A 72089-nucleotide genomic window follows, 5' to 3' on the forward strand; every position below is an offset into this window, starting at 1 on the left:
ATTGTATTTGATAAGGAAGTTTTCTAGAAAAAAAAATACTTCGGCCAGCTCCTACTCGCTTTGCTACTAATTTCATTCCTTTACAAAGCATTTTAGTACACAAAGATAATTTGAGAACTATGGTGACATTTAGAGAATGGGTCTCTCTGTTTATGCTAAAAATGGTGAAGGAAAAAAGATTTGTTGATAGTGTGTTGAACTCTATGTTTTGGGAAGAATGTGTATTAATTGTACGAATGACCGAACCATTAGTTCGAGTTCTACATATTATTGATAGTGATGATAGACCTGCTATGGGATGTTTATATGAGGCTATCCATTCTGCAAAGGAAAATTCAAAAGAGAAGGATTAAGGTGCAAGCTTTCGTAGACATCATTAACAATAAACGGGATGGATAATTGTATAGGAAGCTTTATGCAGCGGGATTTTGGTTGAATCCTCGGTTTCAATAGGATGTTAATCTAATGGATAGATATACAAACACCATTTCCGGACTTCTAGATGTTGTTGAGAAGTATGCAAATAGAAATGCAATTATGTTAAGCAAGCTTACAAGTGAAATGAAGTTGTTTAGGAATACAGAACATGACTTTAGTAGATATCTGCGAGAAATGATCGCACCCTTTTACCTTCAAGTATATTATTATTTTCATATTCAAAATAATTTTAAAATATTGTTTTTACATAATCTTACTTATTAATTTTATATGTAGATGAATGATGAGTGATGTATGGAACTTGTGCTCCAAATCTTCAAAAGCTGGCTATATGAGTTTTATGTCAAACTTATAGTTCTTCATAATATGAGAGGAATTAGAGTATTTTTTAGCACATCCACTCTAAGAAGAGAAATTGATTGGAGCATCACAAACTTAATGACCTCGTTTACGTCCACTATAATTTGAGATTAAAACAAAAGTAATTTTTTTTCTAATTCTTCAAAAGTTATTTATATTATTAATTAGCATCATTAATACTTATATTGTATACCTTAAGTTTGATTTTGTAGAAATTATTGGAAATGACGGAATTATGATCCAATTAATTTTGAGGTATTTTTTTACACTAAAAATTAGATAGCAGAAGATAATCCATCATCTTTGACAACCAAAAAAATAGAAATATTTCAACATGATTTATCAACCATGACTATTCAAGATACTTTAAATGAAGGTAATGAAAGATTTGATCCTTTAATTATAACTTTGTTTGAAAATAAATTATTGTTTAACATGCAATGTTTATTGTTTAATTATGTTTCAATTGTAAATTTGATAAATATAAATGAGATTGAAGATGACTTGATAATGAAGATATACAGAAGCATAATGATGTTTCGATAAGCATTAATGATGTTGGCTCAATCTCATTGGCATTTGATTCAAATTTCGCTTATTTGGACATCGAAGAACTTAATGCCTATATTCAACCAAAGTAAAGATGTTGTTGTATTAGAAAAAGTGAGGTCATTCCAATGAGATCTTTTACTTTACCATTTTTTTTTTAATTCTACTAGTGTTAAGTGTTCAACATGTTCTAAAATTTTTTGCTTTATTTATGTAGCTGGGGATATTGATTCATGGATTCTAATGCAAAGTGAAGTTAGGATGTTGATTTATGAATTCTAATGCAAACTAGAGTTTGGATGTTGTTGCCTTATATCTATTATGTTAAATTCTTTATCTCTAGAACAACTTGTTATTTTATTATCCTTATCTTTAATATCTTTAAATAATGTTAAATGTTTGTTTATTTGAAGACAAATGCACAGTAATTAATTATGTTAATATAAATGTTAATGTGATATTTTCTTGTTAATTATGCTAACATATATGTTAATGTGATATTTTCTTTTATGCTAGTTAAATTTTATGTCAAAACAACCATATTAACGTGTGTCTTGGTTCTTGACCTGAGTTGACCCACCAAACCCATGACTCGGTCATTTTATTGGGTTGACTACCAGATTGGGTTTTATAACTATGCCTAACATAATTATGAAAATATTATCGTTATCCATTCCCCCAGGAGGCCACGACAACCGTTAGCAACACCATCAATAGACCACTTGACCATATTATTGCTATTTTGAGCCACTTCACGACCCAAGTGAGCATAATTTAAACCTCAAAATATCAGTAAATCTAAACTAAAAAAAATTAAGATGGAATTGAGATGGATATTAGATTCATTCTCAATATTTCTCTAGAAAAAATTCATTATAAGGTTGTCATCGCTAAAAATATCTAAATTTAGTATGGCTATCGTTTTAGGCCTTCTATGTCAAATTATTTGATGGATAACCATTATAACCATTATTAATCGACTCTGTTTGGTATTGCAAACGCAGTTACTTCTCAAAATATTTATTTTTAGTATAGAAATATATCAAAATAATATTTTTTATTTTAAAAAATTAATGTTTAATATTAGCACATCATTCCATAATGGAATAACTTTGTGTGTCTTATATACTTTATTTACATTAATTAAATTTTTCTAAATTAACATTACTATTTTTTAGTATATTTTTCCTTTCTCAAAGAATTTCTGAAATTGCCTCCAAAAATCCAAAGCACTTATTAACATTTTATGTCTTGTTTTTTTAGTTTTACATTTCAACCGTCTGATCGATACGGGAGGGATCTTAATTTTGAAGAAGTAACATTGTCTAGTCAAATTTAAGAAAACATATAATAAATCTAGAAATTTAATTTTTGTAAAGAAAAGGGACTGCTCTTTATTTTTATCCAATATTCTTCATGTCCATATAATTATTCACAAGAGACCTTTTCCATCTCCAAGCCACGTACCAGCTCTGCCATGGACCGCCGCACATAAATTTACCTTGCGTTGAATTAGAAGTGTTTGAAAATGCAAGTAAAATCATGTTTTTTAAAATTAAAATTAATTTTTTTATATTTTAAATGATTTTAATGTTTAATATTAAAAATATTTTTTAAAAAATAAAAAAATATATATTATTTTTATACATTTCAAAATAAAAAATATTTTAAACTATAATAGTTATCACATTCTCAAATATCAAGCAGGCACTATGTGTTGGTGGACTGCTTTCCAAATATCACTAAGTGTCCGTTTGTTTACGTGGCTGCGGTTGCGTTTAAAACAAATAGTAGATTTAGACTGTTTGGTAATGATAAAACACAATTCATTATTCACGTGGGACCCATGTAAATTTTACTAAAACTGCAGGTTTGTGAAAAGCAGCTGAGAGTTGCTTTCCACAAACCTATGGGAAGTTTACCCGTGCTGGAGATGAAGCAAATGGATATGGTGCACTTTGGACAATGCTTTTTTTCGTCCTTTAGTTTTCTTTTTCTCTGATTCTTTCTATTCTGTTGCTTTTTTTTGTTCTGGTTTGTCCTCTCTCTCTCTCTCTACTGGTTTCGATCCTCTGTTTTTTTCTTCTTCGTCTGTGTTTGTTCGCTTATGTTTCTTTTCTGATCTATTGTTCAAAGGGGAAGGGTCGAGGGGGCTGGTATACTTGGAGGCAAAGTTGGTGCTCATGCGTTGGCTGGCCAGTGCTTTCCTCTCTCTGTTTCTGTTTTTCCTTCGCTTACTCTCCGATCTTCCTTCCATGTGTCTTTTTTTTGTTCTTTGTTCTCTTGTGTTTGCTCATCCTCCGTTTCGCCTTTTGTGTGTATTGTTCACTCCCTGTGTTCTGTGTGTCCACTTTGTGTCTGTCCCCTGTTCTTGTTTTAGTTCGTCCTCTATTTATCCTTGAGGTCCTTTCTGTTTTCTTTCCCTTTATTTTTGTTCTTCACGTGGCCTCCCCCCGCTTGTCGTGGCCTTTCTCTGGCTTTTATGAGGCCAAAGAATGCCATGCGTTCGTGCCTTGGTAATGGCATGCATCGTGGGGGCGAGAAGGATGTTACCACGATCTACTGCAGTTTCCGCTGAATCGGGATGAAGGAGATGAACAATTTGCTTTGACATGACGTCGTTTTGAGCTGAGGCGGTCATTCTTCAATTTGGCCACTGGAATTATGATATCTTGCAATCAGGCCCTTATTCATGGAAAAAAAAATTAATCTGGCTTGTGGATCAATTTCAATTTTTATTTTTATTTTTAATTGTGCTTTATTCAAAAAAATTAGAAGGAGATCACTTGATGATGTAGCATTTACAGAATTTGATCGCAATTCCAATTTTGTTCCTGATGTTGTTGCGCGCTTAAGAAACCAAGGAAACTATAGTCCTTGTCGGATGGATTTCGTACGTAATGAAATTGTAGATAGTTTAATGAAACAATAAAAAACATTTGATATAAGTATTATTTATTTCATGATGTAATAGCAATAGTTAAATCTACAATATTTGAATTAAAAATCATCAATATATATATACATATAGCATTCTTTTAACCAAACACATTAAATTATTTTTTGTTCAATCTCAATTCCAACCACAGTTTTAACCAAACATATATAAATACCAAACCAACCTCAACTAAAAGTACTTTTTATAAAATAATTTTTTTCAAGCCACAATCACAAAAGCTGCCACAATCACAAAAGCTACCACAATACCAAATAGACTCGGGTCTCTTGTACCTTTCAGTTTTTTTTCTCCTTACCAAAACACAAAACTTTTTGCCAGAAACTCAACTTTTTGCCTACTTAAGTTGCTAGAAACTAATTTTACGATATCGTCAAACTTGTTTATTTTTTTTTTAAAAAAAAACAATGTTTAAATTTAATAAAATAAGTTTAAAAAATATATAAATGGATAGATTATAAAAAAAAAATGTTGTAAATGTTAATTGATTAAAAAATGGGAGGAGATTTTACGGATTCACAAAATACTATTAACTATAATAATGTTTTTTTTATTTGTGTTTTTTTTTTCTAGTTTATGTTTTTTTTTAATTTCTTTTTTATATTTTAATATTAATTATATTGAGGATTGAGTTTCATAATCTTTTTTTAATTTGCTTTTTATGGGGTTATTTCAATCTCATGACCCGGATTGCAAGTTTAACGAGTTAACTTGATTGACTCGATTTTTTTTAATTGACTTTTTTTTCCTCAATTTCATTATTCAACATTAATTTGATTGACAATTAGACTTTGTAATTTATTTTTGTTTGCTTTATATGAGTATATCTCAGTCTCATAACTCGTATCAGAAGTTTGGCGGGTTAACCTAAGTTCACTTGAGTCGTATTCTGCATCCTTTTGTTAATTAATTCTTTTTTTAATTTCATCTTTCAACACTTGGTTAACAAAGAACTAAAAGAGAATGAGATTTTACAATACCCCTCCTCATAAAATATTATTCATTATAATAGTGTTTTTTTTCAATTTCAATTTTATTTTTATTATTCAATATTAGATTTATTGGAGATTAGACTTTATAATATTTTTTTAATTTTCTTCTTATGAGGTTATTCTAGTCTCATGATTTAGACTATGGGTTTAACGGGTTAACTCAGTTGTCTTAAATTTTTTTTATTTTTTGTAATTGATTTTTTTTTCAATTTCATCATTCAATATCAAATTGATTAAGAATTAGGCTTTATATTTCATGTTGGTTTGCTTTCTATCAAGTTATATTTGCCTCATGACTCAGGTTATATGGTTGATGGGTTAACCTGAGTTAACTCAGGTCGTTTTATATCCTTTTTTAATTGATTTTTTTCTTAGTTCATCTTCCAACACTTGGTTGATTGAGGGTTTTTTATCAAACGCTGAAAAAAAAATTTGAAAAAAAAAATTACACAAAAGGATTTGAAATAAAAAATAGTAATTAAAAAAATAAGGTTGAAAATCAAAATAAAAAATAAATTAGAGGGTAACAAAAAAAATTTCTTGGAGAGTTAAATTGAAAAGAAAAATAAATTTAACAAAAGAAAAAAAATTAAAAAAATGAGGATCAAATCTGAAAAAATAATGCACAAAAAACTTGGATTAAATGATAAAATTAAGAACCAATAAAACTTTTACAAGAAAACAAGGGAAAAAATTAGAAATGCAAAAAATAAGGATCAAATTGAAAAAAAAATAATATAAAAAAATTGAAATTAAATGAATAAATTAAAAACAAACAAAACTTTTATAAAAAGACATGGAACAAAAATTAGAAATTAAAGAAATACTAAAATTAAAATACAAAAAACAAAAAGGTCCAACGTGTGATTTTTAGAGGATGAGAGAGAAAAGAATGAGAAAAAAAAAAGAAATATTCGATGGTGACAAGCCACCATCACATGCACTAAGAGAAAGAAAATTTGGTGGCATTTTCAACGATACTATAGAAGGACAGGTTTAACCATTAGGAGGCGTAGCACACACTACTAAAAAGGCGTAGATCTCTTCTACATGTTGGTGCTTGAATTACATACATCAACAACTTTTTAGAATTAAATATTAATTTATCTTGTGAAGAAGATCAAATTGCTCTCCATGTTTATAGAATTAACAAAAACATATTTGAAATGATAAAAATATTTTTATACACGTGACTTATTTTTTCTTGATTTCAAAGGTAAAGATGTTTTTTTATTGTAATTTAAAAAACCAAAAGATATAAACACCCTCTATCAACCACCTTTTTTAACCTAGAAAATAATTTAATTATTATACTGTCTTAAAAAGTTTTTTTTTTAAAAATATATATATCTTGAACAATCTTTTAACGACTAATTGGCCACGAAAAAATATTGAATTACCACCTAAATACCAAGCATCTCATTTTTTCTTTTAGGGACAAAAATTAATTTCACTTATATATGTGTGTGCAATGTTCTTACAACACCTAGAGCTTTTGTTAATTAAACAGAAACAAAAATATGAACCTTTGACATAGCATATGTCCCAGTTTTACATGTTCAGGACTTGGTGTGGTTCAGATATCCAATTCCAATCGACTCAATTGCAGATTCAACTGAAAGTACGTAAAGATAATATATATTTTATTTTATTTATTTAAATATAGAGTTCTATCGTTTGAGAAATTTAATGGTGTTAAAAAATTATCTTGTAATATCTTATTATTCTTTAAAAAAATACAGACACACAAAAAAAAAACTCATCTCATGACCCAAAAAGCTAAAATTGCACTCCATCGTTTAAGAACGTGTTTGGTATTGCGGTTGCTGTTGTGATTGTGGTTTGAAAAAAGTTGTTTTATAAAAAATACTTTTAGTTGAGGTTGGTTTGAAAAAAATAAGTGTTTGGTTAAAACTGTGGTTGAAATTGAGGTTGAACAAAAAGTAGTTTAATGTGTTTGGTTAAATTAATGCTTTTTAAATTGAGGTTATAAAATAATTAAAAAATATATATATTAATATTGATGATTTTTAATTTAAATATTGTAGATTTAACTACTGCTATTACATCATGAAATAAATAATACTTATATCAAATATTTTTTATTGTTTCATTAAACTATCTACAATTTCATGACGTATGAAATCCATCCAGACTATAGTTTCTTTGGTTTCTTAAGCGCGCAACAACATCAAATAAAATATCATCAGGAACAAAATTAGGATTGCGATCAAATTCTGTAAATGCTACGTCATCAAGCGATCTCCTTCTAATTTTTTTAAATAAAACACAATTAAAAATAAAATTAAAAATTGAAATTGATCCAGGGGCCAAATTAAAAAAAAAGAAGAATTTTCCGCGAATAAGGGCCTGATTGCAAGATATCATAATTCCAGTGGCCAAATTGAAGAATGACTGCCTTAGCTCAAAACAACGTCGTTTCAAAGCAAACTGTTCATCTCCTTCATCCCGATTCGGCGGAAACGACAGCAGATCATGGTAACATCCTTCTCGCCCCCACGATGCATGCCATTACTGAGGCACGAACAAAGAACAAAAACAAAGGGAAAGAAAACAGAAAGGACCCCGAGGATAAACAGAGGACGAACAAAAACAAGAACAGGGGACAGACACAAAGTGGACACACAGAACACAAGAAGTGAATGATACACACATAAGGCGAAAGGGAGGACGAGCAAACGCAAGAGAACAAAAGGACAGAAAAAAAAGACCCAGGGAAGGAAGGTCGGAGAGTAAGCGAAGGAAAAACAGAAACAGAGAGAGGAAAGCACTGGCCAGCCAACGCAAGAGCACCAGCTTTGCCTCCAAGTATACCAGCCCCCCGGCTCTCCCCGTTTGAACAACAGATCAGAAAAGAAACACAAGCAAACAAACACAGATGAAGAAGAAAAAAAAACAAAGGACCGAAACCAGTAGAGAGAGAGAGAGAGAGAGAGAGAGGGAGGACAAACCAGAACAAAAAAAAAAAGAAAGCAATAGAATAGAAAGAATCAGAGAAAAAGAAAACTAAAGGAAGAACAAGAGGCATTGTCCAAAGTACACCATATTCATTTGCTTCATCTCCAGCACGTTCTCTTTCCCAATCATAACAATTGGCACTCTACACATAAGTGAACAGTAATTGAGTAGCTTATTGTGTATAGAGGCAAAGAGAAGCAGCATGAAACTGCTATTTGCTGACCAACGTTCAAAACGCAAAACATGGTGAGTCTCTCATGAAATAAATCACGTTTCCTTCGTTACCAAACACTTATTTTTTGTGGTTTGCTTCAAAAGCAAAAGCTAAATAGTCGAACGTTGTGCTCAAGAGCCGAGTTTTAGTTTTGGGACTTAATTGAATAAAATCAAAATGTAACTACAAAATCAGACAATAGAAAAAGTACAAGGATAAAATAAATATTCTGGACCAACTTAATTTCCGACTCCTAAAACCCTAGCCCCTTCTCTGTGGCTGATCACCAAAGAAGAGGCAGAGGTAGCGGCCTGAAAACACGCAATAACTGAAAAGGGAAGTACGCTTAAGTCAATGAGTGCGAAGGGAGACTCTACAGAAAAGCTCAAGGGAGTACAGATTTCCTCGCTTGATGAAGACGATGAGGTTGAAGAAGTCGTTGAAGAAGAAGAAGAAGAAGGTGACGATAGTGAAGAAGAAGAAGAACCAGTAACACTAGGTTTCTTGGAAAAGACAAAGAATTGTTGGTCTCTTTTGCGGCAAGTATTTCCTAGCAAGGCTGGTGGCGTGCCGGTACTTATATTTCAACTCTTCAAAACTCCTTTTTTTTCTTTGTTTTTATTTTAATTATCTGCCATTTAGTTTGTTTAAAGCAAGAGCTGTATTTGCTATATTGTTGTTAATGTCTATGTTGCAGGCATGGCTGGATCCTGTTAATTTACCATCCGGAAGGTCTTGTGTTTGTGATATATGTGAAGAACCTTTACAGTTTTTGCTTCAGGTAATCTTTTTTCTTTTGGTTTTGGTGCACGATAATTTACCAATTTCTTGAATTTACATGCCGCAGACAATTCTTTGTCGATTTTCATTATTTGCGCATGAGACTGTTCCAATTCTCTGCTTCCTTTTCTTTTTGTCAGTGGTGGATGTTTATCTTTGAATACTTTGGTTGAACTTAGAGTCAGTGTATATACGATGTGCATATCTGCCTATGGCATTTAATTCGCTGTAATTTTCAGTGATTTGAAGAAGTTGAAGAGAAAATGCATTTTCTGTTGAATAATTATTTAGGTATATGCACCAATAACAGAGAAGGAATCAACATTTCATCGAACATTGTTTGTGTTCATGTGCCCTTCAATGTCCTGTCTTCATAGAGATCAACATGAGCAATGGAAGCGCAGTCCAGAAAAACCATCTCGAAGGTATCAGTGTCTGTTGACTGGTTTCGTTGTTCTTCTCTTTTCAAATGTCATGACTAGGAACAGCTAAGAATCAATCTGATTTCTTATTCTTCTACTTTCTTTCTGAAGTGTGAAGGTTTTTCGTTGTCAATTACCTTGCTCTAATCCTTTTTACTCAAGTGAGCCTCCAAGAAACGATGGAACTGATAAACCGTCTGGATCTGGGGGTAACATTTATCTTCAATTTCTTTTCATTTATCTAATATTGCATTCATGGTTTAGGTTTTTTGTTGCCACCGAGAATAACCATCCATGTCACTTTTATAGAATATTAAAACGGCAAACAATGAAAAACACTTTAAATTTAGTATGTGGCAATATTTTTCATTGTCTTTTGATAAATTAATCCTCGCGAAATGTGCGTAGCATCTCCTAAAACAATTTGAATGAGTAGGCACCACAATTGACTGTGCAACTGCTCTGAGAAAGTATAAGGATTCCCTCAATTGAAGGTTGAAGCACACTCATTCTAATCTCTCCTCTCTCAGAACACATGTCATTAATTTATGGAATGATCCTCCCTCACCTCGTTTCTCCTTTTTTGTAACCGTAAAGTTGTGCTTCTGTCAGTGAACTAAGACAAAACTAGAATTTGAGTTAGTTATTTTTTTTTACTGATTTGTGCTTGGATTTGGCAGTTGCTTGCTTCACTCCATGATTTTGTTTTTACTTCCTCATCCACCTAAACAGAACTGAACCTAAAATTTTCTGTTAATGGATTTGGTACTCAGTGGGGGTGTGATTTGAGCTATTTGCTAGCTTGATGGAACATTTGCAACACTAAGAGGTTGAAGGATGGACCTTTTGAAAGTGAATTTTTGTTTTTCTACATGATATTCATTTTGCTTTCTTCCTCTCTCTTTCTTTTGAAATGGTTGGAAATTGTCATGGGGTTCTAGTATTTTATGAGAACTGAGGGTATTGTTGATTGTTTCATAGTTTGTATTTCATGAGCCAGAGAATCCATGATACTGAAACCTCACCTGTACCCCACATTATTGCTTTCTGTTTTTCAACTACGATGAAATTCTATCCCTCCCATGGCAGATTGCTATTTATATGAATTTAGCCTGCACTTGAAGATGCATCTAGATTTTCCTCTTACTGGAAAATTGAGGCCAATGCCCTCAAAAAGTTTTGATTAAGGTGGTAGCAAGCATTGTTGTCAAGAGAAGTTTTACTGCGAGCTGTCATATTTGAGCTCTGTGGTTTTGATACACCATCATCCTTTGCTAAAGACCTTGATTTGAACTTTTAGCATGATGATAAACACTGAGCTGATCTGTCTTTTTTCAGCACTCCTTGTTTTGGTTTTCAATTTACAACTTGAATGGTCGCCTTTACAAAACAACTGCTCCATCATACTTTACAAGAGCATTGCTGAGCCATAAATGGCCTTTCTTGTAAGATCTTAGTCCTTTGACTTGTTGATATGATAACAATCATCAAATGGAGGATACAAATTGTTTTTTATAGTTTTTCTATATAATTTTTCCTTTATTTACTTTATTGACTAGACCTGCATTATTCTATTCTGAATGTAATAGGTTTGACACATCACCTATTATATTGCTAACAAAGCCTTGCTTCCAAACAAGCAATTAATATCCTCCTACATGAGACTGATAAACCCTTACTCAATATGAAGACATCATTGTTTGGTGCAACATGGCTGCAAGGATCCTAAAGCTCTAAGATAGATAGATTAATTGATTAAAATCAAATTAATATTTTCGTCTGATATGTGTGAACATCACTACCCATGTTTTACATATTTCCATTTGAATCACATTTATCTCCTTCTGTCAGACCAAGCATTTATGATGCCCATCATTTTTGCTTGTTTTAGTTTCGCTTTGTAACTGGTGTGGTACCTGGAAAGGAGATAAAGTTTGTAGTGGTTGCAAAAGAACAAAATACTGCTCCCATAAACACCAGGTATGAATTGTCAACATGTCATGAGTTCATTTTAGGCCATTCTTGCTGAATGAACATCCTCTCCATTGTTTTCATATCTCACAGGTTTTGCACTGGCACTCAGGTCACAAAATTGATTGTCAACAGTTGAGCCTTTCGGTTGACTCAAGTTCCAGTAAGAATGGAACCACTTCGGCAGAGATCATTAAAGGCTAGTATATACATCATGAACCTGGGTCTGGGGTATTGCACTAATTTATATATGCATATGATTATGGTCATTGTACTTGATTCTTATTAATTGAAGATAAAAATGTCTATCGCTTCTTAGAAAACAATTACATTTAATAATCATGTGATCATTTTATCACACCTTGTACCAAAATATCATCTTATTTAGAGTATTTTCTGAACCCTCAATGGTTAAGGAATAGAATGGTTCAAGTTCAAATTGGTGACATGACATTTTGACCTAGAATCTAGCATTATGAATGTAACCAGTTGTGAGTACCGAACACGTCATAATGTAGTTGATACATTGTCTTGTGTCAGGCTTACTCAAAGAAATTTATGCTTCAAAAGGTCTTTCAGAGGTGTCTGATTTTATTTTCTTGTTTTCGAACAGTTGTTAGCAATGCCTTGTGGCCAGAGTATGAGATGATAAATGATGATGAAAGTGAATATGATGCTGATATGTCTGATGATAACATACCCACTCATTCATTGGTGTCTAGGAACAAAATGGACAACACAATGAATTCGTTGTTGGACATTTTTGAGGTATCAGTTCTCGCTCTTGTTAATGGAAATTTATGCACTTATGTAAATCTCCTGCTTGCTTATTTTAGTGTATTGGGCAGGGCAATAGTGACAAAAAGTGCTGGGCGTCTTTCCAACAGCGCATAGCCAAAGCGCCCGAACAAGTGTTAAGGTGATATGAGCTAATATATTTTGAAATCATTTTTTGTGTTTAATATTGTAGAAAACTTGAACAAGATTTGAATTCTTTATGTGATTGCTTCAGCCATCCTAAGCATTGCATGCAGTGAGCTTGGATCCCACAAAACAACTGGACAGGTTTTTCTAGAAAACATGTAAAATCTTAGACATTTAAGGGGCTAACCCAAATTGGCTGCTGATTGAGACTCACATTTGTAGAGAATTGACTTTCTGTAACTGTCACTTATCCTTCGTTACTTGTCAATGCTTGCTATATGCCCGAGTGATCATCTGGCTGGGAAATGATCAAATGAACAAGTAATGTTTAAAATCAACATCACTTCATAACTGTTGTCAGTTACATATTGAGAAGTTGGCAGGGCTGTGTAAGATTTTAAGAGTTTATATCTAAGCTAGTGTGCATGTCAAGTTTTCATAGCCTAGTTGCATTTCAGCCATTTGATTATTTTTTTTTACCTAGTATTTGAAGCATTCTATTGTGTAAATCGTACTTCCTGTTTAATTTGCAATGGAATACTCATTCCTTTGTTTAAATTAGCAGGTATTGTAGGAATGCTAGTGCAAAACCCCTATGGCCTCTGTCAAGTGGTCAGCCATCTAAGACTGACATCCCTAACTGCAGTTACTGTGGTGGTCCTTCAGATTTTGAGTTTCAGGTATAGTTTGATCTGCCTTAGATATATTTATTTATATTGTTTTATGTATGTCTTTTTTTTTTTTTCCTAAATTTTGATTGAAGCCCTTGTATGTCCAAGTGAAGAGGGCCCTATTCACCTGCTTGGTTTTTCTCTGTTTTTTTCTCTACATGTGTTGTTCTGTTCTACTATTTGATTTTCCTCATGGATCTCAAATCTGAGCTCCCATTAAAGTGGTAAGGTAATAATAGCTCCTGTATCTGGTGCATCAGATCTTACCTCAGCTACTTTACTACTTCGGTGTGAAGAATGATGCGGATTCTCTTGATTGGGCAACCATTGTCGTGTACACCTGCAAATCCTCTTGTGAGGCTAGCATGGCTTACAAAGAAGAATTTCCTTGGGTTCAGCTCTACCCAACATCTGCAACTTGACGGTGGTAGTTCTACTCTCACATGTTGACGAGCGTCCTTCATTTCTTTTCTCCATTAATCCTTTTCCGGCAGTTAGCTCTGTTAAATTGAGTGGTAGAAAAGTCTTGTCTAGTTCTTAGCTCTTGATATTGTGTGTTTGACAAAAATGAAATATTTTTTTATTTAAAATTAATTATTTTTATATTTTTAGATCATGTGTTATATTGAAAATATTTTTTTAAAAAAATATTATTTTAATGTATTTCTGAATAGAAAGCAATTTTACTATGTTTATAAATATTTTTTTAATTGTTTTTTAAAATATTATTTTGATATACTTTTAAATAAAAATTACTTGAAAAAATAATTGTTATTATATTCAAAAACATCCAATTAGATTGGAAACACATTACATGGTTTCCAAAAAGAAAAAAATAAAATCTTTTTTTGTTCTTTTCTACTTCGAAGCTATTATTTATTTCGATAACAAAAATGGAAGTTTATTGCTGGAATAAGCTTATAAGAACCAGCTTTTTGGTTCGGTCAGCCCACCATTTTATTCCTGACATTATATCCAACTGGAAATAAAACGATGCCGTGTTGTAATTGACAAGGATACTTCTAAGATGATGTGATTAAAAAAAAAATGTATTTTTAGTACAGTAACACTTTGTAAGCTTAAATTATAATTCATATATTCTGTCAACTTCAATTAAAAATATGTAATAATAAAAGTTGAAAATAAATTAGGTGTAAATAAAATATGAAAATCATTACATGAGACGCTGCTAGCTATAAACACAAATTTTATACAGATTTATAATTTTTATTTTTAGTAAAGAAATGTTTTTTAATCGATTTTAAAAGTTATTTTATGTTTGTTATTCAATTTTAATCTTATCCACACACAAGTCATCATCTACCACCTTCTATCTTAGTGAACCAAGAGTAATTTATCAACATTTAAAATTCTCTTTCATCTATTGCGAATGGATTCAAAATTAAGCAAAAACAAGAGAATGTAGAGGGCACTAGATCCGTGACCCTTGGTGTGCCTCGGGTTGGGTATTTTTTAAAAAAATAATAATAATAAACATGTTGCTATTGTGTTTTTTAAGAAAAAAATCAATTATAAATTCAAAATATGATGAACAATACTTTTTAAAATTATTGAAATAATAGTCTGTTAAATAATATTTTTTTCTTTTTAGTTATTAAGACAATGATAGATTGAATTTACTAGGGTTAACCTTGATTAACTTGTAAAATTCATGGTCTAGGTCATCAGGCCGCAGTAAACTCATAGAAAAAAATTAAAAAATATATTATAAAATTAAATTCTCAAACAAACTAATACTAATGAACAAAATTAATAAAAATTAATAAAAAAAATAGCTTGAGGCAACTTGTCAGCTACATGAATCATAAAAATGAAATAACCAAATCAAAAGAAATTATAAAGGTTGATTCCTAATCAATTTAATGTTAAAGGATAAAAATAAAAAAAATTTAAAAAGTAAAAAAAAAAAAACAGCTTGAATTAACCTTGACAAACCTTCTGAACCTAGGAATGAATTAATAGAATAAGAGAACCTCATATAAATCAAATTCAAAGAAATTATAAAGTTTAATTATCAATCAATCCAATATTGGAGAACAAAATTACAAAAAAAATCTATTTTAAAGAAAACAAAAAAAAAGATTTGAGACAATTCGGGTTAATCGTTAAACCCGTGATCCAGGTCATAAGACTGTGATGACCCTATAAAAAAAATTAAAGAGAATAATGAACTTCAATTTCAAATCAATCCAATGTTGAGTATAAAAAAAAAAAAAAGACTTCAAGTTAACTCGGATGAACCTTCCAAACCCTTGATATTAGATTATGAGATCAAAGTTATCTCATAAAAGATAAATAAAAAAAAAAGAACAAAGCTCATGTCTCAACAAAATAAATATTAAATAATAAAATTGAAAAATAAAAATAATTAATAAAAACGATATTTAAAATAATAAAAATAAAATTTAATACGAAATAAAGTGTGAGAATCCTCTTTGAATTTTTTAAAATGCTAGGCGCGAGGATGAAGGTGTGAGGAGAGAAAAAAAAAATAAAGAGAAGAAGAATGGCTTGCCGAAGCCAGAATTGAACGTCCATTGTCAACATGCACCACATGCTGTGGTAGACCATGGTGACTGTAGTCAATAACACCAAGGAAAGGCGAAAGCATACGTCGAAGGCGGACACACGTGTTATCCAACTGTGGCGACTCTTCTCAGTTCTCACACGTCAAAAATTCATAGATTAAATTCTAATTGTTTTAAATCAATAAAATTAATTTTGTTTTCACCTAAACCATGCATCAATTGAATGCTGATTTATTCACCTCACACCTTGAGAAACTCATGCGAGCCGTATCAAAATAATCTAAAAAAATTGAAAAGAAGTATTGTAGATTCGCTACTGTAATCAGCGATGTTTCAGACCTCGCTCCACAACGATTATAATTGCAGTTACAAAAGAAACTAAAGGGGTGGTTGGTGGCTGCAGCGGAGAGAGCTGACAATCGGTCTTGTATAGCCATCACGACACATCTTTACCAAATTGCCGCCAGAGCCCATCACGCCATCCATCCCTCATTTCCATCCCAACAACAAAAAAAATCCCGGCGTCACGTGCCTTAAAATTAACTATAAATTAAAAAATAAAGTTTTACTCTCATTCTCTTGTTATTTATTTTATTTATTATTTATTTTTTTAATTTTATTTATTAATATTAAATATTTTTCTATTTAATTATCATACTCTTGTGGCATGAATTCTAGATCTGACCGGTTAATTTGATTCACTCAGATTTTTTTAATTATTTTTTTTATTTTATCATTTAATATTGATTCAATTAAAAATTAAACTTCATAATTTACTTTTGCTTTGTATATTTTTCATGAGGTTATTCTAATCTCATGATCTGAAAATAATGCTTAACGGGTTAACCCGGGTTGACTCGAGTTGTTTTATATTTTTTTTATTTAATTGATTTTTTTAATTTTATCATTCAACATTAAATCACTTAGGAATTGATTTTTATAATCCGTTTTGAGATGTTTTTTTATTAGGTTGTCCTAGTTTCTTGACTTAAGTCGTGGGTTTAACGAGATAACCCAATTAACTCTCTCTCTCTCTCTCTCTAACTGACTTTTTTTAAAAATTTCATCGATTAATATTGTGTTTGATTAGAAATCAGGTTTCATGATTTGTTTTGATTTGTTTTTTATTAGGTTATCTTAGTCTCACGACTCAGAAATAATGTTTAATAGTTAACTCGGGTTGAATTGACTTATTTTTATGTTATTTTTTTAATTAATATTTTTATAAATTTCATCATTCAACGTCAGATCTAACAATAACAATTGAAAATCAAGTTTTTTATAATTTATTTTGACTCTCTTTGTGGGGTTACCTCATTCTTAAGATCCAAGTTGTGGATTTGACAGGTTAATTCGAGTTAAATCATGTTTTTTTTTAATTTTTCTATAAAGTTATCCCGGTCTGATGACCCGAGTCATGAGTTTCGTGGATAGAATCAGGTTATTTTTTAATTAATTTTTCTAATCTCGTCTTTCAATATTAAGTTGGTTAAGGATTGTAATTTATAATTTGTTTTGATTTACTTTTCATGAGATTATCTCGATTTTATAACCCGAATTGTAAGTTTGACATGTTAAATTTGATCATGTTTTTAAGTATTTTTTTTAATTTTATCATTCAATATTGAGCTGATTGTGAATTAGACTTCATAATTTATTTTTTATTTGCTTTCTATAATGTTATTAATATTATAGTCTCGTAATTTGGGTTATAAATTTGACACGTTAACCCGGATTGTTCCAAGTTAATTTAACATGTTGTTATTTTAATATAAAAAATAACATTTTAAAATTTTATTTAATTAAATTTTATTTTTAGAGGTTGTATAAATTATTTTTGAATAATAAAAGTAACCAAGGTATACTAAATAAACTTTTGCACAAAATTGTTTTTACAAATTAGTAATATTTAAATATTTTATTTAAATTTTTTTTTGACTTTACTGACAATCGTAGCCAAAGTCAATGATATAGGTAAAACTAAAAGCCCCCAACAACGCCTTTTTCATTCCTAGCATAGCACAGCATCCGCAGCCTTTTTATTCCATTCTCCTCTCCTCTCGTCTCCTCTCTTGATATATATACACATAAAAAGAGCTTGATATCTCCTCGATCTTCGCATTCTGCAAATCAATTGAGGGATTGAGTAAATTGGAATGGCGATGTATATCGTGTCACGGCGCCTCTCTACAGGATCCACGACTTGGCGATATGGAAACTGGTTGAGGTCTTATTCAACTGCCTTCAGAGAGGAGAGAGACACTTTTGGTCCCATTAGTGTCCCTGCTGATAAGTTCGTCATTCTATCTATCCATCACTCACTCGTTTTTTCCCCTCTTACTTCACTTTATTCATTTATTAATTTTCTTGCTTTGTTGTTTTCAATAAATAATAATTCAGGCTATGGGGTGCTCAGACGCAAAGATCTTTGCAGAATTTTGATATAGGCGGCGATCGCGAGCGAATGCCCGAACCTATCATTCGAGCCTTTGGTATACTCAAGAAATGTGCTGCCAAGGTCCCTCTCTCTCTCTCTTTTTAATTTTATTTGATTTCTTAAGCGATTTTTTCATGTCTTTCTATTGTTTCAGCTGCTAATATAAACTAATTAGTTATCCCACACTTTTAAGAGACCTAAATCTTTATCCTTTTTTTAAAACTTTAATTTTGAATTCGATATTTTTAGTTGATGACAGTACTTAAGTTAAATCTCAATGTAATCTCAGATTAACATCTGCATATATTGTTAATTTTGTGGCTATTTATTTTTAGGATTATGATATGTCAATCTCAGTGTAATAGAGTGTATAGATGATTGGTTTTCGTGGAGATTACATTAGCTTAAATTAAAAATAACATAATTGATTTATTTTGTGGCAGGTGAATATGCAGTATGGGCTTGATCCTTCCATAGGGAAAGCGATAATGCAAGCTGCCCACGAGGTAGCTGAAGGGAAGCTAAGCGATCATTTTCCACTGGTTGTGTGGCAGACTGGCAGTGGTACTCAAAGTAACATGAATGCTAATGAGGTCAGCGCCTTTGCATCTTACTTTCTGTTTCTTCAATAAAAAAAGGGGAAGGAAAAGGAAGCTATGGCATTTCTATATTTGATGTGAACAATAGTTAAATTATTATCCTCTGGGAAAAAAGGTGCGATGGGGCTTTGACTCTACTCTCATCTTGTGAATTGTGATTTAGGATTTCCACATCTGGTTCAACAGAGGGTTAAATTGTAGGATTTGAAGAGGCTTGATTGTTTGAGATATTCAATAAATTTGGTAACCAAAACCAGTGTTTAACCGATGTAATGTTGTGTTTTGCATGCTAATGGTGAATAAAATTGAAATTTCTGATGGAGGTTGTTCCTTGGAAATTTTTTGTGTTATGCTCACCCTGTATCTGTTATTTTGTAAATTGTAACCTTGAGATTTCTCCCTCAGTTGGTGCTTATTCTTGATCTGACCTAAGTAAATAAACTGAGTTTTTCATGTTTTTGTTCACACAATTAAAATTTAACCAAAGGCTTCCTCTGCTCTGAAATCTAACTGACATATCATTTGAGATATCTAAACGGAAGGGACTTAGACATTTATTCTCTTCACCATTCAAGTATGTCTGATATGTGGCTGCAATCTGGTTTTTAGTCATGTTTAAAATTGAATAGATAGCATACCAAATGATCCTGCACTTCAGGGTACGGTTCATTGTATGTGTGAACTACACATATAGGTACACACCACTCGTGAGAATTCAAAACACATCCTTTCTATATTGTTTTGATGCTCCCAAAGAATGTTCTTAACATTCATCCTGTAACCAAGTGAAGGAACAGAAACAAGATGGAAGTTGGGTGATAATTGAAAGCACTGCAAATTAGACTTGCTTTGATTAATCGAATACTGAATGCCCTAAAAATTCTGGCTTGTGTGATGCACTTTCCAGGTTATTGCCAATAGAGCAGCTGAGATCCTTGGGCATAAGCGTGGGGAAAAGTTTGTGCACCCTAATGACCATGTGAACAGATCACAATCTTCTAACGACACATTTCCAACTGTAAGCATGGTTTACTCTTTGAGTGTCAAACTGATAGGTCTTACTGTTTTTTAAAATTTTCTATTTGAATAGATAACTTAATGTATCATGAACTGATTTCTTGCAGTCTTATCAGCTGTATCTTTTTCTTATTTAGGTAATGCATATTGCAGCTGCAACGGAGATAAATTCAAGATTAATCCCAAAATTGAAAACTTTGCACTTGACACTCCATTCAAAGGTTTGACTTTGTTTTTTTTTTTTGTTTTTTTTTGGGGGGGGGGGTTGATAAAGAAAACATTTTGTTTATTGTTTTGCGCAAGCAAATGGAAAAATTGCTGAATTGAAATGCTTCTTTGTGTTCAGTGCATTTAATAGACCGTTTTTTGATTTGGGAATTTCTTTTATTTTCCTGCATGTTGATCAAGCCTTTTCGATACATGGTGGGACATGACATCTATGCATAGTCTACTTCATTATTTAGGGCCTATGTGTGGTCTGCTCCTTTATCAATGGCTTACATGTTAGTAGGAAACTTAATAGGCCATGGACCGTAGCAATTATGATGTTTGTTTTGCTTGCCCTCAAATGCTTTACTTCTTAATGCCAGAAGATGGCTTACACATTTTTATACACACATGCTTTTGTTAAATCTGCCATTTCCTAGACGTATTTTTATACATGCATTATGAAATTTTACAGTTCAAATTTTCAAAAAATTTATGTTCTTTAGTAAATGTTCTTGATCATATTTTTCAAATTGCATGTAGTCGTGTGGAAGGTAAAACTTTCATGCCACCATTCTGAGATCAGCTTTTGCATTTACATTTCCAATAATCTGCACATTTTTTCTTGCATGTATATTGCTGTAACTACTGTACCTGGACTAATATTGCTTGTTGGTTCCAACCAGTCAGTTGAATTCAAAGATATTGTTAAAATTGGGCGCACGCACACTCAAGATGCAACACCATTGACACTTGGGCAAGAGTTTAGTGGCTACACGACACAAGTAATATATCATTTCTGTATTATTTTTTTCTGATCTACTATTGGTTCATATTTCTCTCTTGTTCGTGCTTGCTTCTGATGATTGTTGCCTCGTTGGCAGGTGAAGTATGGAATTGATCGTGTCATGTGCACGCTACCCCACATGTATCAGGTTGGAAACACATATATTAAATAAAATTTTCCATTCTACTGCTCTTTTCTCCCTTTTCTTCTCTTCAGATTTTATGACATACTGGGAATGTTATTTGAGCAGCTTGCACAAGGTGGAACTGCTGTGGGGACTGGATTAAACACAAAGAAAGGGTATGTAAAGCATCATGGGTGAAAATTTTATTTTCTAGGCGTTCTTTTCTTGAAAACAAAAATTGCTTCCTTCAGCTTGTTTTATTTGTGATTCTTATCACCCCATAAGGCAGGCATTCAGTTTGATTCGTTTCTTCCTGCTTTATTTTTCTTTGATGGACTGAAGGTTTCTCTCCCATTTTAGCCCCAAAGAGAAAAGAATCTCAAGTCTTTTGCAGCACCTTTTTCCTATTCTCCAATAATGTTATCAATTTTATGTTTTATTATCTGTAAGAAAATAGTCAAATCAGTGGGAGAACCAGTGTTTTGAAAACTCTTGGAATTTATACATGGATATCTATGGACCATTTCTAAGAATTATTTAGTGTTGAGGCATGTCTGTTCTTTGACAGTTATCATTTGTTTCTTTCCATCTAGGTTTGATGTAAAGATAGCTTCAGCAGTGGCTGAGGAAACAAACCTGCCATTTGTCACAGCGGAAAACAAGTTTGAAGCTTTGGTTGGTTTTTGAACTCCTCATAACTTGAGTTTTCTTCTTTTCCTTCCAATTTCATTTAAGGTTGTAAGAATGGACTTTGCTCTTTTGATTTAATTCTTTTGAGCAATAGTGCGATTTTACATGTCACTACCCTAAGTGCGAGCAAAATACTTTTGCATGCTAAAGCGGTATGTTTTTTTTACAGGCTGCACATGATGCTTTTGTTGAAACTAGTGGAGCACTCAACACAGTTGCTACTTCTCTGATGAAGATTGCAAATGACATACGGTTATTAGGAAGGTCTGTGAAAAGTTGTATTATTCACTTCTCCCTGCTCTCACATATTTGCTTTACTTTTGTGGTTTTAACAATGTTTTTTTGCAGTGGTCCACGATGTGGTCTTGGTGAACTCATTCTTCCTGAAAATGAGCCAGGAAGTAGTATAATGCCGGTAAATCATCACACCTTATTTGTTTGGTACCCGAAGAATTGTGATTCATATCAGCACATTTGAAGATTTAATTGCGATACAATGTTGTCATTTTTTAGTTTTTCTTGTTTCAGGGAAAGGTTAATCCCACCCAATGTGAGGCTCTCACAATGGTCTGTGCTCAGGTAAATTTCTAGTGCTGTCAGTTCCATCTTGTCAATATCATATGATTCACTTTAGAACTTGTCTGAAAGCAGCTATTCAGATTATAAATTCACATTTTTGATGTATAAGCTGGAAGTTTGCTCTGAACCAATCAAGTCATTGTTAAATAATGCCCTTTCTTCATTTTGTAGGTTATGGGAAATCATGTTGCCATAACAGTTGGTGGATCAAATGGTCACTTTGAACTAAATGTATTCAAGCCAATGATCGCAAGTGGCCTCCTACATGTATGTTAATGGCGCTGTAATGTACTTGTTATTTTTATTGAAGTTCCAAATAATAAGTTACTTAAGAGTGCTTTAACATTGGATGTTCCACCCTGAGCTTGCTTTGATTCAGGGCAAAATCAGTTTTGATATGTTGGCTCTTTCGTCTGTGTAAAGTATTTCAGTTTGTTTGGATAGTGGGTTCAGTTTGAAGTTACTGGTGATTACTGAACGTAGGAAAAAAATGCCTATTCTTGCTAAATGTTTTAACACGAAAGTGATTGAAACTAAATCAAGGAATTTGAATTCAATCAGGTTTGTGAGAAATTTTGTTTTAGAATTTTAGTTTCCAATACTCCAGGTTCATAATGATGCATGAGTTTCCTCTCATCTGGCATCTTTTGATGCATGCAATGAGATCTTAGAAGTCTTATGGTGGACCCTAATAGTATTCGTAATCAAATAGCATTTTCTTGGCTGATATTAGGATGCTTACTGTTTGGCTATGCTGTATTACTGATTGGTCACACTTTACTCTGCTGTTGTTTTTGACTCTTGGTTGGGAAGACTGAGTGTGGCTGTTCTACTAAACAAGTGTGTTTGACCTTTTTCTGGCAGTCAATAAGGTTGCTTGGTGATGCATCTGCTTCCTTTGAAAAGAACTGTGTGAGGGGTATTCAAGCCAATAGGGAAAGAATTTCGAAATTACTGCATGAGGTCAGTTCTTGATAACTATAGAAACTTTATTTGCATTTGATGTATCTAAAAGCCTTTTGATCATGTTTTATTGTTATTGACAATTTGTGTGACCCTGCAGTCGCTGATGCTTGTCACATCATTGAACCCTGTAAGTCTCTATACCATGTCCATATTTCCATTCTCCTGATTTGTGTTTGGAGTATTAACTCACGTTTCCATTTTTATTCTAGAAAATTGGTTATGACAATGCTGCAGCAGTTGCCAAGCTGGCCCACAAGGAGGGAAGTACTCTGAAGGTGATGATTTCTTCTCATCTTAGTGACTCTGCAATATAGTGTTTATAAGCCCTATGATGTGCGTATATTGTGGGAGTAACGATGTCTGCTCTTGTTAGACTCATGTAAACTGTTTATTATGGATTCTTATCTCTCCCCCTCCCTTGGCTGGGAAGAACATAAAATTCCAAAACATTCATCTCCTTGGAATGGGCATACGTGCATTCTTGTGAAGAAATTATTCTTGAATATTGGGTTTTTTCTATTTTTGTGTACTGTCAATAGTGTTTGAGACTAATGGTGCTTAATCCATTTGTCTTTTTGGAGTGATTGAATATCGTACCTTACAATAATTATCTCTGCAGGAAGCTGCACTAAAACTCGGAATGCTCACCAGTGAAGAATTTGATACACTCGTAGTCCCTGAAAAAATGATCGGGCCAACTGACTGACAAAGTTGCAAAGAGTTTCCAGCTTCTGAGAATTGATTTCCCAAAATTTCAAGCATCGAACAAGGTTATCCGTTTTAGCTTTGCAACATGTTAAATCATTTGATGTGGAATAATGCGATCAATAGTGAACATTATTTTGTTAAACAATATTCTTGGAGGTTTCCCGCCAACTGGCTTCTCATTTTTCAAAAAAGTAGCAATAACCCTTGATGAGGTTAATAATGGGAATCTTCCCTCATTTTGTAGCGGACATGTGAGAAATTCACATGCTAGAATGAAAGAAATGATATTCTTTTGGCAAGAGAGTGATACAAGGGTCTTGTTGATGGTTTACTACTATATGTATATGGTGCACAACAATTATGTCTCAGTAGTACGTGACAAAATGCTTAACCTCTCTGTAATCTCACTTGCATAATTAGTTCCTCTCCTGTTTGTTTCTTTCTAAGCAAAAGACACGGCATGATGGCTGCTAGGTTTTGACATTCTGCATATCATTACACCAAAGCAAGTTCTCTAGTTATGGAAATCAAAACAAGTCCATGCCAGCAAATTTGTGGATATGAGAAGACTGAAAGAGAAGCCGATTCAGCTTTTAGTAGATATGGCATCTCCTATTCTACTCGAATGTGCTATATATCATTGCAATTTTTATTTCCTTGTGAAACTAGTGGCATTTTATTGGCAAAATTTCCCCACATGGGTCACCAGAGCTCTATCATGGAAACCACAGGAATTTACAGATTTCAAAATTTCCCCACGTTCACATCTTTAGCAGCTAACAAAGTGAATGCAAGAGTTTGGTGCTAACTTGTTACCAGTTATGTTGCTCTTGACTAGGCTGCTTATTTGGGCACGCTTGAGGAGGTTCTTTCCTAAAGAATATGGATCACCAGCTTGTTTAACGAATCTAGCAATCCTGGAAACTGGGGCACAAGCCTTGTCCTCGTAAGAAGAGACTGTTCTCCACCATGTCGAGACACTGGGTTCTTATTGGGGAACAAAGAAATCTGTAATTACTGTTATGTCCTTCAAATAGAGATCCGTACCGTATGAGGTAGATATTCTGGGGCAGGGTACTGACAATAATGAAAGGGCAGAAGAGAGCCCTGCAGTTCGGCCAACCAGTTCGGCCATTCTGGGTTTTAATTTGGAGAGTGTCGTAGAGTGTTTTTTAAAAGTATTTTTGAAATTTTTGTTTTTTAAATAATATATTTTTAATATTTTTAAATTATTTTGATGTGTTGATCTTAAAAATAATTTTAAAAAAATAAAAAAAATATTATTAATACATTTTTTTTAGTAAAAAAAATATTATTAGCACTTTAAAAAGTAATTAGTGTCTGTGAACTAAGAAATTTTGTGTCCTGGAGATTCAGGTTATTTTTTGAAATAATTTTTTTATTTAAAAATTATTCATTTTTTTTTTGTTTAGTTTTTCTTCATCCAAGTATGATATTGATTTTTTTAAAAAAAATAATTCAGAAATATCTTTATCGTTGGATTTAATAGAAATTATATTTGAACCGTATATTTATTCTAGTCTAAAGAAGGTTATTATACTTGGATTAAAACCCAAACACATCCTAGCCGTTAAAAAGTTAGACCTTTGATCCTAGCCTGCCATGTCACCCTACACACCAATCATCCAGTGTATCTCACCACGCTCAAGCAAAAATAGTCAATTAGAGAGGAGATCCATTAGTCCATAAGCTCCACTTGCACCGGATTACCATGCTTGGCCTCTCACCTCAGCAAACCTCAAAGACTCTTTCTTTGCTCACTGCGATTCTCTCTCTCCTTAGATCTTTCAACTCTGGCCACCTTACACTGCCAGATCACCATATAAAGACTTCTCTCCACCTAGCGAGAAAACTCTTGATTATCCTCATCGTTGTTGGCGCCTTATATTGTCGAAAAAAGCCAGTAAAACCTTCAGCCAAACGAAACTTCAAGCCCCCAACTCTCTCTTCTTAGCCATTAACAACTAAAACCACCACCAACACCAACACCGCCACCACCACCTCCTCCTCAAATCCTATCACCTAAATCTACTAGATTCTTCCCTTGTTTTCCTGAATTCTTGTTGAGATGTATTAAAGCAATTTGTTGAACATAGACATGGCACATGCTAAAAAAGAAATATTAGCTCATTGCTTAAATGAATTTCTTAAAATCTCTATTCTTGCATTTTGAAAACTAAAATTTATCCAATGTTTTGAATTTCTTACAATTCCTAGGATAGTGATGATTTAGTTTGTTTAGCAGATGAAATTTGTAATTATTAAAGGTACATCATCAGATAACATTTTGTGTTGGAGTTTCAAAGCAAGAGATTTAAAAAAATGCTCGAGATTTATCAAAGAAAATATATCTATTCTCAAGCACTTATTTTATTAACACTAATAATAACGAGTAACTTATTTGTGATGTCAAATGCACGAGTAATGATATTAAGGAAACATCATAAATAAAGATTCTAGTCAATATATGCACATGAATAGGTTTGCTATCTAAACTAATCTAAAAAGAGTTTTTCATTGCCTGATTAACAACCAAGAGGGTATTTGTTTTAGAGGGGGAGGTTGAGGTTTGGGTGTGGGATCCACTAAAAAGCTAAAAAAACAGGAAATATTAGCTTTTGTGGTTAAGTTTTGTGGATAATTGGGTTGTACCCAACCATAATCTCAACCACAAAAACTAAACCAAACACAATAACATGCTAAACCGAAGCCTACAAAGTAAGAAAGCATAGGCCAAGACAAAATCACATCTAAGTAGATTTTCAATAGAAACTGGTGATTTCATATATGTTACCTAAACCAAAGACCATTGAGGCAGTGTTACTTTCCCTCTCAATTCTAAAGATTTGGTCATGTCATAATGCAAACGTTGTGTTATTTGTGCATTTTTAAAATTTTATATCTGATAAAAACAATGCATGTAGATGTGTGCGATAATCAAATAAACACAATAAATTCATTATCATTGAAAAATAAATAACAAAGCTTAGCCCTTGTAATTCCCAATGGATTCACAATTTTGTTGCACTTCGATAAACATTGCGGCGAGCTGACTTTGTGTGAAAAGGGAAAATATATGGAAAAAAAAAAATCACCACCTAGTTTTATAGTAATTAAAAATCATAACTGGTCTTCAGAAATTTTAGGTAAGGGGCTAATTATATAATATGAAAGATAACAATCATTTTATTCATTCTACTTAAAGTAAGCTGTATTGTCATTTATTTTTAAAGATATATGTGTTTTAATATGGTCTGTGTCTAAATTGGTATGCAGTCTAAATATTGTTCTTATCCACAAAACAACATTTAAAGGATAGGATCTAATGTTGAACCTTATTATCTTAGGTTATTTGATGAACTATATTAACTAACCTTATAATCTATTAATTAATATTCAAAGGACAGGGTCTATTGTGAGACCATTCCATGTCGAGTCATTTAACGAATGTAGAGACCATTTAATATAAGGCTAGAAGGTGCATGATTAACTGAATAAATAACGTTTAAAGGACATGGTCTAATTTTAGACCATTACATCCTGGGTCTATAATAATTAATAAAGACAAAAAATGGGTGTTGGGCCGTATTGGCAATGAAAAATTAGCTATTGAACCTATACGCGATGACAGGTGAATTCGAGCGTTGAACTTGCATCATCATTTTTTATTTATTTGTTTAGGGTATACAAAATACAAAAATAAAATATAAATACATGTAAGAAAGTAAAATTAAAAATACTCCTAGAAGCCCTTGAGTTTACCTTGATGCCACTAGCCAGGAAAAGTACCAAAATACCTTTGAACTTTGATGGAAATTTCAAAAATACTCATTTCAAGCTAAAAATAAATTTTAATTATTGAAAAACCAAAAAATATTTTGACCAACCTGATTGGACTTTTTTTGACTGAATAATTATTTTAAAAAAATTATTTTTTTACTTCGGTCGATACAGTTTGACCTTTATTAATCCGTTGAACTTATTTTTTAACGAAAATGATAGTTATGACTCGAGATAGTTTGAAACTTATTTTTTATCCCGGTTAACACAATTTGATCTATATTGACCCGGTGAACTTGAAAAAGTGAAGGTTGACTTGAGAAAAATATATTTTTGAATTTTAAACCTTTTTTATTTTTCTAAATAAAAATAGAAATAAAATGATATATAAGAAAATTTTGGAGAATTCAAAATTAAATTATTACAATCTCAGGCCATTCAAACAGACAAGGTCAATTACAAATGTGTATTGGCTTATGCGTCCACGTGAAAAATTGCTAAAATTCCATGTTGTTATTTAATCTTTTTTTATTTTATCTTGATCGACTCTGCAGAATATTATTTTATTGGTTATTTTTTGGAGTTAATTAAAAAAATATAAATATAAAAAGAGAAAATAAAATCAATGACCAATAAAAAATATTAAAAATATCTTTAATTAAAATTTGTCTTCTACTTATATCAGTTCATTTATTTAAAGTGAATCCTAAAAAATAATTAATAAGAGATCACTATTTAATTATATATGTTCTAATAATGGCAAAGTTTTCTTCTCAAAATAATATATAACAGAGTAATAATATTAATAATAATAACAATAGCAATGTTTAATTAATTAAAATTTTGGCATTTTGGTAATTTCAAGGCAAAATCCAATGTCTTGCAGCTGTTAAATAAAGCTCTTCCACTGCCATCTTAAACCAAACATTGACTATTGTATATCTAAAATTACAGAGAATAAAAAATAAAGCTTTGTTTGGAATTTTATTTTAAATGATGATTTATAAAAAAATAATTTTTTATATTTTTAAATTATTTTAATGTATTAATATTAAAAATAATTAAAAAAATAAAAAATATATTATTTTAATATATTTTTAAATGAAAAACATTTTAAAAAAAACTACTATTCTTTAAATTTTTATTTTATAATTAAATAATTTATTTTACTAGATTTTTTTATTTAAAAAAACCAACACGTAAGAAGCTTGGATCTTTACGGAAGAAATATATTAGAGAATGACATATTATTTTAAAATATTAAAAAGATGATATATTAAATTATTTTGAGTTAATTATTGAAAAAAGAAAACTTGAATATCAAAATAAAATAAATTCACCAGTGAAAGTACAAAATAAAATGTAAGCGTGTGAAAAGAGGCGCGGGGAGTGTTTCTTATAATATAATTATAATAGTAATTATATTAAAAACCTTCAAACTCTGACTCCGCTAGGGTTTGCTACTGTGGTGAAAGGCATATTGGAGTGGCAACTAGTGCAACCACCTTACGAATCCCACTCTGTCTCGTCGGGAAAAATCAGCCTCCGCCTTATAGGCGTCATCAAGGTTCATGGATCTCATCAGCTAACGATAACCTACCCATTTCACATCCCGAGGATTAATTTGAGCTGCTATATTTTTTTTAAATGCGAGTGCAGATAAAAATCATCCCAACTTCAATCTCTTTTACAGAAAAAACGACTTCAAGTCTTAAACCAATCCTCCCTGGCTGGTATCTCCTTCTCTCCCTGCTCGTTTCTTTTTCTTTCTTTTTTTGCTTTGATGATGGAGTTTGATTCCCATTAGAGTAAAGCAAGTGGTGAAAAAAAGGGGATGGGGGGTTGTTTTTTCTAGGTTTTGTTTATGCCTAAACCTTTAGTTAGATTTTTAGACTGTCCAAACCTGAATTAAATCAAGCAACTGAACTTTTGATTATTTACTTTGTCTTTGGTAGAGGTTTTAAGGTTGCCAGATAAGTAAACAGGCATTGTTTGAGGTTTTTTGTTATGTGAAAGATCAAGAAACGGAACTAACCAGAAGCTTTGCTTCATCTGGTGGAGAGCTTTGTTTCATCGATAACTCTGAAGTCATTTCCTGAAGGCCCGCATCTTCAGTTTCGTTTCACTACAGAGAGGCAATATGGAAGTACATTTGGAAAATTCATGGTAATGAACATCTTATCTGCCTTTATGTATGTTCTTTTGTTGTCGTTGTGTTTTGTTTAGGAGAAGATCTAGGACAAGTTTTTTCGTAGTGTGTTTTTTTTTTCAATTGAATTTTAGTAGCAATCTAGGAAAATAGAAATAAGAAAAAATTCAGGGATTCTCTTTGCTACGTATACTTGTTACTTGTACAAAACATGTTCACTTACAGGTTCTTAGCTAATTGTAATTTTTACATGCCATTTAAAGGAGTGGTCTTGATTCGACAATTTTTGAGAAAGTATCAAGTCTAGCAAGTTTACAATATGTCCTTAAGTAGCCATGGGCTTGCAAATGTTTACCTTTGCTTTTTTTTTTTCCGCATAAAACTTGTTGCTTGCATATGTAGTGTGGAAGGTGATAGCAACGCATTGATCATGCCTGCAAAGAAAAGTAATAAAAGGAAAGGCATGAATCAGGTATGTAGCGCAGGTGAAATAGCTCTTTTGTTCTGCTATGCCCTTTCTTTTAAGAGGTTGAAGGCCTGAAATTTTTGTTGCACAGGCGCAAGAAGTGGCCAAGAAAAATAAAAACCCACAGTTAAGTAAATCTCAGAAAAGAAAATTGAAGAAGCTGGAGGTGTGTGCTTGCATTTAGCTTCTAGTGTACTCCAGTTCTTTCTTGTGTTTTATGTGGAGTTGATTTGCCTTTTTGTTTTTTGCAGGAGGAGAATGAGAGAACACTGCTGTTATCAAAAAGCATAGAAACCCTGGAGTATGTTACCACTTTTACCTCTTGGATGATTGATTTCTATTTTCTGTTGCCTCTCCAGAAAGCATTAACAATGTTTGCAAACTACTCAATTATCTAACTTTCAGGAAATATAAGATCCCGGAGGATGCGTTTTCTCTCCTGCAATCATCAAGAAATATAAGTCGGGTTTGTATCTTAGGATCTACTTAACTTTCTACATAAATGCAAAAGCCTGCTGGATGTTAGTTCGCTCATTGGCTTACCTTCATGTAGGTTGAAACTGTTAAAGAAAAACGTAGGATGGCAGTACAATTTTCCAAGGCTGGTTTAAGTCCCCAGGGTGACCAGCCTTTCAAGAGGAATCATGAAACTGCTTCTTTTGAGATTGATGCTGGGTTGGATGAGATCCAATCAAAGAAGGATATGAATGAGAAAGGCCATTTACAACCAATGGTAATAGGAAGAGAAGTTCAAAACCATGCATCTTTTTCACTGGTGTATCACGATCCAGTTAGCGGTAATGAGCTTGGCTTAAATGGCAGATCTGTTTCTGCCTTCTCAGCTGAAGAAGTGCCCAATGAGGATAATTGTACACCTACACTGGAAGTTCCTAAAAAATCTTCACAGGCTTCAAGTGATCATGATGCTAGAAAAACTTCCAGTTTAATGGTATGTTACCGGCTCAGATTACAAGTCATGATACATAATCTACTTTTGCGCTATATATGTTATATACTGTTTATAACTCAGATTATATGAGACTAGAATTCTGTTTGGATGTTTGTTCTTACTTTTTGACAAGGCTGCCAAAAGAAGTTGAATTGACCAACTGCTGACTTACAACTTGCAATTTATGCATTATGTATTGTACATGGTTAGCATGGAAGATTGAAGAGGCAATTGTTGTAACTTAGTATATTATTAACTATTTTTGACTCAATACCATATCTTGTATTATATGTGAGTGAGAATGGTGAAATTACATGTGCATGTCAGTATATTGTGGTAACTGCACTATTGTTGATTAACTGGAGAGTGGGGCATTTGCATGGAGCAGGGTAAATTAAATGAGAGCTCAACTGTAGATTTAGGGAAGGCTAGCAATTTCCCAGATTTTCCATTGCCCAGACCTCCTACTACCCCAACAGTGGTGCATGTATCAAGGCCAGATGAGGTGGAGAAGAAACGGAAGGATCTTCCAATTATTATGATGGAACAGGAGATAATGGAAGCTATAAATGAACATTCCACTGTTATTATCTGTGGAGAAACTGGGTGTGGTAAAACCACTCAAGTTCCTCAGGTGGGTTTCTTCTATGCATTAGATTTGTTAGCTACTGCCAACTCAAACAATTCGGCTCAAGAACCATCTAATTTTGGTTCTTCGGTGTAATCTTTCAGTTTCTTTATGAAGCAGGTTATGGTTCAAACCATTCTGTTGTTAGAAATGGTGTTATTGGTGTTACTCAACCACGGCGCATTGCTGTCCTTGCCACTGCTAGACGGGTTGCATTTGAACTTGGTCTTCATCTTGGTAAAGAGGTTGGATTCCAAGTTAGGCATGACAAGAGAATTGGAGACAATTGTTCAATCAAGTTTATGACTGATGGAATTTTACTGCGAGAAGTTCAGGTTTGGATTCAGCTGACTTTACATGCATCTTATTTGTGGGTGTTTTGAAGAATGGTACATCAATGATTATATGTGAGAAGTTTTAGTATGTGGTTTTTCAACTGTCAGATGATGTTTGCAATTCTTATATTTGATCTTCCTATAGAGTTTTTTCTTTTTTGTTGGTGCTTCTTAGGTGTTTCTTCATGTCAGATTCTTGCTTGGTTGCCTGAATCTACATTTTTGAATTGTGAATTTGAATCTATTGGTACTGAACCAAAAAAGGCAATTAAAAAGAATAAGCCAAAGGCACACTTGTTATTGAACAACCACTAATTTCACTTGTGTCTTCTTTATAGCTGACCCGTTCGTCAAACTTTTTAGTGCCGTCTGTAGAATTATATATTCTGAATGTTGTTTGTGGAAATTTAAAATTCCTATTATGTTTTCTTGGAATGTACTACCATTGAGGATCCAAAATTCATTTTTTGTTCATGTGTTATTTTCTGAAACTTGTTCCTCGAAATTTAAATTCTTATTAGTTATATCTCCTGCGGGATCCTTTCTGGTATTGTTTGCTATGTCATGTATACGGAGCTAGCTCTGCTGGTGGGACCCATGTAAAAAAGATATTTTGTCTGGAATTAATGGATTGGTATGCTCATGTTAACTCTTCTGCTGTTCAATAAAATCTTTTATGGTGCAGACGGATTTGGACCCATGTAAAAAAGATGTTGTCTGGAGAAAATGGATTAGTATGCTCATGTTAACTCTTCTTCTGCTGTTTAATAATTTTTTTATGTTGCAGACTGATATTTTATTGAAGCGTTACTCTGTGATAATTCTGGATGAGGCTCATGAGAGAAGTGTGAATACAGACATTCTTATTGGAATGCTCTCTCGTGTAATTCAACTCCGCCAGGTAATTTTGATACACTTTCCCACTTTCAGCTGTAAAACATTGTTTATGGATCTTCTTCCTTCTCACCTATCTTTACCATAAACAATCTTTTGCATATGGCAGAAGAAATATGAGCAGCAGCAAAAAATGGTGCTTTCTGGTCAAAGTCTAAGTCCTGAAAATATGATATTTCCACTAAAACTTGTTCTAATGAGTGCCACCTTGCGAGTGGAGGACTTCATTTCTGAAAGAAGGTTATTTCATGATCCTCCTCCAGTTATAAACGTTCCTACCAGGCAATTTGAAGTGACAGTGCATTTCTCGAAGAGAACAGAAACTGTGGATTATATTGGCCAGGCCTATAAGAAAGTCATGTCAATCCACAAGAGGCTGCCACAAGGAGGCATACTTGTCTTTGTCACAGGACAGAGAGAAGTAGAGTACTTGTGTCAGAAGTTACGTAAAGCTTCAACAGAGTTGATTGCTAATACTGCTAAAGGGCGTGTAGGGGATGAGGTCCCAGCAATGTCTGAAATGGTTTCCATTGAAGGTGTTGACATGAAGGATATTGATGAGGCATTTGAGATTCAGGGGAATTCGATTGACCAGCAAACTGAGAGGTTTGGCTCTCATGATGAAGATGTGCCTGATTCTGTTGAGGATGAATCAGATGTCTCTTATGATTCAGGATCAGAGAGCGAAGTAGAAATTGTTGGTGATGAGGTGGATATAGAGGATTCAAAAACATCTGAAAATGATGTTGTGGGTGTTCTACGAGAGAAAAGTAGCCTTGCTGCATTGAAGTGTGCTTTTGAAGCTTTGGCTGGAGAGAATGCATCAGAATGTAAATCAGAGGGAAAACAAGTTCCTTCTTTGCCAGAAGAGTACCCAGAACAATACAAAAATAGCATGGAGAAGAAAACAGTAGGAGATAAGGGTCTTTTTACTAGTGCTCTGCGTGTTATGCCTCTTTATGCCATGCTTCCTGCAGTGGCACAGCTCCATGTATTTGATGAGGTCAAGGAAGGGGAGCGGCTTGTTGTTGTTGCCACTAATGTTGCTGAAACTTCTTTAACCATCCCAGGGATAAAATATGTGGTTGATACTGGAAGAGAAAAGGTGAAGAACTACAACTCATCAAATGGCATGGAAGCATATGAAGTACAATGGATAAGTAAGGCTTCAGCTGATCAGCGCAAAGGAAGAGCAGGAAGAACAGGGCCTGGCCACTGTTACCGTCTTTATTCTTCTGCTGTCTATAATAACATACTTCCTGACTTCTCTTGTGCTGAAATATCTAAAGTACCTGTTGATAGCATTGTTCTTGTCCTGAAATCCATGCATATTGACAAGGTGTGTTTTCTTCTATGTTATGGTTCTCTAATTACCTGCAAAATCTTTTCCTTTCTTTTTTCCTGTTTAATGCAACAGACTTTACAATGGCATTTTTGATGCACGAAGGATTTAAACTTAGATAATAGATCATATAGGATTTTTTATATCAATACTATAACCAATTAGCTTTTCATGTTTTATGTTTGTGGTGGAGGTGAGGTTTGTTCTTATCATATGCTGTTTTCCAAGAACCCAAAAATCTAAAGAGGCACATTAAATTATCTGAATGGGGTTGGATATGCCTATATGGAGTAAGTATCTCGTAGTTGACTTGTCCCTGGAATGCATTTGCTGTCTGGCCATCCAGTTGCTAGTTGTTTTGCTGAGTTTGCTTGCATGCTGCCTGCTACATGGTTTTTGAAGTTATAATATTAGATACCATTGGTTTAACTGGTCTAGAGGAATTTCTTCTAACCGATTCTTTAACTTAGTCTCTCTGTTTTGTTATGTATTCCAGGTAGAAAAGTTCCCATTTCCAACTCCTCCAGAGGCTGCTGCCTTAGTAGAAGCAGAACGTTGCTTGAAGACCTTGGAAGCTCTTGATAATACAGGAAGACTGACATCCCTAGGGAAGGCCATGGCTTGCTATCCCATGAGTCCTCGTCACTCTCGAATGCTCCTTACAGCTATCCAAATTACGAGGAAAATGAAAGATCATGATACAGCAAATCTGGTTCTAGGATATGCAGTTGCAACAGCTGCAGCATTGAGCTTTTCCAATGCTTTTCTTAAGCATTTTGAAGGAAGTCATACTGACAGCAATGGCTCAGAACAGGATGGAAGATCTAGTAGCCTAGGAAGCAATAAAATTTTAGACAAGCAAGAAAAAATAAAGATAAAGAAACTTAGAGAAACAACTAAATTATCCCGTGCTCGATTTTCCAATTCTACTAGTGATACATTGACTGTAGCTTATGCCTTGCATTGTTTTGAACTTTCTACAAGCCCGGTGGAATTCTGCCACGAAAATGCTTTGCACCTTAAAACCATGGAAGAAATGTCCAAGCTTAGAAGGCAGCTTCTTCAACTGGTCTTTAATCATCATGTTCACGAGTTAGAGCAGGGTTTCTCTTGGACCCATGGGACCGTGGAGGATGTAGAACAAGCTTGGAGGGTTTTGTCCAGTAAGAGGTCTACTTTATTGAATGTGGAAGATATCTTAGGCCAAGCTATCTGTGCTGGCTGGGTTGATAGGGTTGCAAAACGCATCAGAGGAAATTCAGGCTCCTTGGAAGGAGACAGAAAAGCATGTGCTGTTCGGTATCAAGCCTGCATGGTTAAAGAAACAGTATTCCTTCATCGGCGGTCCTCTCTTTCTAATTCAGCGCCTGAGTTTTTGGTGTACAGTGAATTGCTTCATACAAAGCAGCCTTACATGCATGGGGCCACAAGCATTAAACCAGAATGGCTTGCCAAGTATGGTGGGTCTTTGTGCAGTTTTTCAACTGTAGAAGACCGGAAACCTGAATATGATCCTCAAACTGACCAATTATATCGTTGGGTCATTCCAACCTTCGGGCCACATCTATGGCGACTTCCAGCACAAAGTATTGCAATTAGCAGTGATGAGGATCGACTCAAGGTATGTGCAAAGTTTCCAGAACTAATCCACTCATTGAAGCAGATAAAGCGGGGAGTGAAGGATCAAAAGTTGAAAGGTTAGATAAAATAGAAAATGTGCCAGTTGCTTTAGCTTTCTCAGAATGTGATTATAATCGCATGAGATTGGTTTTGTTCCTTGTTGATCGTACATGAATGAAGAGAAGATCTAAATTTAAACATTTTTTTAGGAAGGAAAAATGATTTGATGGTCAGGATCTTGAGCGAAATATCGCCGCTCCTGTTATCATTACTTTTTATTCGTAACAATCACACGGCAGAACTGTGAATTGCTAACTGCCGCCACCAGCCAAATTTTGATGCCTGTCTGTCTTTCTAGCAAGTAATGAAAGAATAGTGATTTCTCTAATTGGTTCCATTGTCAGAATCTTTAGCTAGTTAGGCAACGATGGTAGCTGTGGTAACAATGGGGTTACTATACTCTGTTGGATATTCTTCCCACTGCTCATAACCTGTCTATAATACTCTCTGTAGCACAAATGGATATTGCTGTTGCTGTAAGTGGAGAAATCAGGAAGTTGATACGTACGATGCTTGTATTTATTCGCACGTAGTAGTTGAGGGCAGGGGACCGCTGCTGCATCTGCCAAATGCAATGTATGCGTAGTCTTTTCTTTATATTGAGGATGGAGATGGACACTCGGTTTATTGAATGTGGTCCCTTTGGATTTTCTCTAATGTGATGTTTTCTAATAGCAAAAAGATGAATTTCCTGTGCACTTTCTGTCCATAGTTACAAACCTTCCTGCTACACAGTACCTTGCATTTGTTGGAAAGCAAAGTGGAAGTTTGAAGTCTGAAGAAAGATTCACGAATGTGTTGAAAATTCATGTGTGATTTTCCCATCTTTACGGCTCTTGGACTGGAGAAGGATTTGTATCCATTATAGGCATTACTGGCACTTGCCGTTGAAAGCTGATTGCGGACAATGGTACAAGAGGAACATCTTTTTCTAGCGAGTTTAACGGACGTGGCAATGTTAGAGATGAAAAATCAAGAATATATATGAATGTAGGGCCCCATTTTGAAAAGAAAACCTCTCCATCCCTACAAGGGATCGATGTCAGCTGACAGATCTCGACCTAATTCTGTGAATCCACTAAGATAAAGTGGTGGTCGGTATCTTATCACAATTTTGTCGCCCCTTGATAATGACCATATGCTCTATCCTACTTATGCTGTGTTTGGGAAAAATCAAATATATATATATATATATATATATATATATATATATATATATATATGAATATAGGGTTTTTTTTTTAAATTGTGATTTTGATTATTTTTTAAAATATATTAAAATAATAATTTGTTTACGATGATAATAAATGATCTCAAAGATGAAGTTTTCTATATAAACATATTAAGGTAATATCATATGGATTCAACAAATCAATTTTTTTATATGAATTTTTTATCGATAAGTTTTGTATAAATTTGTTTCTACAAAGATGAGAGATATTCAATGCATGGTTTCATGTTAATTTTTTTTTTTACATGTTTAACCTAAAAACATATATATTAGTAGATGATGGTATATAACGTGGATGATCCAGATTGTGAGATGATAAACGGGTTAGTTGCAAATTTAGCCCTACCTGGACAGCTTCATTAATTGAATCCCCTTCCATCTAATTTGATGTATATTGTTCCTTTATCTCACTTTTGTTTATAAACACAACAAAAATGCTAAAAGTCACCTTCACAAGAGATTAATATATTGTTTTTCATTATTTAATTACAAAGATTTTTTTTTATATCTTAACTCTGGTTAACGGGTGAAAGTAATTGGATATATATATATATATCCAAAATTTTTATAAAATATATAAAATATATATATATCCAAAAATATATAAAATATGTAAAATAAGGCTTTAATACCATTGATGATTTTAAATGTTCTAAAATATGTTATGATAATTATATAAAAAACCCGTCAGTTTTATTAAATAAAAAACAGTCAAGCCACAGCACCAAAAAGTTCCTTAGACCAGATAAAGCATCAACCTTTCTCCTGCAAACTTAGCTTTCTCTTGTTGATGTCACGTACACGCGAGAGTACAGATGTAATTGTTTTTTAAAATATTTTTTATTAAAAATTATATTAAAATATTTTTTTTATTTTTAAAAATTATTTTTAATATTATTAAATTAAAATAATATAAAATCATTAAAAAAATTTAAATTTAAAATAAAAAATATTTTTAAAATATAAAAACAACTTATTCGTGAGCCGCCAGAATGGACAGCAAAAACATCTTTTACTATATATCTCCACCTGTTAAAAGCCCAAACCACCTTGAGCGCGTGGGTGAGTGAGTGCTTTCACTTTCACTTTCCCACTTTCCATACAGAGAACATTCATGGTACCTGATCAAAATATATCTAATCTCCCAGCCTGGAATGACCCGCACCCCCACTTGCATTGCGAATTGCGATGCGTGCTTTTTTTTCTTTTCTTTTTTTATTTGATTGTGTTTGAGAATATAATAATAATTATTTTTTAGAATATTTTTTTATTTAAAAATATAATAAAATAATATTTTTATTTTTAAAAAATTATTTTAATATTAACATATCAAACTAATTTGAAAATACAGAATAAATATTAATTTAAAATAAAAAAATAAATATTTTCAATTTTTTTTCAAAAATATTTTAAAATACAAAACAAATAAACACTATGAATACTGAAACCAATATCTTAACAACTGGTCCCAGAACTAGGCCGGGTCTTTTTTCGATTCAATTCATCACTCGATTAAGTTTTGTTTCTATGTTTTAAAAATTACTTTTTAAAATTAAGAATATTTTTTTATTTTAAATTAGTATTTTTTTAGAATTTTTAAATAATTTTAATATATTAATATTAAAAATAAAAAATTATTATTTTAAAATATTCAAAATAAAAAAAATAAACATTACCAAAATAGTTAAAACAAAAAACCCACTAAAATACATTGATTTTTCTTAAAAATCCCTTTTTAAAACAATGTTGTTCTGAACCTCCTCAATTCTTTTTAACCAACACTGATTGATACGTCCATCCGATGACCTCGTTCTAGTTTCGCCCCAGATTGGAGAGATCCATGTGAAGGATTCTCACGTGCCACAGTGTCTTTGAGTTGGCGCTTGTTGTCTCCAATCTCCATGACGGTTTTAGGCGGCGGCGGCTGCTGCTCCTTTACCTCCACTTTATTCTCTATCTGCTCTAGAATTGGAAAAAGCTCCTCCCTTCTTTTCTCTCCACACACCACCACCACCACCGCCGCGACTCCTCCTCCTCCTCCTTTCGAAGTCTCATAAAAAAAAAATGTGAGAGCGATCTTCCACTTCCTCATTATGAAACTAAATGGACGGCTGCGATCAAACCTCTACGGTAACTAACTGCAAGTTCCTGGCCATCCGTTTCTTCTTCCTCGCGTCTGGTGAGCATTGGTGATTATTTTCTTTTATATTTTTCTTTTGGATGGTTTGATCTTCTTGCCTTTATGTGTAACTATCTAGCATGCTCATCAATAGTAATTGAAAAAAAAACCATGACTAGCTTCGATAATACGCATCTTTTGATTTTATGCTCTTTTACTTTCCTTGAACAAGAAAAGAAAAGGAGCCTAGTCGAAGTTCAAAAGGTGTTGGTTGCTGCTCTGCTCATTTGCAGTTTAAAGATGGGGTTTTACTTGTTTTTTTCATGCCAACAACTGGGATTTGAATTCACTGCAGGACAGGTGAAGGCTCTTAAGGAAGAAATGGCCTCCAATCTGTCCAAATCACCAAATTAATGCATTGCATCCTATATGCAATTAGTGCTGCTACTAAACACTGTTTAGTTGATTGATGAAACGGACTGCAAAGAATTTATGGGATAAAATCTGGGGGGCCACAACAGTTAAGTTTGACCTTAATGTAATTGGATTGGAGATTTTCTATTAGTTACAAAAAGAAAGATCCAAATTTATTTTATCTGAGAAGATGTGTCGCCGTCTTGATGTAACTTGATTAGTATTTTCTTGCCCATACATATTTTGTAATGATTCAAGTGGCTTGGTTCGTGCTAATTTTGGCAACATCATTTTCGGAGTAAAGAAGATGGGCACATTTTGCTGTGTTAAATAGTCTATACTAGGAGATGGTGTTATTATCGTGATGTTTTCTGTGTCTCTTTATTTTTTAGATTTACCTCGGTATTGATCGGAAGGATGGAGTCCTGTGACTGTATCGATATGCAATGGCCACATGAAGAACTTCTTGTTAGATATCAGTACATTTCGGATGTTTTAATTGCCTTCGCATACTTCTCCATTCCCATCGAGCTTATATACTTTGTACAAAAATCAGCATTCTTTCCGTACAGATGGGTGCTTATGCAGTTTGGTGCCTTCATTGTTCTTTGTGGAGCGACCCACTTTATAAATCTGTGGACGTTCTCGATGCATTCAAAAGCTGTTGCTGTGGTGATGACTGTTGCAAAAATTGCTTGTGCTATTGTATCATGTGCAACTGCTTTGATGCTTGTCCACATTATTCCTGATCTACTGAGTGTTAAAACCCGGGAATTATTTCTCAAGAACAAGGCTGAAGAACTTGATAGGGAGATGGGCCTTATTCTCACACAGGAAGAAACTGGAAGGCATGTTAGAATGCTGACTCATGAAATTAGAAGCACACTTGACAGACATACTATATTGAAAACCACTCTTGTTGAGCTGGGTAGGACCTTAGGCCTCGAGGAATGTGTGTTGTGGATGCCTTCAAGAACTGGTTTGAATCTGCAACTTTCTCACACCCTGAACTACCAAATACAAGTGGGATCTTCTGTACCTATAAACCTTCCTATAGTCAACGAAGTCTTCAGCAGTGCTCATGCAGTGCGTATACCATATAACTGCCCACTGGCTAGGATCAGGCCCCTTTTTGGTAGGTACCTGCCACCCGAGGTTGTTGCTGTTCGTGTACCTCTTCTACATCTGTCAAATTTCCAAATTAATGATTGGCCTGAACTCTCTGCAAAAAGCTATGCTGTCATGGTTTTGATTCTACCAACAGAAAGTGCTAGAAAGTGGCGAGACCATGAATTGGAACTTGTTGAAGTTGTTGCAGACCAGGTATTTTTTGATTTAATTGCTCTCTTCCTGCTTCTGTGTCATAGAAATGTTGGAATGTTCTTATTTAGTTGTTCCAATACTCATGCTGTATTTATTTTTTAGTTTTTCTATTTCATGCATCTTGTTTGCATATAAGCTTATGAAAATGATGAAATAGCATGACCAGTGAAAAAGCTAGCATATAAAAATTCACATGCAGGCTTATCTATCATACACAAGGGATTGAAAATTTGCGTAGGCATGGGGTGTCTCATTGCTCAGTTTAATGTTTTGGTTTTGGCATTTTACCTTGGAATGTGTAGTTCAGTCATGCTTCTTTGGTGTATATGTCCAATTAATAAGCTGCCTTTCATTACTGCATATATATATATGAATGATTGGATTTTATAGATAAAAATACTGCACATATTCATTCATAAATGCATTATATGCTGCAATAAAAAAACTAAAAAACCAATTGTTGGCACTTCAGATTCTCTCATCTGCACCTGCTACCCATCTGCTGTAATATGCTGTTATGTTGACCAGTGTTGTCAAGAGGCGCTTGCCTAGGCGCTCCAGGCAAGGTGAGGCCCCAGCACCTTTATTAGCCTCAGGTGTTGGATTTCAATGAGGCGCCGCCTAGGTGAGCGCCTTGTGAGTGGGTGCAAGGCGCTAAGGCTAGCGCCTGCTTGAAGTTCTTCCTTTTCTGTTGGATTTTTCTTTTAATTTACCACAAGAAACAAATTAGGGGTATTTTTGTAAAAAACAAAGATTAGGGTAAAAAAATTAAAAAAATCATCAAAGAGGGAGACAAACAGACAATGAAGGACACTTGGAAGAGAAACGCCAACCAACCTTTCTTTTTGCAACAGTGGGAGTCAAAGAACAACACATCTTTATAGTTAGTACTTTAATTTTTTCTAAACAAGTGCAATATAGTTTGAGAGATGAGGATTTTGATTATATTCATGAAATGGAGGATATGGAGGATTCAAGTGAAGGAGAGGAAAGCATGGATGGAGATGTTTTTGAAGATTAATGAATAATGATGATGATACTTAATTTTTCTTTTTAATCTACTTGGCTACTTATTACTTTAAATTATCTTATTTTGTTTTAAGGGTGAAAAATATAACTTTATATGACCATGTTATGGTATTTTATATTTTCCTTTGATTTTCTAATGATCTAATCTTAATTGGGAAGATATATATTTTAGATTTATATAATATAATATATATTTTTTAATTTATAACATATTGCCCTGGTTCATTCGGGCGAGCGGCTAGTGCCTCGGGCATTTTACAGGCTTGGCGCCTTTTAGTGCCTTTTGCCTTTGACAACACTGATGTTGACCACTATCAGAATGATGATCAACATCACAATTGTCTGTTTTGGTGGTCATGTTTCATATTAGGCATTGCCTCATTATACCTTTACATATGGTTCCTTGCATCAGATGTTCATAAGCAATACAATTTGTGTGCCATAGTTTGAAACTTAAACTACTACTCCAAGCATGTTGTTCAGTGTTGAAATCCCTTTTGACATTCATCAGGTAGCAGTCGCTCTTTCGCATGCTGCTATTCTTGAAGAGTCTATGCGGGCACGTGATCAGCTCATGGAGCAGAATGTTGCTTTAAAATCAGCTCGTCGAGAAGCAGAAATGGCAATACATGCTCGGAATGATTTCCTTGCTGTCATGAACCATGAGATGAGGACACCAATGCATGCAATTATTGCATTGTCTTCACTTCTTTTAGAGACTGGACTAACTACTGAACAAAGAGCAATGATTGAGACAGTATTGAAGAGTAGTAACCTCTTGGCAGTACTTACTAATGATGTGCTAGATCTTTCAAGACTTGAAGATGGAAGCTTAGACTTAGACCTTAAGACATTTAATCTTCATGAGCTTTTCAGAGAGGTGACTACCCCTAATTTTCTACTTTCATCTTGCACTAATGGAATTCAATACAAGTTGGCACTGTGGCACTTCCATAGAGGCATTGTGGTAACACTATTGGTTTTTTTTTTCCTTCTGTAAACGCAGGTTGTTGGTTTGATAAAGCCCATTGCATCTGTTAAAAAGTTATCTATGACTTTAATTATGGCCCCAGATTTGCCTGCATGTGCAGTTGGTGATGAGAAACGGCTGACACAAACTATTCTGAATGTTGTGGGCAATGCTGTCAAGTTCACAAAGGAGGGTTATGTGTCTATTGTTGTTTCTGTTGCAAAACCAGATTCTTTGAGAGACTGGCAGCCTCCTGAATTCTACCCGATGACGAGTGATGGCCACTTCTATCTACGTGTGCAGGTTGTTGACTAGTACATTTAGGTTTTGCTCAGATAATTATAGAACAGTGTTCATTGGTGTTAGTAATAGATAGCTAACCTTTTTAAGGTTAAAGGCATCTCTTGGTATCTAATAGACATGCAGTTTTGGCAGTTCAGGACAACTTTTTGGATTCTAGTATTTCAGATTGCTATTCTGTCTAACATGATTAGCTTGTATAAAATCTCACGGCCATCATCCATTCCTAAGTTGGATACTAACCAATGCAGCATTTTGTGCTTGCATCATCCTTGTAGGTTGTTTGGAATATGATCTGCTTTGTTGTTAACCTTATCATGTTGGTTGTGACAGGTTAAGGATTCTGGATGCGGTGTTCTCCCACAAGATGTCCCACACCTTTTTACTAAATTTGCTCAGCCACAAAGTGGATCTAGTCGAAGTAATGGTGGTGCAGGACTTGGGCTTGCCATCTGCAAACGGTAGAGCTAAAAACTTTCCATTACATTGCATTGCAAAGTTTGTAGAAGTAGTGAGATCATTCCTTTCGAGTACTGTCCCATCATCTATCAAATTAATGGCAAAAATAGTTACTGTTAGATCTAACGTGGAAGCTACCATATAAATCTCTCCTTTCTTATTTGTTTTCTTGTTCTATAGTTTTTTTTACTTGTTCTCGTTGTCTTAAATTATGGGAATCAGATTTGTAACTCTCATGAAGGGCCATATATGGATAGAAAGTGAAGGCCTTGACAAAGGTACAGTGACTACTTTCATTGTCAAACTTGGACTCTGCAACAATCCAGATGATCCATCTGTACACCAAGCTGCATCAAGAGGGCGAGCAAATCATGGAAGTGGAGATCTCATTGGACACAAGCCTCTGTTCAGAGATGTTGATTGGGTTGCTTCTTCCAATCCACGTTATCAAAGAAGTCTGTAGATACCTATAGAAGCGGATAGGTATTAAGAAACAAAGCTGATTGGCAAATGTAAATGTTCTTTGTGATATGGTTTGGGGGCTAATGGCAAATGAAGGTATTGATGAATAACTTGGGAGGCCTGAATGTGATATATCAGGCTAATATGCAACCAACGAGAAGGGCGCTGGTTATATATTAATACATCCTACAAATCACACCATAGTTAGTTGTATTTGGCTGTGATTTATGACAATAAAAAAGTTTTTGATATCATATGTCATTGATTCATGGTTTATGCAGTAGTTTGCTGGAGGAAATGACCCGCCTGCCCATGTGCTGGCATTGCATTTTCTCATAGATCTTGTAGATTTTGTTGTGTGTTATGTTATTCTGCTTCTCGATTCTCCGTGGGATTTCAATTGTTGGTCCTCAAAGGATGGCATTCACGAAAAATAGTGAAAAAGGTGGCTCTGTGGCGGATAGCATATGTGAAGGAGAAAGTCTACCATGCCACTCGGAGTTACAGGGATAGGAGTTCGGTTTGGCCTGCTCATTTCGTCGGATGGAGGACACCCAGAGTCACTTCTCCTCTACTGGTGATGTGGCCTCAGACAAATTGAGCTTATGATACATTAGCTGGGCAGATGAGCTTTAATCTGCTCGTCACTGGTTAGCACAACTTTTTGTTGGTAGAATATACCCTTAGATATGTAATAAATTAAAATCATATGAAAAAGACCCCCGAAAAAAGAAATGTTATACTTTATCCCTTCAAGAAAACCAGGGTCTGGATTCATCTCTGCCTAATAATATCTTTTACTGCAAAAAAATAAAAATAAAAAAAATCAACAATGATGAGATAGAGTGCCACTCTTTAACAAATATGAAAGGGTCATATTGGTAAATCTCTGTTATAATCAAGGGCTTTGGGAAAACTACTGTGGGTATAGACATGTTGTGGATTCAAATGGTGCCTTACAAATCATTTCTTTTGTGCTTTTTTGATCTTTGATCAATTTTTTTCTTCTATCACTAATTTTATTTTGGTATTAAATCCAAATCTTGTTTTTTTTGATTGATTTGAATTATATTATTATTATTATTATGTATCTAAAAATCATATTACATATCTTTTTACTAAAGATGTATGTCCCATTATAATCAGAAACAAAACCTATGTTTAAGAACTAGCAAATGATACTCCTATTGAATCTAAATATTCTCTTTTTCAGAAACCTAAAAATTTCTCAAAAAGACCGAACAATAAAAACTGATCCTTACAAACCCCAAAATGAAGATGTTACAACCAATACCAAAATTATATAATAAAATAACTATACCAACACAAACCTCAACACAATAGAAAAACAGTTAATCATAATAGAAAAACATATCCAAAAGATTTATTTTTTCCTGTTGAAACTAAAAAACCTATTGAAAAAAACTCTTTCAAATCATACCACGTCACTAAAGCCAGCCAAACTCAAATTCAAAATAAAAAAAATATTTTCTTAAAGCTATCAATGACCATTTCAACTACTTTGAAGCTTCATCTTTCACCTTAATTGCTACTGATACACCCAAAATCAGTAACCATCCTTAAACCTCTATAAGCCATGAAACACCATACAACATGAAAAAAACCAAACTTCTGTTGAAGAAGAAGCCTTTCAGGAAGAAATTCTTGAAATATACAAACTTTATTAGAGGAACCCTACACTTAGAACAACTCTTCCTGCATCAGACATAAGAATCCAAAATGAGCTAGACATTACTAACCAATATAAGTTCAATGTCTCTTCCCTCTATGAATGAAACATTAATGGTATGCCAAAATACAACATCCTTAATACCTCACAACAAATGATCATAGCTGTCAATGCTTACAAAACCCAGACTAGAACCTCAAACAAAGCCATAGATGAACTTTTAATTGTAGGATTTTCTAGTCAATTAAAAAGATGGTGGAATTACCATCTCACTAATGCCCAATATTTTGAGATTCTACAATCCATTCAAACATATAAAAATTAAACACCAATCCTTGACCAATCTAGTAACACTATCCAAGATGTCGCACCCTCGCGAGCGGAGCGCGGCGTCGCGGCGATCGTCAATTGATTTCGGGGTCCTTTTTTGTTTATTGTGAATAAGAGAGTCGCCACCTAGTATTATGGTCACTAGGAACCCTGACTGGTCTTTCAGAGATTCTAAGATAAGGGACTGGTTGCGTAAAGGGAAGGTATTAGCACCCCTAGTACGCCCTACCTAAGGTAAGCTGCTTGGTGTTTGGTTTGCTTTATAATTGCTATGGTGTTGGTGTTCTCTTAATTAGTTTTTTCTAGGATAGGTTTGCTATGATGAATGGATTTGGGTTCAAAGTCTAAAAGCAAGAAACCTTGGCCAATATTGATCATACCTTTAGATATGTCTATGAAGTGCCAAGGAGAACCAATCCAGATCCTTGAAATCTGTGTTCGATTCAAATTAAATTTATTAAGATAGAAATCCAAGGAGATTCCATGTGCTTTAAAAGCTCATTTTTCCCTTAGTATTTCATACTCTCACGGCTCGTGGAGTCAAAAATTGAAATGTCCTTGATTATAATCAAGGCTTCTTTCAAGGATGTGTGCGGATTTATTATTCCCAGAAAATTATTTTGGATAGTTACCACTCAGGGTTTCTTTATCCAAATATTAATAGTGAATAATAACAAGTTATTCCCATTAAATATTTTGGATATTCATCCTTTTGGGATTTCTTTATCCAAACATTAATGGTGAATACGTACTAGATGATTTCTCCACAAAATAAGATTTTTATATTTTTTTGGAATATTGGCCAATACCCTTTGGAGTTTTACAAACATGTTGTAAAATCCAGAAATGCAAAAAAAACAATTTTTGGTGTTTAAGAAATCCATGCGAAAACACATTTTTTTAAAAAAACTTCCAATATTTTTTGTACATAAAAAAAATGTTCTAAAACATGTAAGGGTATTGGCCGTATGCAACACACATATAAAAACATTTTTTTTATATTTTTTTAAACACAAACATCACGGTTAATCCAATTAAAGACAACAAACCCAACCCGGTTACTGGCCCAAACCAGTAACCTGTTCTGCCATAGTTGCATGCATATGCATGCTATAGTGGCAGGGTAATTAATTAGGCAAAAACAAAGAAAGAAAGACTTACCTGCGAGGCAGCAGCTGGAGGCGAAGTGGGCGACGACTGGTTGCTGCTCACGTCTCATTTTCCCCTTGTATGCTTAATTTATCCTCCAGGTTTAGACGAGGCGTTGCCATGTCAAATCATCCCAACTACGGCTATGATCATGCCCAGAACCACGTGTAGATTAAGACCATCTTTTCCAAAGAAAAAGCATCCCAAGAATAGTGAAACGGAGAGATGGAATTATGCAGGAGAGGAGGGTGTTCTGACGTGTCAAATGTTGTGCGTTTGAAGCAATTTGCAGTTACTGTCTTTGCTTTGCTTTGGAAGTTACGGTGATGTTTTTTTTCTTAAAAGAGTCCTGAAGATTTCGAGAGAGAGGGGACAGTGTATGAAGGCAGTAAAAGGGAGTTGCAATCGGGGAGATGGAGGGGGGAGTGTGCGGCTGTTGTGGTTTGGAGGTTAGCTCTTGGTTTGTTTGGCTGGCGGCAGGGCAAAAAAAGTGTCAGGGGAACTCTGGTTGGCTAAGAGGGGAAGGAAGAGCTCCAAGAGAGAAAACGGGTTTAGGGTTTTTTTATCTTTTAGGGTTTTTTTGTTTAGCTCCTTTTTTCTGAAAAATTGCCCCTTTCTCATTTTTTCCCCCTCTCTAAGGGTTCATTTATATATAAATCTCTACATGTGTTATTCAAGGAAATATTGCAATAATTATTGCAGAGATTATCTTCTATAATCAGCACCAACAAATCCTATATATATGGTATTTTATATTGCATTGATTATTTTCCATAACCAGCACGAATCAAATCATATATCTATGGTATTTTATATTGCAGTGATTATTTTCTATAACCAGCACGAATCAAATCATATATCTATGGTATTTTATATTGCAGTGATTATTTTCTATAACCAGCACGAATCAAATCATATATCTATGGTATTTTATTTTGCAGTAATTATATATGATTCAATAATTATCTCCTTGACATATTGCTTCATTAATATAAGCCCTAATGCTTTATGTTATCGCCATATGTAAACCCTTATTATTATTATTATTTTTATTTATTTATTTTTTATTTGAAAATTTATCAAAATATAGGTCAAAAATTGGGTAGCAACACAAGCCCCCTCTTTACAATGCTTACGAAGCAAAAGTCCTCAATGTTTTGCATAGTAAGCTTGTAAAGAAAAAAAGTATTCCTTGCTTACTGAGTGATTCACTGATCCAAGGACTTCAGTTTTTTAAAAAGAAAATGGTCTCGTTATCATGGGTGACCTGCTATATTTTTTTTAAAGAAAATTGATCTATTTTCACAGGCGATCTGCCCACACACATCCAAACCTGGTCTATTTTCAGGGACCTGCCCACATACTAACGCTGGTCTATTTTTACGGGCGACCTACCCTTTTGATTGGGTTAACCTGAGATCCCATCTGGCGATCTCTTTTAATCCGAAGCAAAGTCAGTGTAGCTCGATTAATCTGAAATCCCATCTGGCGATTCCCTTTAACCAAAGCTAAACTCTGTGTGTGGTTGACTTAACTTGAGATCCCATCTGACGATCTCCTTTAACCAAAACCAATACAAAAATGTGTGTGTGGTCTTATTATGACGGGTGACCTACCCAAATGAAAGATGATCTTATTATGACAGGTGACCTACCCAAATGCAAGATGGTCTCATTTTAACGGGTGACCTACCCAAATGCAAGATGGTCTCATTGTGATGGGTGACCTACCCAAGTGGAGAGAAGGGAAGAGTGGTCTCATTCTTATGGGTGACCTACCCAGGGGAAGAATGGCCTCATTATAATGGGTGACCTACCCAGGTAAAAAAAATGGAGAATGGTCTCATTCTAATGGGTGACCTACCCAAAAAATGGTCTCATTGTGATGGGTGACCTACCCAGGTGGAAAAGAGGAAGAGTGGTCTCATTCTTATGGGTGACCTACCCAGGGGGAAGAATGGCCCCATTATAATGGGTGACCTACCCAGGTAAAAAAAAAGATGGAGAATGGTCTCATTCTAATGGGTGACCTACCCAAAAAATGGTCTCATTATGATGGGTGACCTACCCAAGTGGAAAGGGGGAAGAGTGGTCTCATTCTTATGGGTGACCTACCCAGGGGGAAGAATGGCCTCATTATAATGGGTGACCTACCCAGGTAAAAAAAAAAGATGGAGAATGGTCTCATTTTAATGGGTGACCTACCCAGAAAATGGTCTCATTATGATGGGTGACCTACCCAAGTGGAAAGGGGGAAGAGTGGTCTCATTCTTATGGGTGACCTACCCAGGGGGAAGAATGGCCTCATTATAATGGGTGACCTACCCAGAAAATGGTCTCATTGTGATGGGTGACCTACCCAAGTGGAAAAGGGGAAGAGTGGTCTCATTCTTATGGGTGACCTACCCAGGGGGAAGAATGGCCTCATTATAATGGGTGACCTACCCAGGTAAAAAAAAGATGGAGAATGGTCTCATTCTAATGGGTGACTTACCCAGAAAAAATGGTCTCATTGTGATGGGTGACCTACCCAAGTGGAAAATGATGGTCTCATTATGATGGGTGACCTACCCAGATGTAAGAGAAAAGGATTTTAGAAAGGGGTCTCAATATCTGGAGACCTGCCCGTTTTATTTTTTATTTTTATTTTTATTAAAAAAAACTCCACGCTTTTGCTAGGGAATGGTCTCAAAATCAGATGACCTTCCTATTTCAAAAATTTTAGAAAAACTCACGTTGTTTTTTTTCAAAAAAAAAAAAGGTCTCAATATCGGGTGACCTGCCCGTTTTGAACTTCAAAAGAAATCATCTTACCTCGAGGAATGAAGCAGTGCCGCTTCACAATTACTATCCTTTTCCGTAGTTCCGTTGACCTATTTTCGGAAATATAGGTCCCTCCTTTCCGTTGTGGACTTCTTCGAGCTCCTGTTTCCATTTGTTTGTTCGACCTATCCTCTTGAACTGGAATATGCTCCACGCGCTATATTTCCTATCCTTTTCATGCTTGATGAAGAGATCTCCAGTTCCTCATGGGGCCCTTTCTTGCTCCATTGAACGTTGCTTTGTGTTATACTTTTATCGATGTTTTAATTGTCTTTTCCATTTTTTTGAGAAATTATTTTTAAAAGGAAAACTCAAAAAAATTGGTTTTGTTCATGAAAACTAAAACTTTCAATGCAATCATCATATTTTGTTTTAAGTAACTCTCATAAAAGGTGTTTCAGAAGTTCTATGATGATACCACTTTGGGCTTTGGTTCACTATAGACCCCTACGTGCACTTTTGCCCCCAGTGTGGTGTGCAATACCTATCAGGTTTAAATTTGGTTTGGATCCCTCGAATTTGAGAATTGATGGAGTCATCTCCTTAATCATGCGTAAAAACAATAAAAGATTTTGAATGCTATGAGATCATGCGTTTTATGAAGAAAAGGTTCCTTACAGAGAGAATTCATGGCCGAACTTTATTTTATTGATCGGGAAGCATAGTATTTGTTTATAGAGTCAGCATTCACAAGTCTAACTAGATCTTCTCCATTCATTCTAGATAAAAATAAAGTTCCTCCCGAGAACGCTTTCTTTACCACGTAAAGGCCCTCATTGTTTGACACCCATTTACTCTGATCTTCTTATGGTAAAAGATAATATTTTCTTTAGTACAAGATCTCCTTCGTGGAATCCTCGAGGTCGAACCTTCTTATCGTATGATCTGGCCATCCTTATTTGATAGAGTTGATGATGACAGATTGCGGCTATCTTCTTTTCACTGATCAGATTCAACTGTTCATATCTAACCTTTGCCCATTCTACCTCTTCTAGCTCAAAGTCTATCAATACTCTCAATGAGGGGATTTCTACTTCTAAAGGCATCACCGTCTCCATTCCAAAATACCAACGTATACGGGGTGGCTCCTATTGAGGTTCGGACTGCGGTGTGGTATGTGTGAAGGGCAAATGGCAACATCTCATGTCAATCCTTGTAGGTGACTACCATCTTCTAAATAATCTCCTTGTCATTTTCGTTATCAACTTCTACCACACCATTCATCTTTGGCCTATATGGCGAGGAATTGGAATGCTTGATTTTCCATTTAGCGCAGAGTTTTATTATCATCTTGCTATTGAAGTTCTGGGCATTATTAGTTATAATATTTTCTAGTGGACCATATCGATAGATCAAATCTCTTTCAAAAATTTTTTTACCACCTTTTGCCTCCACGGCATCCAAATCTCAACAATGTTCCGTCAGATGATTTCTTATACAAATTTTCCCCATCAAGATAGAAATCCATTACCAACCTCCTCAAAGTCTTCTTATTGATTTTGGATGCTCCCATAGGATATTTCTAGTTTTGGATGAAATTCTTGATATCATAGTACCAAGGGTTTCCATCTATTTCTCTTTCAACTGAGCAACAATGAGCTGGGTTATTTCTGGTATCAATGTGTACCGGCCGCACCTTGTGCCCAAAGTCTATTCTAGTCATAGAAGTTAGCGTGGCCAAAGCATCAGCAAAATGGTTTCCTTCCCTTCCTAGATAGGTGAACTTTATTTCCTCAAATTCTCTAGCCAATTTAGATAGGTATTATTGGTAAGGTCTCAACTTCTCATCCTTGGTTTGCCATTTTCCTTTCACTTGGCAAATAACCAAAATCGAGTCTCCATACATATCTATCTTTCTTATATTCAGCTCCAATGCTACCTCTAAAACGAGAATGTAAGCTTCATACTCCCATGTTGTTATTGCACCCAAACTACGACTTAAATAAAACCGGATAATGTTTCTCATCAGGAGAGATTAGAACTGCCCCTACTTAGTTACCATAGCACCATCAAAGTACATAATCCACTAATCTGATTTCCCTTCCTCGAATGAAAACACATCTTCATCAGGAAAATCAAAGTTTAACAGCTCATAATATTTCATAGCATGGTCAACTAGGTGATCGGCGATCACATTCATGGCTTTCCTTATCATATATACTATGTCCTACTCAGCTAGTAGAACTTGTCATTTGGCTTGATAGATAAGGGTGGGTTAAGTAGGTACTGCTTGATTTTCGCGAAAGCTTCTTCACACTCTTATTCCAAATTCCAAGATTCTTCTTCCTTAACAATCAAAGATTGGGTCACAAGTCATGGTTAATTGGGATATAAACCGGGCAATGTAATTCAATCTTCCTAAGAACCTTATTACATCCTTCTTAGTCTTAGGAGGTGGCATAGATTGAATAGCCTTTACTTTGTTGGGATCCACTTTTATCCTTTTTTCACTTACCAATTCTAACAACTTCTCAGATTTCACCCCGAATGAACACCTCGTTGGGTTAAGCCTCAAATTATATTTCCTTAGTCTTTCAAACAATTTCTTCAATATTTGGACATGATTCTCTCCCTCTCTAGATTTAGCAATCATGTCATCCACGTATACTTTAATCTTTTTTTGCATCATGTCGTGAAATAGAGCCACCATGGCCCTTTGGTAAGTGGCCCCGACATTCTTTAACCTAAATATCATGACTTTGTAGCAAAAGGTTCCCTATGGTGTTACAAAGGTTGTCTTCTCCTTATCCTCTTATGCCATTTTTATCTGATTGTAGCCTAAAAATCCGTCCATAAAGGAATATGTGGAGCTATGTGCTGCATTGTCAAACATATCTATGTGTGGTAGACAAACTCTGATTTTATCTTCCTTTTCAGGTACTATCACTATATTGGACACACATTATGGATACTTGACTACTTTTAGAAAATCGACGTTCCACTGCTATTCAATTTTTGCTTTTACTTTGATTAAGACATTCAGATTGGTCATTCTCAACCTTTGCTTAACTGATTTGCACCCTTCTACTAGTGGTACCCTATGCAAACCAAGCATATCCTTGTAAGACCAGGTAAAAACATCTATATAATCTCTGAGTGGTGCAATCAACTCTTCTCTTTCTTTAGGGGTGATCAAAGTCCCTATCTTTAACTCTCTCTTGATTTTTTCATTGCCAACATCTATGGTTTCAAATTCCTCTTTAGCGGGTTCCCAAGCTTGTTCATGTTGTTCTTATTAATTTTTGTGAATCCCCTAATGTTATTTTCTTTAAAGTTCGACCATTTATTCTCGGTGTAAAGTGCATGTGTTTGTTATGGAAGATATGCTTTTAAGGTTTTTAAAAGCAGAAAGTGATGTGTAAATGCATAGTAAAAACATAAAGATGAACTTTTGAAAATGCATGATCTCATTAAAAGGAAAAGTTTGGCTAAAAAAAGAAGATAAAATTCCATTGACATTTGGAACCTTGATTTAAAAAAGTGAAAAAGGCAAACAGCACAATGTCATGATCAAACAAGCGTTGTTGATTAAATTTGAACATCTATGGAGCTTCTTGGGTCTCCCAACTCTGGAACATCTCTCCCTTGGCTAGCTTTTGAATAAAGGTCTTAAGATTCAAGATGCTTTGAGCTTAGGCTTGTTTAGATGCAAAACGATATTATGGAGCATACATCCTAATGATAGGTTCTAGTTCCTTTATGTGAGACATAGGGTAGGTTTACTACTTGGTCTCTAAAAAGGGTCTCTTGCTGTCCTAGTGATCACCCTCGTAAAGGCAATATGGGGGTTCAGCAGATAGTGGGATGGTACATGTACCAATCACTATCAGTCTAAACACTCAGCAAAGAGTTGGGGTTTACACAAACTTAAACCTTGACTCAAGTCATAAGGCAAGCTGCTAGTCCCCCACTTAACTTAAAATTTAATGTGTGTGCTCTCCAAAAAAAAAATGATAAAGTGAGGAATGACTACATCATGTATGACAGAATGTAAAGATGCATGCTAAAGCTTTTAAACAAATTATCATTCATAGTAAAAAAAAACAACAACACACAGCATAATAAAAAAACAATTACCAAGCTTAGTCCAAGGGTCCCCAGCGGAGTCGCAATCCTGTCGCACCCTCGCGAGCGGAGCGCGGCGTCGCGGCGATCGTCAATTGATTTCGGGGTCCTTTTTTGTTTATTGTGAATAAGAGAGTCGCCACCTAGTATTATGGTCACTAGGAACCCTGACTGGTCTTTCAGAGATTCTAAGGTAAGGGACTGGTTGCGTAAAGGGAAGGTATTAGCACCCCTAGTACGCCCTACCTAAGGTAAGCTGCTTGGTGTTTGGTTTGCTTTATAATTGCTATGGTGTTGGTGTTCTCTTAATTAGTTTTTTCTAGGATAGGTTTGCTATGATGAATGGATTTGGGTTCAAAGTCTAAAAGCAAGAAACCTTGGCCAATATTGATCATACCTTTAGATATGTCTATGAAGTGCCAAGGAGAACCAATCCAGATCCTTGAAATCTGTGTTCGATTCAAATTAAATTTATTAAGATAGAAATCCAAGGAGATTCCATGTGCTTTAAAAGCTCATTTTTCCCTTAGTATTTCATACTCTCACGGCTCGTGGAGTCAAAAATTGAAATGTCCTTGATTATAATCAAGGCTTCTTTCAAGGATGTGTGCGGATTTATTATTCCCAGAAAATTATTTTGGATATTTACCACTCAGGGTTTCTTTATCCAAATATTAATAGTGAATAATAACAAGTTATTCCCATTAAATATTTTGGATATTCATCCTTTTGGGATTTCTTTATCCAAACATTAATGGTGAATACGTACTAGATGATTTCTCCATAAAATAAGATTTTTATATTTTTTTGGAATATTGGCCAATACCCTTTGGAGTTTTACAAACATGTTGTAAAATCCAGAAATGCAAAAAAAACAATTTTTGGTGTTTAAGAAATCTATGCGAAAACACATTTTTTTAAAAAAACTTCCAATATTTTTTGTACATAAAAAAAATGTTCTAAAACATGTAAGGGTATTGGCCGTATGCAACACACATATAAAAACATTTTTTTTATATTTTTTTAAACACAAACATCACGGTTAATCCAATTAAAGACAACAAACCCAACCCGGTTACTGGCCCAAACCAGTAACCGGTTCTGCCATAGTTGCATGCATATGCATGCTATAGTGGCAGGGTAATTAATTAGGCAAAAACAAAGAAAGAAAGACTTACCTGCGAGGCAGCAGCTGGAGGCGAAGTGGGCGACGACTGGTTGCTGCTCACGTCTCATTTTCCCCTTGTATGCTTAATTTATCCTCCAGGTTTAGACGAGGCGTTGCCATGTCAAATCATCCCAACTACGGCTATGATCATGCCCAGAACCACGTGTAGATTAAGACCATCTTTTCCAAAGAAAAAGCATCCCAAGAATAGTGAAACGGAGAGATGGAATTATGCAGGAGAGGAGGGTGTTCTGACGTGTCAAATGTTGTGCGTTTGAAGCAATTTGCAGTTACTGTCTTTGCTTTGCTTTGGAAGTTACGGTGATGTTTTTTTTCTTAAAAGAGTCCTGAAGATTTCGAGAGAGAGGGGACAGTGTATGAAGGCAGTAAAAGGGAGTTGCAATCGGGGAGATGGAGGGGGGAGTGTGCGGCTGTTGTGGTTTGGAGGTTAGCTCTTGGTTTGTTTGGCTGGCGGCAGGGCAAAAAAAGTGTCAGGGGAACTCTGGTTGGCTAAGAGGGGAAGGAAGAGCTCCAAGAGAGAAAACGGGTTTAGGGTTTTTTTATCTTTTAGGGTTTTTTTGTTTAGCTCCTTTTTTCTGAAAAATTGCCCCTTTCTCATTTTTTCCCCCTCTCTAAGGGTTCATTTATATATAAATCTCTACATGTGTTATTCAAGGAAATATTGCAATAATTATTGCAGAGATTATCTTCTATAATCAGCACCAACAAATCCTATATATATGGTATTTTATATTGCATTGATTATTTTCCATAACCAGCACGAATCAAATCATATATCTATGGTATTTTATATTGCAGTGATTATTTTCTATAACCAGCACGAATCAAATCATATATCTATGGTATTTTATTTTGCAGTAATTATATATGATTCAATAATTATCTCCTTGACATATTGCTTCATTAATATAAGCCATAATGCTTTATGTTATCGCCATATGTAAACCCTTATTATTATTATTATTTTTATTTATTTATTTTTTATTTGAAAATTTATCAAAATATAGGTCAAAAATTGGGTAGCAACACAAGATGCAGCATCAACTCTGATACTAACTATTTCTCTACATTTCATAAGAGATCCATCCCATCTAAAGGATAAATATGTTGAAATTCTTTCAAACATTAGGTGCAAAAAACTTAGTAACTTCTAATGGTACAAAAACACCTTTCTCACTCATATTATGCCCCAAAAAGAATTTAACCAGCCTTTATGGAAATAAAAAATTCTTGCTGGACTACCTAGCCATCTAGGGGAGAGAGTTAGAAACAAAATCAAAGACACTTATAGCAACAAAACTATCCTCTATGACCAACTGACATATAGTGAACTTATTAGCTTCATCTAAAAAGAGGTCTTAAAATCTTAAACTCCAAGAACAATTTAAGTTGGAAATGAAACGAATCAGACAGGAGTTAAGAATTTTTTTTTAATAGTTTGACTTATCCATTAAAAAGCCAACCTGTAGTGATACCTGTTCCAAGCCTCAATTAAAACCTCCTAAACCACTTCACAAATGATATGCCTATGAATATAGAAAACATTCTCATATCAAATATGAACTCTATTATAAGATCCCTTATAAAAAATCAACAAAAAATTCTTAATTCAAACCCAAATTTGACCTCAAAACCATCTGTTACAAACGTGGCAACAAAGATCATACTTCTAGATTTTATTGTGTAAATACCAAACGCCATGAACTTCAATTAGAAGAAGAAGTTATTCATCATATCCAATCTTTTTTAATTGAAGTCTCTAAAACTGGAACAAACCCTTTAGACACTTTTGAAGAACCCTTACAAATTGATGAGTTAACAACATCTAGTTTTGACTTAGAAGATTCTTTTGATCATTTTTCAAGACAAATCAATGTCCTTACTAGAGACCAAGAATTCATCATTAAAGCCATAAAATGCCTTGATGATTCCTATTTATAAAAAATTTACCTAGACAAACTCTTAAATACTTTTAATAAACCAGAACCACTATAGCCTATTCAAAGTCATTCCCTTGTACCTTCAACCAATATAAATATTTATGATCTTAGAAAACTCCTTAATAAAAAGAAAAAAAATTCCAAACCTCTAGCTACTATCCTAAAATTACAATATGAAATCAAAACCATCAAGACTAAACTTAACAACCTTAAACAATCCAAGTAAAAAGATTTTTCCATATTACAACTCCTTCTTGCAAAATTAGAAAATGATTCACATTCTAATAGGGAATCACATTCTAATCATGACATAGAACATGACCTAGATTATATATTAACAAAAAAGTAATTCATAAAAAATACCTTGGTTTTTTCAAATGATTTTCAAATAGATTTTATCGCCTTATTTGATACATGTATAAATTTAATTTGTATCAAAATAGAAATAGTTCCAAAATGATTTTTACAAAGTACTTTTAAAAAATTTTCTGCAATAAACAATACTAAATTAGAAATAAAAAATAAAACTCAAGCATCCATTTTAAATAATGGTTTTTATCTTAAAAACTTTTTTGTTATTACAAATGATATCGATCATATCGTTATTCTTCGCACTCCTTTCATTAACATGATCACCCCTTACAAAACTAGCCATAAAAGCATTACTTTAAAAACCAACGGTTCAAAACTTGTTTTTCAATTCATCAAAAAACCAAAAACTAGAAATCTTAATTTAATAAAAGATGTTCTATTCATACTCATAAAATAAATTCTTTGATTTATGAAAAGCAAATCTAGCTTATGTATCTTAAACAAGATGTATTTTTACCAAAAATAATTTCAGATTTCCAAACCAAAATATAATTAGAAATTTATTTTGATTTACAATATGCTTTTTGGAAAATAAAATAACTTATGGTTGATCTCCCCTATAATTAAAATTTTAATAAAAAACAAATATATACAAAAGCTAGACCTATCCAGACGAATGTTGAGCTAGAAAAACATTGTAGACTTGAAATCCAAGATTTACAGTCTAAAGATCTCATAAAAAAATCTAAATTGTCTTGGTTATGTGCATCTTTTTATATCAACAAAAATTATAAAATAGAAAGAGGCTCACCACAAATTATCATAAACTACAAACCTTTAAAGAAAGCTTTGGAATGGATTAGGTATCCAATTCCAAACAAGAAATATTTATTGCAAAAGTTACAGTCTGCATTTGTATTTTTTAAATTTGATATGAAATCAGGTTTTTGACAAATACAGATTCATCCAAAAGATCATTATAAAAATACATTTACAGTTCTTTTTGGTCAATATGAATGAAATGTAATGCCATTTGAATTGACAAATGCTCCATCAAAATTTCAAAGAATCATGAATATATTTTTAATCCATATTCAAAATAAATCTTGCATAGTTTATATTGATGATATTCTTGTTTTTTCAAACTCCTTAGAATAATATTTTAAACATTTACAAATATTCTTTTATCTTGCAAAGAAAAATGGATTAGTTATTTCAAAAATTAAGATTTTTCTTTTTTCAAACTCGTATTCATTTTCTTGATCACTATATTTTTCAAGGCACAATCACAACTATAGAGAGATCCCTCACCTTTGCTAGTAAATTTCCTAACAAAATCCTTGACAAAAACCTGTTGCAAAGATTTTCAGGGAGTCTTAACTATGTCTTAGACCTCTATCCAAACATTTTCCATCTTGCAAAACCATTATATGATAAGTTAAGAAAAAATCATATGCCATGGTCTGATGAACATTCTAGCATTTTTAAAAAGATTAAAAAAAACAGGTACAAGAAATATCTTGCTTACACATAACCAATCCCCTAGCTCTCAAAATAATTGAAATAAATGCTTCAGAGTTAGGTTATGGTGGTATCCTTAAGCAACTTTAAAATCCCTAGGCATCTTTAAACAATTGAAACAACATTTATGGTTTTCTGTTTGAATAATTGGTTGATCGATTCTGAGTTTTTCAGAAACTAGTTGATTGGTCACCATATAGTTGCTTTGACTGTCTGGTTCTTAGACTTTTAAGATTTCTTTAGATTTTACTTTTTTTTTCCTGTTGCCTAAGGTCATTTAGAGCTGGGTAACGAACCTTTGTACCTCTTGGGGGGGGGTATGCCCCTAGTATTATGTACAGTTTTCTCTTTAATATAATTATACTTACTAGAAAAAAAGTCCAAAATTCCTAAGAACATATTCTTTAATTTACATCTGTATATTGGAATGATTGTCAAAAGAATTATTCAACCATCAAAAAATAAATTCTTTTGATTTTCATGTGCATTATAAAATTTCAAAGTGATTTGCTAAATCAAAAGTTTCTTTTTTTGTATTGATTGCATATCAGCTAAAGAGGTTTTACAAAAAAGATCAAAACATTGTATCAAAATAAATTTTTGTCTGATGGCAAGCTATACTTAATATTTATTTTTTAAAATTTTGATATAGAATCTATAAAAGAAGATACTGTTTCTATATCTGATTTTCTAACTAGAAAATTTCTCTAAAACAGGTCCCGATACCACCAAAATCCAGAAATAAGGGAAAAGCCCTATAACAAAAACCAAAATCTCCAAAACCTTCAAACCCTTTAAAACTCCTTTCTTTAACAATTTCTTATGCAAAACCAATAAAATCATGGAATGATATAGTTACTAAAGAAGAAGAAGAAATAAATCATTCTTCTCAGGTACACACTTGGGTAGATTCTTTTTTCAATTCTCCGAAACTACTTTTGGCTTTACAAACTATAAGCTAGAAATCCATATAGGAAGGTAAATCTTCTCAACCAATTTCATAAACTAAATCAGATTCTTTCTATAAAAAACCCTTACTTCAATCTTTACAAATCTCTTAGATTGATTTATCTTAAAACAAAAACAAATTCAAAAGAAAAATATGAATATATTATAAAACAAAATTCCCAAAATATTTGTCTATTGAAGATGGATTTTCTCATTTTGATCCTTCAATAATAGCTTTAAAGATTTTTCCTCTAGGATGGAATATTAAACCATGAAATTTTGCAAAACCCCAACCTTATTATATGGCAATCCTTGAAGTAACAGGATTAGCCAGATTTAAACACTTTAAACTCTAGCAAAACCATCTTAACCTCGCCTATTATACATGTATTATCTAAAAAATGATTTACCCTTCTGATTGGAAACAAACTCTTCACAAAAAAATTCCTTTTTTTAGTTAGTTTCCAAGCCAAACTACATAACCATTGTCTCTCCTATACCTATTAGGATTACTAATAGACACAGTTTAATACTTTCCTTCTCCAAAACTCCAAGGGTAGTCATTCTTGGTTATTCTATTTCAACAACTCCATAAACACTTCAAAATTACCAAACTAGTTTTGCCAATGGTGGGACTATTTTGGTCCTTTATATGACCTTCTTCAACCTCATCCAATGGTTAAAAGTGGTCACACCTTCTTCAAATAAAATTACTAAACTAGAAAGTGAAAAAATGTTTCCTTTTAATTTTATATTCAAAATTCTTTGTTCCTTGGATCTACTCATGGTACTTTGATTACAATACTCAACATGGATTTCCCATTCTCATCAGAAGATTCAAAGTCAAAATATGGGACTCCTTTACAGTAGAATTTATGAGCTTCAAACCTACAGTCTTACAATAGTTAAAAGAAATTAAAAAAAAGTTGAGATTAAGAACTTAAATCCTCAACCAAAGTTCTTAGCCTAAAAATCTCATGCTTTAGCGCTTTTTGTAGCAAAATCTAAAAAAAAGTATTTTAAAATCATGAAGCAGATCACACAAAGTGACTCCGAATCAAATGACTATGTTTTCTCTTTATCTTCAGAATCCATAATTGGCTTTGAAGATGAAAATAAAGATGATTATTTTGGCATTCTCCCTCCTATACAAAAACCTTAGGCATTTCTGCCTGTGTACATATATGTGTGTGTAAAAGATAAAAAGAGTTTTTAGAGGCAAAAAATATTTATAGCTGTCTATTTTTAATTTTGTTCTTTTTTTATGAAGCCTATCTTTTTACGCCTTTATATCCATCTAAGCCTATCTTCTCCTAGCCTGTCATACTCCCAGTCCAAAGATTTCTGTCAGTATAAGAAGATAAGTTTTCCTCCACTTGCAAATACAAAAAAAAAAAACTTTCAGTGGTGGAAGGCAAGGCAAACAACTACATTAGACAACTTTTCAAAAGCCTAATAATTACAAGACTTTGTAAAATTTTTGAATTTGCAATCATTTCCCCCTATAAATAGATGGCTCTCTCTTTGTTTTAAGGTAGACAAATTTCTTTAGACAACACTTTAGTAGAGAAAACCAATCTATAAAGAAAAGAACCCTCATTTGTATTACCTGTATCCAAATCCATATCTCCTGTATCTACCTCAATAGAAATTTAAATAAGATTTTTTTAAATTTCAAGCTTTGTTTTTTGTTCTAGTTATATTTTTTTATATTCTTGTATATATTCCATATTCATGCATTTATAAGTATGCTCTGTGTTTGTTAGAAGATCTTGTCATTGTTAGACTTGTCTCTACTTTCACAACAAAAAATTTATATTGTCTGCCATTGTTTTAGTTATAAATTTTCCTCTACTTTCACATTATATATATGAACAATACAACCTTAAAATGACACGCCAAAATGTTTTGAAACCAAAACATACAATTCTAATTAAAAAAAACAAAATGCTAACCGAAACATAATTAACAACCTTGCTTGATATAGCTCCTTGTAGGTTTGTTTCCTTTTGTTTTAATTCCTTTTCTTTTAACTTTTTTAAAGGGAAAGATATGCTTTTAAAAATTAAGCTTTTAAGAATCGATTTTCATTTTCTATAAAAATTTCTTCATCACCGTCTTCATGTAACAAGATGAAAATGAGAGATTAATGGTTGTACATAAAGGCATATTCCCCTTCAAAGGCCCGCTTCAAAGCAAGATTGGTCGAGGGTGGGGGCGAAAGATTAAACGTGATGTTTTGAAGGTCTTCATAAATAACACTCATATGAAAAAAGGAAGGAAAAATATATCCTCATACAAGCATTCTTTTTAAATTATAGATGTTAGCAATCATAAATGATTCAACAATCATGAATTGAATTAGCCTCGATGAAAGTACTTTCTCTCTCAACTATTGTTTTTTATGCCCAAAAATAAAAAAGCTATTAGCTTTGGAGAGCAATGAATCTATCTTTAAATAAAATAGCAGACAAGATACAATCATAATCAATCAATTACCAAACCAGGTTCAAAGTGAGAAAGACCTAGCAAATAAGAAGCAAAGCATGGACTTGATTCTACTATTGATCTTATCCTCTGTCTCTATTGTTGCAAACAAGTGTTCTTTCACATGTAGTTCTTTTATCCGTTGTTCTTAGCTTTCGAGGGAGAAAATGACTTAGGGATTATGTGTTGAAGGTAAAAGCCTTGCTTTTTGTTTTTCAAAGGGAAAAACATCGAGCTCTTTCTAAACGAGAATTCTTTTGTTCTAATTTGAGTATAAACACCAGCTCTACGTCTGTATATCATTAATGTCGTGTATTAAAATGACGGGGATGAGATATCCTGCCTTCCATCTTTTTAAAAAAACCAAACCCTTAGTTGGTTAAATTAATACACTCTTCCTTTAAATAACCTAAGGTACGTATCGCGTGTTAAATCCTTATTTGGCTTCTTGAAGGTAGAACTAACAAGTTATGGTTTTCAAATAGGGTACCACACTTACACCGGCTGAGGGAGCCAACCTAAGATCATATGATATGTTATAAGATAACTTGTATGTTAGGTAGATAAACAAATAGAACTTTATCCCATTTTGGGAATGTAAGAGGTTTTGTTTTATCTTATAATTTGAGGGACACCAAATCAATAGATTTGAATATTGGAGGGAAAGCCTATATATATATATATATTGTAACAATTCTATATACTCAAGATGTGATCATACAAGATAAACATTAATATACTATAAAAGTAATTTAATTTTTTTTAGATTTAAAATGAACATAACCTTGGGCGACTTATGTCCACTTAAAACCTTATTCATAATTACTCATAATATTTTTATTTCAAATAACACAAATACATCTTTCATTACATTGTCATATGATGAAAAATAATCTTAACAAAGTAAACATCAAAATAAAAAATAATATTATTGAGAATGATAGTTCATAATAAAAGGAGTAATATTAAACCATAATAATTCTATGATATGTTGTGTACAATCCTTCAAGATTATGAAATAGCATAAACATGAAAATCCTACAGCTAGGCAAAAATATTTAGGAAATGCTACAACTAAACACATGTCAAGTTATCTAGTTTCATAAAGCACATGATGAACTTGTCAAAAATTAAAACATACTAAATGATAAGAACAATAGTTTATATTTCATAATACAATATTAAACATTCAATCAACAATGACATTTTCTTATATATACACATGCTACTTATAAAACCTTTAGCTTCTCAACATAGTTTTACCTTTATTTACCATACATATCTCTACCAATCATTGGTAGTAAGATGGCAACCTAACATGTTAATTCTAATTTTTAAATTATGAGTTTTTCATATAACTTTAACATGTCCTTCAAGGACCAATAAAACTAGTCTCACTCATGTAGTAGGCTTCCAAGATCACATTTCATTCATAACCATTTCCAACACAAGTTTACCAACTAAATTCCCCATTAAAGGTTGGTTTTTCACACAATAAGACAATCACATGACAAATTTTTATAATTCATCATTCCAAGCCCCACTCATATGGCCAACTTCCATACACATATACACTTTTAAAGTATACACCTTAGCAAGACTTCACTAGTCTTTTAACAATCATTTACTTTACATAAACATCTCTTATCGGAGTACAACTTAGCGATTAAAACTCGAGTTAAAGGCTAAAAATTTTAAAAGTTAAGGTGACGGGCACCTACCTATTCCTTTCATTGGTCTTGTCTCGCTTGCTTAAGGTCCTACAACCGATACCTCTCCTACATCACACTAAGCCTTACATCACTATCACTCCTTAAAAATATTGAGAATGAGCTTCTCAATATTCTTTTAAAAATTTAGGTACATGTTACTCATGAATACATATACACTTATATTATCTTACATAGTTTTCCAACTCTTAATGTTCCATATAAGAAATGCTATTATACAAGCTAATTTCATGCATACACACATATTTTGTTTTCTTTTCCACATAATAAATGTTAAGAGGTGTGCCTTTAAATTATACAGACATATTAATCTAAAAAGGTGTTATTTTTCTTATAATAATTAGTTTGATATTGACAGAAATCAATTTGAAAACAATCTTCTTCTATCCTTATTTTTCTCTACAAACTCCCTTTTTACGTTTATCTTAAACAATATAGAAATTCTTAAGAAACTTATAAAAGTTGTTATCTACAAGTTTCAAGGCTTTGTTGTATTTTGAAGATATATTGCTTTAACCCTGTAATAAATATAATGGGGGCAATTAATACCTTAAAAATAATGATCTTCATACCTCAAATTTAAAGTATTGATATGCAATAGAGTCTAAGATTATGGTGAATCAAGAGTTTGTGAAGCTAAATCATTTTAATGAAAAAAATTTTGTTCGTTGAAAAGACAAGATGATATTCCTATTGACTACTTTAAAGATCTCCTACATTAATGATCTGAATCTGCTTAAATTTCCTACATCTAGAAGTCACTATAATATAAATACATTAAAGAAAAACATGACGTGATCAAATTTCTTATCATGAAATATTTTGAATTCTTAATGATTGATAATGTTTCTATTATTGATCAAGTCCATGAGTTATAAGTTCTGATTTCTAAACTTAAAGATTTGAAAGTGAAAGTTCCTGAAACATTAAAAGTAGGATGAATAATTGCAAAACTTTCTCCGAGTTGGAATGATTACAAGAAGAAGTTATTGCATACCACAAAAGAATTTTCTCTTAAACATATTAAAAAACACTAACAGATTGAAGAGGAAACCATAATTCATATAAAGAAATTCACCATGAATCTGTAACAAAAGTGAATTATATTTAAGAAAATCAAAATGTTTAAAATATAAATGGTGGACAAAAGAGAGAATTAGTGGTAATAAAGGGCACAACAAAGGTGAGTTCAAGTTTTGAAAGAAACAAAAGTAAGAAGATTCTAGTAATGTCCAAAATTCCAATAATGCAAATATTATTGAACATGAAACTAAGTTGGTTGTAATGGTTTCAAAGCTAAATATTGGAATGATTACTAAACTTTATATGGTTGCAAGTACTATGTCTAATGATTGATGGTATGATTCTGGTTCAATCATCCATATATACAACAATAAAAATCATTTCAAAGATTATGAAGTTGTAAAATATGGACAATAAGTTATAATGGGAAATTATAATTCTACAAAGGTGATGAGAAAAGGAAGTGTTGAACTAAATTCCATTTATAGAAAGAAATTGTTGTTGGTTAATGTCTTACATGTACCAGATATAAGAAAACATTCTTGTATTTATAAATTTGCTTTGTAAGAAGGGTTTTAAATCTATTTTAGAGTATGATACGATAATTATGTAAAAAAATGGACTATTTATGGGTAAAGGCTACTCATGTGATGAAATGTTCAAACTCAGTATTAATAATAAAGTTAATGTTTTTGTTTATATGACTGAGTTTTCTTTATCTTTATGGCATGATTGTTTGACACGTTAGATTTAGATTATTAAAATATATGATCAATCATAATTTAATTACTTATAAAATTAAAGATAAAAGAACATGTGAAATCTGTATTCAAACAAAGATGATTAGAAAAGATTTTCTTAAAATTGAATGAAATACAAATTTATTAGAACTTGTGTATTCTAATATATGTGAATATCTCAACTAGAGGAGGAAATATGTATTTTATGAATTTTATTGATGATTATTCAAGGGATACTTATGTTTATGTAATGAAATATAAAGATCAAGCTTTTCAAATGAAAACCACAAGGGGAAGAAAATTAAAATTCTAAAAAGTGATAGAGGTGGTGAGTGTTTTTCAATGGAATTTTCTTCATTTTATATAGAAAAGGGAATCATACATCAAACTAGTGCTCCATATATACCTTAACAAAATGGTTTAGTAGAAAGAAAGAATAGAAAACTTATTGATATGCTTAACTCTATGTTAGTGAATGCCAAGTTACCTCCTAGTTTGTAGGGGGGGGGGGAACTCTTCATATACATAATAAAATTACTTCTAGAATATGAAAGAAAACAAAACCAAACTTAAATTATCTTAGAGTTTGGGATTGTCTTGCATTTTATAAAGTCCCGAATCCAAAAGGATAAAATTAAGACCTAGTGCTTTAAAGGGTAATTTTGTTGGCTATGCTGAAAATTCAAAGGTATATAAAATATTGGATTCGAGAACTAATGTAATTATGGAATCTAGAGATAGAGAGTTTATTGAAAATAAATTTCAAACTGATTCCAATTCAATTAGTGAACGAATCAATAATTGATGTTGCTTTTTGGAAAGACATAATTAATGAAGATATGGATTTATTATTATATAACAATACTTAAACTATTGTTGATTTGCCTATAGGCTCCAATGCAATTGGATGTAAATGGATTTTCAAAAAAATAAAATAAAATATAATAGTGATGGATGAATTCAAACTTTTGGAGAAAGCTTAGTAGCCAAGAGCTTTAGACAAAAGGAAGGAATAAACTATTTTGATACATATGCTCTAGTGGCTTGTATAACATCTATAAAAGTACTTTTGACTTTATCATCAATCTATAATTTGTATGTACATCAAATGGATGTTAAGACAACTCTTTTTAATGGTGAATTGGATGAGAAGGTGTATATGGAACAACTAGAGGGTTTTGTTCTATCAGGAAATGAACATAAAATTTATAAATTGATTAAATCTCTATATGGATTGAAACAAACACCTAAGCAATGGCATAAAAAAACTGATTTTATAATTTTAGAATAAGGTTTTAAACATAATAGTGCTGATAAATGTATTTATTCTAAATTTATAAATGATTTTGGTGTGATAATATGTCTTTATGTGAATGATATGCTCATTATTAGTACTAACATGAATGATGTTAATGATACAAAGAAATATCTAACCTTAAAGTTCAAAATAAAGGACTTAAATGAGATAGATACAATTTCAGGTATTAAAGTAAAAAAACATAGTAAGGGTTTTACTTTTTAGCAATTTCATTATATTGAGAAAATCTTGAATAAATTTAATCATTTGAATGTCAAAATAACAAATACTTTGTTTGATGTTTCCTTAAGTTGACAGAAAATACAGGTAGGTCAATTACTCAAATTAAAATATGTTAGTGTAATTGATAGCTTAATGTATGTCATGTATTGCACTAGATCAGATGTTGCTTTCACAGTGTGCAACTTGTCTAGATACGTAAGTAATATTAGTATAAATCATGGAAAAGCAATTACAAGAGTACTTGGTTACTTGAAAAGAACTATTAATTTTGAATTATTTTATAATATTTTTTTAGTTGTACTTAAAGGTTATGCCGATGCTTGTTGGATAACTAATGCAAGCGTTAATAAGTTAACCCCTAGACGAGTATTTATTTTAGGAGGTGGTGTTATTTCTTGGGCCTAAAAGAAACAAACATGTATAACTTATTCTATAATGGAACACGAGTTTATAGCTCTAGCAGTCATGATAATGAGACAAAATGATTAAGAAATATGTTATTGAACATTATATTAGGGCAACAACCGATGCCGTCTATCTTCTTACACTATGATAATCAAGTAACCATGTTTAAGGCATTTAGTAAAATTTGCAATGGAAAATCTAGATATATCAGCTTAAGACATGATTATATAAGACAATTAATATAATGAGATAATTACCATTTTATATGTTAGATCTTGCAATAATCTAGTAGATCCTTTCACTAAAGGTCTCTCAAGAGATTTAGTTAGAAGTACTTCTGCTAGTATAGCTTTAAGACCATTTAATTAAACTTACTAATAATAGGAACACAATTTTTAATAGTACTTTTGCTAGTTAGGAATTTCATGGATAATAGCAAATTATTAGTAAGAGAGGTGTATATTAATTTGTGTATAAAATCGAGATTTATAAAATTAGTATTTGAATTAAACAAGAGAATGAGTAATCAACACTTTTAATGAAATCTCAATGTGAGAATGAAATTTCACCTATATGAATATAAAAAGTAGTGCTGCTTCAAAAAAAGTTTGAAAAACTTCATAAATATTCATGAATTTAAGAAGTAGCACAAGGTTATATTGGTGCTAAAATAATGGTAAACTTTTGTTTTGTATTAATTGGATCACGTGTAATAACCCTAAATAATGAACCACCTATTTGGAACATAAACTCAATCTCATGGATAATAGAAGGCATGCTTTTTTTTAATTATCTCATAATAAATATTAAATTTCTACCAAAAATTTGGCAGAGTTTGTTTATATTTCAGACGTTCCAAGTATTGACATCAATTTAATCACACAACAATAGTCATAAATATACATTTATACCCAATGGTCTAAACATTCCAGACCTTTCCAACATCCATACATATATCCAAGAGATTTGTTTGTTCAACTTTCTATACTTCCAATTCATTTTACTCTACTTGCTTAAATCAAATGTGTTTTTTTTACTTACTAGACAATTATAACATACAAGATCAACCTGACCGGGTTGACCCGAAAACAAACCAAAACAAAGACTCGAAACCAAAATAGATTAACCTTAACAAAACATAAAAACTTAAAAATCTTTCAAACAAAAAGAATCAAATGCATGAAAAACAAAGAACATGAAGAACATTCATTAAGAACCCATCAAACACAACTCTCAAACCAAACTAGATCTTGAACAATAAAAGACAAGATTTTGTTTGTAATTATGCATAGAACAAGAATCAAGGATCCATTTGCTTTGATTATCATTAAATCAATACAATTTTGTCAAAGAGGGTTTTGGTGCGAAATCAAAACTCTAAGATTAAAACACTTAAAACATGTTATTGATGTAAAAAACCTAGATTATTTGCTAACAATGTCGTGTGAAGGTAAACATGCAAGGAAAAGAGTCAGAACATGTCCAAAACACTAAGCTATGACGATATTCATAGGAAGAGCATGAATAACGAAACCCAAATTTGCCCATAAAAGATGAATTATTGCCAAACCCAGAAATGCCTATTTTCAGCTACTAAACACATTATTTTTAACCTTAACAAACAACATTATCATACACAAACATATTTGAGTAAAAACACCAATAAATAACACCAAATCATTAAGAACATGCATATGATCCAAAGTTCAAAACTGCCAAATCATCATAGCTTTCTTTTCCATTAAATTTGAATAAAAAACTAGCACTTAAAACTTATTTTGACCATGACCAAACTTATAAACCCAAAAAGCTTATATGTTTCAACACATTTATTTGGATATTACTTAAAATCAACCAAAAAATTTATTTTACATATATAAAAAAACTTCAACATCCTTTCATGCCATCAAAAATAATTTTAAAAAAGTTAAAGCAATTCGCAATACCACAAAATCAACATTATAACAATTCTATCCAAATTAAACATTGAAACTAAATCATGGTTGAACACCAACCTTTTCATATCTAACACATCAATGTACTAAAAAATATTGCACTACACTATAAACAAAATGATTTTGGATCCAACAGGCTTTATGAACTCTACCTTCAAAGTTTAAAAGTATATCTTCTAAGCTTGAAATCTTTAATGGAGGTAGGTTGGTGTTGCTGCTTTTTTTTTTATTTTTATCTTTAAATCCACCAAGGCCAAACTTGATCCAAAGCTTTGAAATCCTATTAGATTGGATTTCTTGCACCTTAGCCAAAGTTTCTTTCTTTCTTTTTCACTCTTTCTTTTCACTTTCTTCTCCCCCTCTTTTCTCTTGATTACCTTTCCTTTTATATGCGGATTCAAAGCTTCTAAATAAGTTTATTAGAGTTATGACAAACAAAACTAAGCTAGTTTTACCATAGAATCAATGGTTTTAGGTTTAGGTGGTTTTGTAACAAACTTGGAGGCTAATGTAAGATGTTTTTGGTATTTAAATCTTGAGATGAGGGTTTTAAATCCTTGATAAGAACCCTTTAGGGGTTTTTAAAGGGGAACACATGAAAGAATAAAGTGGTTTTCTAAAAATGGATGTCTAGTCAAGGCTGATTGGATTGGTCACTTTTGTGGCTTCACTAGAGCAACTCCGATGTCAACATTGCCTAAGACCACTTGAACTTGGTAGAGAGGGTGCAAAACTTCTATCAGATCCACTCTTGCTTAATTTGAAGGTCTTTAGCTCCAAATTCTTTCATTTGAAAGTGTCAACTCGATTAGTATAACATCTAAAACTATAGTGATGGCTGACTAGGGACAAAATGTTGTGGATATCAATGGAGAATATAGGATGTAAATGTTTGATTTCAAAGAAATTGGGTTACAGAGGGGGTTTTCTTAGTTGAATGGTGGTGGTTATAGCTTTTGGAGTGATAAAAAACACCACATTCATTCGCCTGAAAGTACCTACTTGATCAGCCAAAAACTAAAAAAAAAGATGGATAGTTTCCTAAATGACGCCGTTTTAGCTAAACCCTACAAATTCAGGTTTTTGATTTGGGATTTAGCAATCTTCAATTTAAACCCTATTCTTCCAGTTTCATTTAATTTTACCCATAATTTTCTTCTAATTTCATGCAATTGCATCCCTGCTAGATTCAATTGCCAGCCTCAAATTTAAATGCCTTTTATAAAATGGTCTTTAGTCTCTGATTTGTTCAATTGGATCCCTAGATGACCATTAAATTTCTATTTTTCTTCGATTTGACCCATGATTTCACCGATTTCAGTTCATGATGTCGTGCGCTATTTACAAGTTGATCCTTGGTTTATGAATTGTTCACCTAAGTCCTTAATCGCCCATCAAACTTTGAATTTTATGCAATTAAGCTCCTGATTTGACCAATTAAACTTTTTAAAGTCCAATTTCAGTCCTCAAACTTCGATTTCTTTCAATTAACATCCAAATTGACTCTAAAAGCTAACTTCCCTTACGATTAAGTCCTTAGTAAATTTAATTAAACCTTCTAAAATTTCAATTGAGTCCCTAAACACCCAAATAAAGCATTGTCACTAACAAGGCCTTTTGTCAATCAAAATTAGGTTGCTAATTTTGTCAATCTTGTATGTTTTGATCTACTAACTTTTACTTGGTGTTTTGGTCTTTCACCAACAAACTTTGACGGTCTTTTTTAGACTTTCTTCATGTGTATTATTATTTTTTTATATATTTTTCTCTTTT

At 33.1% G+C, this 72089-nt stretch overlaps 4 protein-coding genes across 6 annotated transcripts; all 4 read left to right on the forward strand.

Annotated features, from left to right (window-relative positions):
• The first annotated feature begins 8737 nt into the window (after window positions 1-8737).
• LOC133690713 (uncharacterized) lies at window positions 8738-13867 on the forward strand. Its single transcript, XM_062110978.1, has 10 exons — window positions 8738-9061; window positions 9186-9269; window positions 9560-9693; window positions 9802-9899; window positions 11582-11670; window positions 11755-11860; window positions 12275-12429; window positions 12510-12580; window positions 13151-13265; window positions 13517-13867. Exons 1-10 carry the CDS (start codon window positions 8843-8845, stop codon window positions 13676-13678), a joined length of 1233 nt encoding a protein of 410 aa, XP_061966962.1. The 5' UTR covers window positions 8738-8842; the 3' UTR covers window positions 13679-13867.
• Window positions 13868-17804: 3937 nt separating this feature from the next.
• On the forward strand, window positions 17805-24218 carry LOC133692846 (fumarate hydratase 1, mitochondrial). The gene is made up of 17 exons (XM_062114004.1): window positions 17805-18098; window positions 18206-18323; window positions 18686-18835; window positions 19749-19859; window positions 19996-20079; window positions 20752-20850; window positions 20950-21000; window positions 21103-21152; window positions 21570-21651; window positions 21836-21930; window positions 22015-22081; window positions 22195-22245; window positions 22417-22512; window positions 23110-23208; window positions 23309-23338; window positions 23421-23486; window positions 23831-24218. Exons 1-17 carry the CDS (start codon window positions 17962-17964, stop codon window positions 23915-23917), a joined length of 1473 nt encoding a protein of 490 aa, XP_061969988.1. The 5' UTR covers window positions 17805-17961; the 3' UTR covers window positions 23918-24218.
• Window positions 24219-29146: 4928 nt separating this feature from the next.
• Window positions 29147-36491, forward strand: LOC133691314 (ATP-dependent RNA helicase DEAH13). Of its 2 annotated transcripts, XM_062111767.1 has the most exons (13): window positions 29147-29287; window positions 29380-29453; window positions 29676-29886; window positions 30272-30341; window positions 30427-30501; window positions 30587-30636; window positions 30741-30801; window positions 30889-31284; window positions 31673-31918; window positions 32017-32247; window positions 33035-33148; window positions 33251-34480; window positions 34980-36491. In XM_062111767.1, the coding sequence occupies exons 3-13, from the start codon at window positions 29861-29863 to the stop codon at window positions 36183-36185; spliced, it is 3705 nt and encodes a 1234-aa protein (XP_061967751.1). In that variant the 5' UTR covers window positions 29147-29287; window positions 29380-29453; window positions 29676-29860; the 3' UTR covers window positions 36186-36491. The 2 variants fall into 2 exon arrangements, with proteins under 2 accessions (XP_061967751.1, XP_061967752.1); XM_062111768.1 differs by lacking the exon at window positions 29147-29287 and having other exon boundaries at window positions 29374-29453; window positions 29782-29886.
• Window positions 36492-39137: 2646 nt separating this feature from the next.
• LOC133691079 (ethylene response sensor 1-like) lies at window positions 39138-44724 on the forward strand. 2 transcript variants are annotated; one of them, XM_062111412.1, is made up of 6 exons: window positions 39138-39583; window positions 40320-41250; window positions 42791-43159; window positions 43286-43552; window positions 43883-44010; window positions 44231-44724. In XM_062111412.1, exons 2-6 carry the CDS (start codon window positions 40345-40347, stop codon window positions 44469-44471), a joined length of 1911 nt encoding a protein of 636 aa, XP_061967396.1. In that variant the 5' UTR covers window positions 39138-39583; window positions 40320-40344; the 3' UTR covers window positions 44472-44724. The 2 variants fall into 2 exon arrangements, with proteins under 2 accessions (XP_061967396.1, XP_061967395.1); XM_062111411.1 differs by having other exon boundaries at window positions 39138-39573.
• Window positions 44725-72089: the final 27365 nt, after the last annotated feature.

Source organism: Populus nigra, chromosome 4 (assembly GCF_951802175.1).
Source record: "Populus nigra chromosome 4, ddPopNigr1.1, whole genome shotgun sequence".
Classification (NCBI taxonomy): domain Eukaryota; kingdom Viridiplantae; phylum Streptophyta; class Magnoliopsida; order Malpighiales; family Salicaceae; genus Populus; species Populus nigra.

What these genes read in the sequence shown, in the direction of transcription:
- LOC133690713 (XM_062110978.1), top strand. Translation starts at nt 8,843, where the DNA reads ATGAGTGCGAAGGGAGACTCTACAGAAAAGCTCAAGGGAGTACAGATT. An exon ending in GCAAGGCTGGTGGCGTGCCG is followed by an intron (nt 9,062 to 9,185) that starts GTACTTATATTT and finishes TCTATGTTGCAG; the next exon opens with GCATGGCTGGATCCTGTTAA. An exon ending in CTTCAGATTTTGAGTTTCAG is followed by an intron (nt 13,266 to 13,516) that starts GTATAGTTTGAT and finishes CTGGTGCATCAG; the next exon opens with ATCTTACCTCAGCTACTTTA.
- LOC133691314 (XM_062111767.1), top strand. Translation starts at nt 29,861, where the DNA reads ATGGAAGTACATTTGGAAAATTCATG. An exon ending in AAAAGCATAGAAACCCTGGA is followed by an intron (nt 30,637 to 30,740) that starts GTATGTTACCAC and finishes TCTAACTTTCAG; the next exon opens with GAAATATAAGATCCCGGAGG. An exon ending in GTGTAATTCAACTCCGCCAG is followed by an intron (nt 33,149 to 33,250) that starts GTAATTTTGATA and finishes TGCATATGGCAG; the next exon opens with AAGAAATATGAGCAGCAGCA.
- LOC133691079 (XM_062111412.1), top strand. Translation starts at nt 40,345, where the DNA reads ATGGAGTCCTGTGACTGTATCGATATGCAATGGCCACATGAAGAACTT. An exon ending in TTGAAGTTGTTGCAGACCAG is followed by an intron (nt 41,251 to 42,790) that starts GTATTTTTTGAT and finishes GACATTCATCAG; the next exon opens with GTAGCAGTCGCTCTTTCGCA. An exon ending in GGGCTTGCCATCTGCAAACG is followed by an intron (nt 44,011 to 44,230) that starts GTAGAGCTAAAA and finishes TATGGGAATCAG; the next exon opens with ATTTGTAACTCTCATGAAGG.
- LOC133692846 (XM_062114004.1), top strand. Translation starts at nt 17,962, where the DNA reads ATGGCGATGTATATCGTGTCACGGCGCCTCTCTACAGGATCCACGACT. An exon ending in CTAACGACACATTTCCAACT is followed by an intron (nt 19,860 to 19,995) that starts GTAAGCATGGTT and finishes TTTCTTATTTAG; the next exon opens with GTAATGCATATTGCAGCTGC. An exon ending in GGATTAAACACAAAGAAAGG is followed by an intron (nt 21,153 to 21,569) that starts GTATGTAAAGCA and finishes CTTTCCATCTAG; the next exon opens with GTTTGATGTAAAGATAGCTT.